Source organism: Castor canadensis, chromosome 2, assembly GCF_047511655.1.
Source record: "Castor canadensis chromosome 2, mCasCan1.hap1v2, whole genome shotgun sequence".
In the NCBI taxonomy this organism is placed as follows: domain Eukaryota; kingdom Metazoa; phylum Chordata; class Mammalia; order Rodentia; family Castoridae; genus Castor; species Castor canadensis.
Window position 1 is genome coordinate 106,664,955 of NC_133387.1, and position 72,089 is coordinate 106,737,043.

At 41.3% G+C, this 72,089-nt stretch overlaps 1 protein-coding gene across 1 annotated transcript; it reads right to left on the reverse strand.

The window, feature by feature from the left end:
* Positions 1-18,842: 18,842 nt before the first annotated feature.
* LOC109678008 (uncharacterized) lies at positions 18,843-38,665 on the reverse strand. Its single transcript, XM_074058204.1, has 6 exons — positions 38,542-38,665; positions 34,299-34,363; positions 33,927-34,172; positions 24,760-24,943; positions 23,962-24,054; positions 18,843-21,652 (listed from the first exon to the last, which is right to left on the reverse strand). Exons 1-6 carry the CDS (start codon positions 38,663-38,665, stop codon positions 20,211-20,213), a joined length of 2,154 nt encoding a protein of 717 aa, XP_073914305.1. The 3' UTR covers positions 18,843-20,210.
* Between the last annotated feature and the right edge of the window lie 33,424 nt (positions 38,666-72,089).

Here is a 72,089-nt window from a genome sequence, read left to right on the forward strand (position 1 = left end):
CAGGACACATGAGTATACATGGAGTTTATTAAAAGTTAGGGAAGGGAAGCACAAAGGGGAGCATGGTGGCCTCAGGTGGAAGCCAGAAGCTGAGAGAGAAAGTTTCTGCTCTTTGGGAGCTTTTAAAACCTATTATAACCTATGGGAAGGGGAGAACCAGGTGATTCCCATTCAATAATCAATGAGTAGGAAGGGGCTGGGTGGCTCCTGGGAAGGTGAAGGTGGTTCCTGAGCCAAAGCATGGTTGATCTAAGATGTAATATTTTCTATGAGTCCCCATCTTTCCCTAATTTTAGCCTACCTCAAATTCCCCTGAGAGACAATATTCTAAGGAATTCTCTGTTGGGGTTTGCTGAGGGGGGGAGCATTTTCAGTATCTGCTTTGAGCTGACAAGGGGCAACAGACCTTACCTACAAGGGGAAATTGTCTCTTCAATTTCTTTTCCTTGTGGCTCATTTGCACACAAGGTGTCTGAATTATTGCCTAGCAGAGTCAAGGCTCCTCATGAAGACCTGGGTTGCTCATGGAGATTTCATTCATCTGTAAAGATCAATAGCCCTGTTGCCTCATGATTTGGGTCCCAAAGGTTTTTATCCTGGGAGAGATAAATCTGGCTTTGAAGGGATGATCTGAACGTGAATGATCATAGAATCATCAGAAGGGGCCCTTCCACATGTTGCAGAAAGGATAAAGAATCTAATTTTTCACTTTGAACAGTGACAGAGAGTCTTATGGTTACTTCACCAATAGGTTTTATACCTGTAGCTAAACTTTAGATTGCCCTCTACTTGGACTGCCACTGTAGTGGGCAGCTCTACATTAGGAGACAGTTGTACCAGGGGCAGGTGCCAGTCATAGTAGAGGGTAAACATCAATAGAGTCAGTTATGTACAATGAAGACTCGGTGTCCCTAAGCAGAAGTTAGATACCATTGAAAGTTATTTTGCTTTACTTAAACAGAAGGTATTGGCCAAAAACATGAGTTCACCTTTTGACAAAGGCTAGAAAACTTAAATATTAGAGCACATGCATAAAAGCCCCTTTTAAAAGACTCTTGGCCTTTGGTTACTTTTACAAGTCTGGCATAATTGACTCCATCTTGATCTGGAGAAGGTCTGTAATTTGCTCTGCTCCCTTCCCTGCTTTCCCAAGCAGCAATGCAGAGGCTCCTGTTTTCCCAGTGCAGGTGGCAGTCATCAGTCTTTCCAGAGGCAGTTTTTTCTATTTTTTTTTTAAAAATAAAACACCTGTGGCTGATGGACTGAGTGAGGTGTGCCTCCCACTTGTTCTCTACAAGCACCAACTGGGGGAGGGTGGAAAAGAGAAAAGAAAGAGGTGGGGCAAAGAAACCCAGCTCGAATGCCCACTGCATTTCTAAACTTGGAGTATGATCTCCCACAGCTCAATTATTATAAGCAAAGGAAAGGACAGGAGAAGTGGCTAAAGGTTAAGGTATAGGCATCTCACTAAGTTTTCAGCATGGTCTCCACCCATGGGCCAGGCCTTGGTGTGGTCCAGCTAGGTCCCTCACCTAGCCTTCTGGGATTCAGCTGCTACTAGGAGCACTGTGCTCCAGCCCATTCCCCCTTTATAATCTGTGACAATGACAATATAAAGGGAAGGAATGGAGCTGTGTTAGAGTAGAATATTATCATACCAGTGAAACTACATAGATATTATTCCACCAAGGTTGCTATGAGTTTAAGATATTCATTGTAGTTGCAAAGAAAACCAGTAAAAAAATATAACTAAAAGGAATACAGAAAGGAAAGAAAAAGGGAATCAAAATGGTGCAATACAAAAACTCAACACAGAAACTACAACACTGAGCTGTGATGTAGCTCAGTGATAGAGTCCTTGCCTAGCTTGTATTGAGGTCCTAGGGTAAAATCCCCAGCCCTGAAAATGGTGCTGCAGGAATGGAAAGAAGCAAGCATATAGACATTCAGAAGCCAGACACTGGTGATGCATATCTGTCATCCTAGCGATTGGGAGGCTGAAATAGGGAGGATCCCAGTTTGGGGCCAGACAAGGCAAATACTTCAAATATTCCAAATACTCCAAAATAACCAGAGCCACAATGGAGGAAAGGTGTGGCTCAAGTGGTAGATCTCCTGTGTTGCAAACACACAGCCCTGACTTCAAACCACAGTCCCAGAAGTAAAAAAAAAAAAAAAAGATATATAGTGAATAGCTAAATGGCAGGAGTTAGAAATTCCCTCTTAGGAATTTCTATAAATACAAATGGGTTAAACTGTCCAGTTAAAAGGCAGAGACTGGCAGAATGGATTTGAAAACCATGAGCTATATGAGCTGCATTCAGAGCGACTCACTTTGACTACCAACATATACAAAGATAGAAAGACAGAAAAAAGAATCAATAATGAGAATATTATCAAGCAAGGTAGACTTTAAATTAAAACGTTATCAAGAAAGGGCAGTATATATTGATAGACGTTGCAATTCGCCAAGATATAACAATTTTGTCATAACATGAATACCCCCAAAATAGAGAAAGCAAAATTAGATGTAATAAAGACTTTAACATGTCATATCTGAGAGCCATGTTGAATTTCAAATCTTCCAGGGTCTCACAGGAATAGTCAGGCTCAGGTTCTGTGCATCAGGGAAGCTTTCCTCTGGCTTGCACTTCACCTACAGAGGTGAATGCAGTTATCTACTCCCTGGACCTTTACAGCTATAACAGTGGAAAAGATCTATGGATAAAGCCCCTTCCACTTAGGTGGTAACTGATCCTGGGGTGCTCTCTCCTGCCAGGTGTGAATGAGTACCTGATCCCCAGGCCTCACGTGAAGTTCTCCCTCTGGTTGAGGACCAGACATGATGTTTTTCTCTAGTTCCTTTATGGCCTCCTGTAATTGTCCTAAATGGGTTACATACCTTGTCAATTCTCTGAACTCTAAATCCACTAGCAGGTATTGGAAAGAAAATGGCCTTCCATACAGGATTTCATACAGACTTAAAGGATCTTAGGTTTTGGGGTATTTTTTTTTTAGCTTCATGAGGGCTATGGGTAGAAGGGGTTAGCTATTTCTCTGAGGTTTCCTAACAGAGTCTGGCCATAGTCTATTTTAGAGCCTGATTAATCCTTTCCACCTTTGCTGAGGCCTGAGGCCTCCAAGAGGTGAATAAATGTAAGTGATGCCTAGGGCTCTGGTTATTGCCTGAGTGATCTGGGAGGTGAGTACAGGTCCATTATTACATTGGAGAGACCTTGGAAGTCCAATCCTAGGAATGATATCCTTGTGAAGTACCTTAGTTACTTTCAATGACTTTTCCTGTCAGGATGGAAAGGACTGAACCCACTTGGTGAAGGTATCCACTAGGACCAATATAACATTTTAGCCCTGCAAGAAGGCACAGGAATAAAGTCCATCTGCCATTCTTCCCTGGGTAAATTCCTCTGCTTAGGATGGGTTCCACCAGCAAGGGGAGTATAGGCCCAGGGTTATTGTAAGAACACAAGGAGTATATCTGATAAACCTGCAGCACAGTGTTGTATATTCCCATTTTAACAAGAGTCTGATGATTTCTCTTAGAGTAGCATCCGTTCCCAAATGGGAGGAATCTTGTAGAGGTATTTTAATGGATGGCTGTGGCTGGTACAATTTGTTTCTAGTCTTTCAATGATCACCTTAATTTGTCCCTCCTCTTTGGGCTGCATCCATTTCTTCCTCAGGGCTTTAGTTAACTGGGAAAGATGGAGAAGAGGGCAACAGTGGCATTAATGGAGGATAGGGCTTAAGGGCAACCTGCTTTGCTTCCTTATCAGCCAGGATAATTTGGTGCCCATCAGTGAATTACTGCACTTTCTTGGGCAGCTCTATGACCTCTAGGAGTTGGAGAAATTCTTTCTGATGTTTGGTGGGGATCTTTTCCCAGTCAGGTTGCATGTGCATGAAGCACCAGGAAGGCATACTTTGAGTCTATTTAGATAATAAGTTTTTGTTGTCCTTTCCCAACATCAAGACTCAGGACAAAGACACTTCCTCTGCTTTTTGGACTGAGATTGGGTAAGGGAAAAAGTTGGGGGAGGGAGAGGTCCTGATGCAATGACTTCTTCACCACTGACCACTGTATACCCTGCTGTCCATCACCCCTCCAGCACATACCTACTCCTGTCAGTAAAAAACTCATGGTCTACCTCCAGCAAAGGATGTCAAGTAGGTCCAGTCTGCTAGAGACTGTGTAGGAGATTGCTTCCTCACTGGAATGATTATCTCCCAGCCTCTCACTGGCTATCAGTGAAGCTGGGTTTAGGATACTCTAGGTATCTACAGGCACCTCAGGGCTTTTTAGCAGGATAGCCTAGCATCTGGTCAGTCTTTCCCTGGTCATCCACATATGACATTTTAATTCTAAAATTGCCTTTACCTGGTGTGGGGTCAAAACCACTCTGACTGAGTGATCTTGGTAGATTTCTAGGTGAAAACATTGGTAGCAGCTATGGCCCATAGGCAGACTTTGTGTCCCTTCTAGTCTTTTAAATCAGTTCAGTTGTTTATTTGGGGTGAGAAGGCAGCCTGTGTTGGTGGTTGTCCACCTGCACTTGGGAAGAATGTGTAATCTGTTGCTGGAAGCAGTGATCTATTGATGCAATTACATGCACTAGAACGATCCTGTTGTTGAGTTGAGCTTTGTCATACTGATCATATGGCTGGCGGGCCTGACCATTTTTAAGAGTGGATTGTTAAGGTCTCTAGTTGAGCTTGTGGGTTCACCTTTTTCTTGCACATCTAACGGTTTTGCTCTCACATAGTTTCAGATCTGTTGTTAGATACACACATGTTCAGAAGTGTTACAGGTTGCAGAACTCATCACTGTGTTATTAATTAATGCACCTTTTCCTGGTAACTTTCCAGGTATGTAGTGTACAACTCAGCTAGGTCCATGGCCCCTGATTTCTTTTGATTAGTGTCAGCATGATCTATTTTCTCCATTTACTTTTTGAATTAACATTTTATTAGTATATACTAATTGTACTAAAGTGTTTCATTGTGGTATTTCCATACATGAATGTGCATGTAATGTACTTTGTTTACATTCACCCCTTTCCATCTATGTACTTTCAATTCGTATGTGTTTATATTCATTAATTTTTTTCTTGGTACTGGAGTGGAACTCAGGTTCTCATACTTGCTAGTCAGACACTTTACCATTTGAGCCACTCTGCCAGCCTTGTTTAGTGTTGAGTATTTTTGAGATAGGGTCTCCACAATTATTTGCCAGGGCTGGCCTTAAAACTTGATCCTCCTGATCTCTGCCTCCTGAGTAGCTAGGATTACAGGTTTGAGCCTGGCATATGTGTTTGTATTTAAATTAAATTCTTGTAGCCATACAAGTTGGAGTTTGTTTTGCTCACCTGTCCTTTCATACTGCCTATAGTTTATTAATTAGCTTCCTTAGTACCCTAACCATAGTTTTAAAAATAAAAGTTTGCTTTGTGATAATGCCATGCCAGGTTCTGATGCATCATCTGCCACTTCGAATTGTGTGTTTTTTAAAATATGTCTTGAAATACTTTCTTCATAGCCTGATGTGTCATGCCAAATAAAAGGAACTGTTGGAAATATTACACTTAGTAGTATGGTAAGATATAGGGAAGGGCAAGCTGTGTTATCCTGTTAAAGCTTATAATGGAATGACACAGACTGGTTGCAGTGTGCTCTGTCTCCTCCACTCCCTTTTGGATACAGGAAGAGTTGTTTTTTCAGTTTCTTCAGGTCTGTATTTGATTTTTGGATGGTGACATTATTTCCTTTGTTTATCAGCTTTGTATTATTATGAAAAAATACCTGAGATAATTAACTTAAAAGGAGGAATGATTTATATTGTCTCTTGGCTTTGGAGTTTTCAGTGCATCATCACTCAGCTCCATTGCCTTTGGGCCTGTTTAGGCTCAAAAGTACATCATGGCAGGAGCACATGGCAGAGGAAGCTGCTTACTCCTAGACAGGAAGCAAAAGAGACAAGAATTGGCTAGGTCTCCAGATCCGGGCCAGGGCACACCTTCCATGACCTCTTAAAGATTCTACCTCTTGCTTGTAGCACCATGTGCTTTGTCCTAGTATTTTACATCTGGTCTTTTAGAGCATTTCATATCCTAACTAAAGCACAACTCAAGGGCAGACTGTAGGAGCAAAAGGTGACAATTAGCCAGGGAGACACTTCTCCTTCCCAGGAAACATCTGTTTGCATGGAGAGACATCTCCACCCTCGGGCAATAAAAAAAGGCTATTAAAAACCCAATATCCAACTTGACCCACAGGACACCAGTTTCCAGGTCCTGCTGCATGCCCCCATGCAGCCTTTCTGCTCTTCTCTACAAATAAAATCTTTTGGACCTCTGCTGCTCGAGTCTACCTCTGCTTTCAATCTCAGAGTGGACCCAAGAACCCAAACAGCTGAAAATTCCTGCATGTCATCTGCGTATTATAACTGTTACCAGGATGGTTCTTGTCTTTTCATTTATGTATATGTTTTTGAGGGATGATCACTATGTACCTCATACTGGCCTTATAGTCAGACTGGTCTTGAATTCTGGATCCTCCAGCCTTCACCTCCTCATGTTTGGATTATAGGTATATACCATCATGCCTTGTCCAGGGTCGAATTTTAAAAGGAAAATTCTCAATGTCTAGGTGAACCATTGAAATAATTTGTCTCCATCGGATATGATTATGCTTAATTATGTTAGTGGAGCTCCTTGTTCCATTTTTGTTTGTGAGACAGGGTATCACTATGTAGCCCAGGCTGGCCTCGAACTCATTATCCTCCTGCCTCAGCCCCTGAGTCTTGGGATTACAGGCATATACCACCACGAAAGCTTCAGAGTTCTTAACATTGAGCTTTTTTTTTTAATTTTGGGGAAAACCCTGAAAATTCTTTCTTGGTCTTTGTAGTCTATTTCTTGTTCTCTATCAGGAAATATTAGTTTCTTTATATTCTTTTCTTGTTACTTTCCTTCTCTGAAGACACTCCATTCCATTCACTGTGATTTAGTCAGTACTAAAATTCTATTACTTTCCAAATTTTTTTATCTTCAGCTTCCATCTGTCTTCTGAACTCTGGAATCATGTATGTAATTGGTATCTGACTATCCCATAAATGTGGTTTCAGATATTCCAAATGTGGTAAGTTGCAGTAGGTGTCACTTCTGCCATTGGGTTTTTTTTTTTTCTGTGATAGAATTTGAACTCAGGGACTTCTGCTTTCTAGGCAGGTGCTGTACCAATGAGCTACTCTATAGGCCCTTTTCTGTTGGCATTTTCTTTCCTTTTCTCTTTTTAAGTTTTTTTGTTGGTTTTCTTGTTGTTTTGTGTGTGTTTGTGCTCAGTATAGCAGGATCCTCCTGATTTCTGCCTCCATAGTAACTAGGATTACAGGTATGAGCTGGGACGGGGGGGTTGGGGCAGACCTACTGCTGTGTTCTTCTTTCATTTTCAAAATTTCAAGTTATGGCACCAGCATCTAAGTAGTAGCAATCATGCACATCATCTGGAAGAAAAGTATCGTTTTATCTTCACTCAGCAAATTCTTAATCAAATTCTGTTCCTCTCCTTGTGTTCTTTTTTCTCTTTTTTAAGGTTACTGCTCCGTTCTGCCATCTTACTTCTCTGTGATCTGATGCCTCACTCTGGTTTCTTAACCTGTATCTCCCCCAAGCCTTTCCAGTTCCCCTCCTAGGGATGACTGTTGGAATGTAGATCTGCTAGGTTTGCTCATCTGTTCTCATCTCACGTTTTAAACCTGTTGTTTGGGAAATGGCAGAGATGCCTGGAGTGAACACCAGCAATCTTTTGGAGGTAGGAAGGAAATATTGTGATGCCTGTGTGCATACTTTTAGTTTATAAGTCATTAGAAAACAACAAGCACACAAAATTTGTTAGAAATTGTTTATGTATATAGAATGCATAATCAGTGCCTTCAATATTGTGTTTATCTCTCAGCATGGTCCAGTTCATTTGCCTCAACATGGTACTCTGTGTGGTTCCATTAACGTGGTGAGTGTTATGTGTGTGGTTGTGAGTGGACTTCTGCTGTTGCCTCATAGCCATGAGAACACATTTTTAGCAAATGGAAGGACTAAACATCCTATTCTCAGTGAAGTGCAGATCATCATGCAAAATAGAAGTATATGTTCTCCTTTCTTGCTTCATTTACAAGGAAGCTGTGAATTAATTCCTCGTACAGATTGTTGGCTTTTGTTTATATTGAATGACTTCTTCATATCAGATCATAAATGCCTTGAAGGATCAAAATGTTACTCATTTTTTTCTTAAATAAAGTGGGACTTGCTATGTAGCCCAGGTTGACCTTGAACTCATAGTACTCCTAGCTCATCCTCTTCAGTGCTGGGATTAAGCCATGTAATACCAGGCCTGATTTATTCATATTATAATCCTTCCCTGGAAGAATTTTTTTTGTGGTACTGGGTTGAATTCAAGACCTACATCTTCAGCCAGTCCATGAGCCCTTTTTTGTGAAGGTTTTTTTCAAGATATGGTCTCCTGAACTATTTGTGCAGGCTGACTTCAAACCATGATCCTTCTGATCTCTGCCTCCTGAGTAGCTAGGATTAGAAGACCCAGCACCCAGCTAACAAGAATGTTTTCAGATGCATATGGTAAACTTTGTTACAGTATTTTAAACTTAATAAATTATTGCAATGGCAGTACATTTCTGTGATTTTCCTTCACCTTACAGAGTACAGCTGCACATAAGAGAATCCACCACCACTCTCACCTGCACATACAGAAGCCAGAACTTCCATATTCCAAGGATGGGTGAGTTGAGAAGAAATCTGGCATTTTAGGAGGTGGAACACTACTTGATCAGCATACTGGATGCCCCAGGTTCAATACCCATCACAGTGAATTAAAAAAAACAAACTCTACCTGAATGTCTTCTCAGACCATCCTTCCCAAATGATCACATCTCGTTTTTTCTCACTTTGATTAAATGTTCCTCCTGGTTCTTACTTGACTACTTAAAATACATTATTTTCTTGTTTTTCTCTCAGCAGACTGCAAATTTGATAAAAGAGACCTTATTTTGATACTGTCATCAACACAAGTATAAAATTACCAGTGCTTCAAAATCAATGTTTTGAAGCATAAATAATTTATGAATAAATGTCACACAATACAAGTCCATGAGAAGCCAGGCATGGTAGCAGACATCATCACTAAAGAGGCAGAAGCAGGAAGATTGAAACTACAAGGCCAACAAAGGTACATATCAGGAGTCTGTCTCAAAAAGTTTTTTAAACCAGTGTGAGCAAAAGGTTCATTCTAGCTAAGTGGGAGGCTGAAATTGAAAAGATATTGTTTCAAACCCAGCCCCAGAGAAATAGTTCATAGGATCCCACCTCCAAAATAATCACAGCAAAATGAACTGGAGTGTGACACAAGTCATAGAGCACGTGTGTATTACAACCCAAATTGGTTCATCTCCTCTATTTTACTTCTGTATTGATGTTTTCAAAAACCATTTTTCCCACTATTGCTTTTCTTTGTTGAGTTTCTCTCTCAATTTCACTGATTGTACTTGTAATTCTTCTTATTGTGTTTCTCCTTTTGCAAAATTTTATTCATACTTTTTTTCCTAAATAGGGTGGGACTTGCATTGTATTCAAGGTTGGTCTTGAACTCACAGTACTCCTATCTCATATGATTCAGTGCTGGGATTAGAGTAATTTAGCAACAGGCCTGTATTTACTTATATTTTAATAAACAGCAGTAAGAATTTTTTTCTTTTTTTGTAGTACTGGGGTTTGAATTCATTGCCTACACTGTGATGGGTGTCTTCCAGATATGGTCTGAATTATTTCTCCAGGTTGGCTTTGAACCAGGATCTTCCTTATCTCTGCCTCTTGTGTAGCTAGGACAAAGGAGTGAGCCACTGGTACCCAGTTAACAAAAACGTTTTTAGATATATAAGGTAAACTTTGTTATAGTATTTTTAGGATTTAATAAATTATTGCAATAGCAGCAAATTTCTGACTGTATGTTACCATTACAGAACAAGACAAGGTGCAGTTTTCTTTCAAAGTATATATAACAATACCCCTACTACCACCCCAACATACAGAAGACAGAACTTCCATTTTCCAAGTGCTGGTGAATTGAGAATAAATATGGTGTTCCAGGAGTTGGTCTCATTTGAGGACGTGGCTGTGAACTTTACCTGGGAGGAATGGCAGGATCTGGACGATGCTCAGAGGACCGTATGCAGGGAGGTGATGCTGGAGACCTACAGCAGCCTGTTGGGTGAATGATAGTGCCCTATAATCCTAAAGAACAAGTACTGTCTTCTTAATAAATGTATGAAAACTATTTATGTGCACAGTTCCAGCCCATGAAGAACCCAATTGCTTACCCTCTCTCACAAAAAGTTCACATGTGTCCTTTCATTGCACAGTTCCAAAGCTGGATTTTGTATTGACTCAAAGAACCTGATTTACAGTGGATGGGAAGAATCTACCCAGGATATAATCTATACAAAATATAATATGTATAAATATATAACATGAATGTATATGTGTGTGTTTGTATATATATATATATAAATGCCACCTTGAAACTTCCTATATAACAATCATAAACAAAAAATGACTTTTATAAAACCATGAAAGATGGGGGTAAAACAAATCCAGAAGTTGGTATAGCATAAGATAAGGGTGAAGGAAGCACAAATTTGGAAATATGTAGCTTAAAGCTACATATTGCTGGCTCCAACAGGAAAGAAGAGATTTCATATTTTAAAAACTCCCTAGATGCCTATAGTTTCATTCTCACCACAGGTGAGAATGAAATCTTAACAAACATGATTGCAAAACACAGTCCCAAAGCCATATTCCTGTTTACGTGGCAGTCACTTGGATCTCACTTGTATTCTGCAAGTAGCTGGTTCTGAAGATTCTTCAACCCTTCAAGGTAGAATAAGAACAGCAAAGATGCCAGCACTGTCAAACCAATAGAGTAAAAGAATGACAAAAGGTGCGTGTTGTTTGTAGTCATTTTTAATCCTGTGTTGTTTACTTCTACCTTTCCTTGTTTATTGGTCTGCTGGATCATAAGGGTTTATTCTTTCTCGAATCTTCCTGTCTCACTGTAGCTTCTTCTGTGTGTAAAAGACCTTGGAGTATCCTCTGCAGTGTTGGCTTGGTAGTCATGAAATCCTTTAGCTTGTCTTTGCTGTGGAAGCTTTTCATTTCTCCCTCAGTTAGGATGATAATTTTGTTGAATAGACTACTCTAGGTTAACAGTTGCTCTTTTTAAGGACCTGGATTAAGGTTTTCCATGACCTCCTTGTGTTGAGAAATTTGCTGTTATTCTAGTGGGTTTGCCTTTATATATGACATGTCTTTTGTCCTTTGCAGCTTTCAGTATTTTCTCTTTGTTCTATATACTGAGTGTTTTGATTATGATATATCTGGGGGTGTTTCTTTTTGTTTTTGACAGTTTCATGGTCTGTAAGCTTTGTGAACCTGGATGACTCTTTTTTATCTCATGATTTTGGAAGTTTTCCACTATTATTCTATTGAATAGTTTGTCCATGCCTTTAGTTTGTTTCTCTTCTCCTTCTTCTACACCCATGATTGTTTTGGTCTTGTCATGGTGTCCCAGATGCCTTGGATTTTCCATTCATAATAGCATTTCTTTGTGATCTTTTACTGTTTGATCTAAATCCTCTACTTTGTATTCTGTTCCTAATAGTCTATTTTCATATTGCTGCACTGTTTGCCAAGCGTTCAATAGTGTTTAATTTGGGATATTAAGCTGTTTACTTCAGAATAATTATTTCTCAGGCTTTCCATATCTTCATTGACTTCCTCCTTCATATCTTTCATAGTCTTCTTAATTTCATTCATCTGTTTGTTTCTATTCTCTTTGAGCTCCTTTAATTATTTATTCACATCTTCTTTGAGATCAGACACTAGCTTTTGTGTCCCTTCTTTGAGCTTGTTAATCATTCTTTCTATTGGTTTCTGGAATTCAATATTTGTTATTTCTTCCTCTATGCTGTTGTTTAGATCCCTAGTGTTGGAGTTGACTTTTGAGGGTGAGCGGTCATCTTGCTCTTTCATTCTTTATTGAGATTTACTCACCTCTCCATATTAACACTAAATGTAAATGGCCTCAATGCCCCAATCCAAAGACATAGAATAGCAAACTGGGTTAAAAAACAAGACCCAGATATATGATTCTTGCAAGAGATTCATCTCATTAACAAAAATCAGTACTGGCTTAGAGTCAAAGGCTAGAATTTGGGTCCAAGCAAACTGACTACATAAAGAGGAAGGAGTAGTTATATTCATATCCAACAAAGTAGAGCTTAGACTAAAATTCCTGGAAATGGTAGGAAATACACTGGAACATACAGATACAGGGAACAACCTAAGTAGAACTCAAAAGGCTCAGCATCTAAGAGAAAGAATGAACCAGTGAGACTGCATCAAAGTAAGAGCTTCTGCACAGCAAAAGAAACAGTCCCTAGACCCAAGAGACAACCCACAGAATGGGAAAAAATCTTTGCCAGCTACTCATCTGATGAAGGACTGTATTCCAAAATCTACAAGGAACTCAATAAACTCAACCCCCAAGGAATCAACATCCCAGTGAAGAAATAGGCACATGAATTAAACAGGGAATTCTCAAAGGAAGAGGTACAAATGTCCAGTAAATACATGAAGAAGTGTTCAACTTCTCTTTTAAGAGATACAATTCAAAACAACCTTTAGATTTCATCTCACCCCACTTAGCATGGCCATATTCAAGAGCAATAGCAACAACAAATGCTGGCAATGATGCGGCAATACAAGAACACTTATACACTGTTGGTAACAATGTAAATTAGTACTACCACCATGGAAATCACGATGGAGATTTCTCAAAAGGCTAAAGATAGAACTGCCATATGATCCAGTGATACCACTCCTGGAAATCTACCCAAAGGACCATAAGTCAGGATCCAATAGAGACACCTGTATGCCAATGTTCATTGTAGCATTATTCACAATAGCCAAGCTATGGAAACAACTGAGATGCTGTACACCTAAAGCTTTACCACTCAAGTCACACCTCTTGTCATTTGCTCTGGACATTTGGAAATTGTGTCTTGAAAACTATTTGCTCTGGTGGGCCTCAAACTATAATCTACCTGAACTCATGTAGCTAGGATTACAGGTGTCAGCCACAGTTGCCCAGCTATTTCAGAGACTTTTGTGTGACAAGAGCCCTGATATTCTCTGCTTTCCCAGGCCACCTTGGGAATTATCTGCATGGAATTCACGTCCCCACAGTGAGGCATCTATGCACTCAGAGGCTGCTGAAGCTAAGGTTCAAGTGGGCCTGGGCTGTACATACAAGTAGGTGGCCCATTTTGGCATTGTCCATAAGATAATTGTTTTTAGGTCTGCAGAATGCAAGAAATATGGGACCATACAGGCTTCCACCAAGATTTCAAAAGAAAACCTGGAAGGTCAAGCAGTAAACAGTACGGCCAGAGTCTGTGGAAGCAGCCATTGAGAGGTCGAGGTGTGAAGCTGTGAGTGAACCTGAGCTATCAGAGAGACGCTGGGAGGTCGGTTGCCAGGAAGGTGGATGATATGCACAGGGAAGGCCATAGGCAGTGAGCACAATGAGCCCAAGAGCAGTCACCTTTGTTGCACCTGTCCAGACCATATGGACAGGACTGCATGAGATCTTTGGAGCTCAGATCACAGAACAGGTGTCTGGATGCTAGACCTGATGCTATAGGGTTCATTGTTTGCCACTTTCTTTTAGTCTTGCTTTGGTCTGATTTCTCCTCTTTCCTTTTCCTGTCTTTTGGAATGAAAATGTTTACCTTTGAACCACTGTACCTTGAAATGTATAACTTTCTTTTTGATTTTCTGGGATTTACCATTAAGAGTTTGGTTTGGGTCTCAGAGGAGACACTGGACTTTTGAGCACCTCTGGGGCATTAAGACTTGGAATTCTTGCAAATGGACTGAATTCATCTTCCATTGTGAGATGGACCTGGACCTTTGAAGGCAGAAATTCAGTGTTACAGTGTAGATGGTAAATGTTCCCAAACATTCACATATTGAACACTTGGCCCTTTACACTGCAAAGTCAGAGGTGGGGCTTTTGTAAGATGATTGGGATTTCAGGGCCATGACCACACAATTCAGAGCATAAGGGATTTGAGGGAAGGGCCTTATTATTACACTCAGCTTTCTCTTTGGATGTATGAAAGAAGGCTACTCTGCCTAATGATCCTTGGCAAGATATTCTACCTCAGTGGGAGTACCTGCACTGTTCCAGAGGTGGGGATGTATGTGGTACCTGTAATGACAGAGTACAACATCTGTGATGATGCCAGGTGTCTGTCCTTATCTGTCTTGCCACCCATCTTCCTCTGATCCCTAAGATATCTGGCTCACTCATTAGCACCCCCAGAATCTCAGACAGGGTCTTAAAAGGAGACATGTCACCATGGAAAAAGCAAAACACCTTCTATACTGTTTCTCTCTGAAGAGTCTCCTCTGAAGATTTGGTCACTTAATCATTCTGTTTAATGAAAGTCCCTCATTACAGGAATAGCTTCTTCCAGATGTTTACCATGTTGGAAAGAAAACATTGGGCAGGACATGTGGGCATCTGTGCCAATTAAGACCAATCTGTACAAATTATAAGCAAAAAAAGAGGTTTTTGTAGAAGTGGGTTTACCTGGTGTCCATTTTTAGTTCTGTCTGAACTATAGATGATATCCTGACATCTTAAAAATGCTGCAGAATATCAACAGACAACAGTTAAAAGTTTTACAAGGAGAATACAAAAAACCAAAAAAAGCAAATACCTAAATGGCTGACTTAATTGAAAAATAGGTACTTGGTAGTCATTTTGGGGTTTGACTGCAAATGCTCCAGAGAAGGACCCAGACTGTGAATGACAAGACTTAGAATAGCCATGGTTGAAACACTGATATGTAATTTAAGAATTGTCAGAATACTTAGTTATTTCTATTGCAAACAGCATTTTAGGAAAATAATTATGATGGACAGCATTAAAACAGCTATACTAAGTGATCCTTGTTACAATTAGGAGCACATGGACATAACCCTTTGAAAGCCAAGCATTGTTAACTATAGATCTCTTACAGGTTAGGGGGACAAGTAGCCCACCTTAATCTGATTAGACCACAGTAGTTTTTCTCTACTTGGAAGTATGGCAAGGTACATAATGCATGTCAGGGCAAAGTTAATTTTCAAGAGGGTCTGCCCCACCCCCAACCAGGGGCCAGTGCCATGGCAAGCAAGTCCCCCAACCCACAGGTAGCTGTGTATTTGCTCTCTGTTTGTGCTGCTCCCTTCCTTGCTTTCCCAACCAGCCATACAAAGGCTCCTGTTTTCCCAGAGCAGACAGAAGTCATCAGCCTGTCAAGAGGGTTTTTTCATTTATTTTTTTAAATAAAAAACCTATGTGAGGTGTGCTTCCCACCTGTTCTCTAAAAGTACCAGTTGGGGAAGGGGAAGAGAGAAAGAAGGGGGTGTGACAGAGAAACCTTGCCCAAATGCCCATTGTATTTCTAATTAACCAGGTCATGTGGTGATTAGAGACCTTGTTGTATGATCTCCCACAGTGCAACTACTATAAGCACAAAGGAAAGTACAGGGGAGGGAGTTAAAAGTTTAGGAAAGAGGCATCTAATTTTAAGTTTTCAGCATGGTCTCCATCCCCTGGTCCAGGCCTTGGCATGGTCCAGCTTGGTGCTCCCTGTCCCTTCTTTGGCCTCCTGCAATTCAGCTGCTGCCAGGAGCACTGGGCTCTGGCCCATCCCCCTTCATAATCTGTCACAATGACAATATAAAGGAAAGGAACGAAGCTGTGTTAGAGCAGAGTATTTTCATACCATTGAAACTAAATGGATATTATTCCAGCTAGATTTCTATGAGTTTAAGATATTCACTGTAATCACAAACACAATGAGTAAAAAAAAAAAATAACTAAAAGAAATACAGAAAGGAAAGAAAAAGGGAATCAAAATGGCACAGTACAAAAACTCAACTAAAAGGGCTGTGATGTAGGTCAGTGGTAGAGTCCTTGCCTAACTTGCATGAGGTCCTGGGGTAAAATCTCCAGCCCTGAAAATGGTGCTCCAGGAATGGAAAGAAACAAGCATGTAAGAAAAACAGAAGCCAGACACTAGTGTCTCCTATCTGTCATCCCAGCAATTGGGAGGCTGAGATAGGGAGGATCCCAGTTCGGGGCCAGACAAGGCAAATACTTCAGTTATTCCAAATACTCCAAAATAACCAGAGCCAAATGGAGGGGAGATGAGGCTCAAGAAGTAGAACACTTGCTTTACAAACACAGAGCCCTGAGTTCAAACCCCAGTCTCAGAAGGAAAAAAAAAAAAAAAGACATATAGTGACTAGCTAAATGGCAGGAGTTAGACCTTCCCTCTCAGGAATTTCTATAAATACAAATGGGTTAAACTGCCCAGTTAAAAGGCAGAGACTTGCAGAATGGATTTGAAAGCCATGGGCTAAATAAGCTGTATTCAGAGAAACTCACTTTAACTACTAAGATACACAAAGATAGAAAGACAGAAAAAAGTTGTTCCTTTAAATCAGTATATTACAATAATGAGAATATTATCCAGCAAAGTAGACTTTACATCAAAAAGGTCAGTACATTAATAGAAGTTGCAATTCACCAAGATACAACAATTTTATCATAATATCCCCAAATACATGAATACTCCCAAAATATAGGAAGCAAAACTAAATGTAAAAGACTTTAACGCGTTATAGCCTAGATCCATGGTGAAATAGAGAAACTGAAACTGTACCTGCTGTACAGGCCTAGCAGACTGTACAGAGCACTGAAATCAACCCCAGGAGGATACACATTCTTTTCAAGCGCTCATAGAACATTGTCCAGGACAGATCATGTGTTAGATAACAAGTATAATATATGTAAAGAGACTGAGATCATATAGGATGTTTTTTCAACTATAGTAAAATAAAACCAGACATCAACAGCAGAAGGAAAACTGGAAATTTATATATGATAACATGTACAAATAAATAACACACTCTTAAACAACCAGAGAGTCAAAAAGATCATAAAGGAAAGAAGATACCTAAGGACAATGAAAACAAAAACACAATGAATAAAAATGTACTCCCACAGTGAAATCAAAATCACTACTCTGAGGCAAATTTATACCTCTTCACACCTGTGTCAGAAAAGGAGAAAACTATCCTCACCAAAAATGAAATCTAAATCCAAAGCTAGCACAAGGAAGGAAACAATAATGATTATGGCAGTGATAAATCAAGTAGAAAAGTAAAAGAAAAATCACTAACACCAAATATTGGTTCTTTGAGAAAAACTAACAAACTTGACAAACCTTTAGCTAGATTAGTAAAGAAAAGTAGGAGTCAAATAATAAAATTTGAAACTGAATTTGGAACAATACTGTCAATGTTGTAGAATAAAAAGGATTGTGAGTACTATTCAGCACTGCATGCCAGCACCATGCAATTGAGTACTATTCAGCCATAAACAGGAATGGGCACAGATAGGTGTGAGAACATGCACAAACCTTGTGGATTGTGATTCTACTGATAACAAGATGCACAGTAGTCATTACTAGGAACTGGTAGAGAGGGAAATGGGGAGTTACGGTTTCATGCAAACAGTTTCTATTTGGGTGATGAAAGAATCAGTGATGCTTGTCTTTGGGGTGTTGAAAAACTGTTCCCTGGCTGCCAAACATTCTGGAAATTCTATGGTTCGAACCTTTAAATATATTCCCCAGGATTTTATTTTATTTCCAAAATATTCTGTCAGAGACTGGGCACTGGTGATTCATGCCTATAATCCTAGCTACTCAGGAGGCAGACATCAATCAGGAGGATCTTGGTTTGAAGCCAGCCTGGGCAAATAGATCATAAGAACCTATCTCGAAAAAATCCATCACAAAAAAAGAGTGCACACAAAAAAATGTAAAAAGCCAAATCCTCTGCCAGAGATATCCAGACTGGATCTTTCTACTTCCTCCTCCCCTGAGCTAAATCTGTAGTTGCTACAGGCTCAGTTAATTCTGAGGACATAGGAGATTTATTTTTCAATTGAAATACAATATGATGTAGAAGTATATCAGAGCATAGCACATGTTGACTATTTTCCACTGCTGTGTGTCATTGCCTACTCCTTTAGGTTCACTATATACATGCTAAACGTGTGACGTACGGTGTGCACACTTAGAATTGTTGTAGCAGCCTGACAGGTGGAATCTTTTAACACTCATTTATAGACTTGGAACAAACTCTAAGAATGGTTTTTGATTTAAAGCCAAGTGTGTCTGGAATAAGGATAGGTACTCTAACTTCTTATTTTTGGTTTGCTTTTCCTTAAGAAACACCTAGGCATTTCTTTCCCTTATATTTGTACTCACACTGGTATTTAAAGTCTATACCTTGCTGTCAGCATTTGGGACATATCAGGGACTGTAAACAGTGTGGGGAGTCCCCAGTGAGCAGTGGTAGAGATGACAAAAGCATAACTTTGACATCTGTTCTAGGATGGGAATTGGGCCTGATTGATCAGTTGTAGCCAAAACTACCACTACTGTTCTTGTCTGGTCTCCAGGAAAGACCACACTACCTGGGTGAAGTGATCCACTCCAAGGAGGTACATGCTGAGATCTAAGATCTATGCAAATCCAATTCAGAAAAGGCTTGTGGATGTGTGAAGGAAGTCAACATAGATAATAAGAGAAATAATGGATCAATGATCGTAAAAAATTAACTACAACATACTAAGGAAATGTAAACCCACTGTAATTTTAAGATATTCAAAAAAGTCAGACACAGGGCAAATTCAATCAAGGCAGGACTTAACTATAAAGAGCAGTGACCCACCTCTACAGATTTGGAGCTAGAGAAAAAACCACACACTAGAAAAAAGAATACAGTTGGCTTCTATCAATCACATGGGATGGGCCTTAGGCATTCAGAATACCTGGACATTTATACCTTCAGGACACTGTTCACAGCTTCTCTGTATCCTATTAACACAGACTCCTGATGGTGTGAGCAGCTTCAGCACACAAATTCAATGACTACCAAGATTTCAGGGCCAATGGACACTTATTCACCACCCTGAAACTAAGACCTCCTATGAAGACTGGATATGCAACCATATATTATGGTCATACTGGTGACTTATAAAATTCTGTGAGTAAGAAATGTTAAGTAGAAGAAAGTGACAGCCACCCCAAATAATCCTCTAAACAGGATGGATACGAAATTTCAAATCAGGAGGTGCTATGGATAGAATTGTGTGTGAACCAAGGACCTAAAGCTTAGCAGGTTGACACCACTTGAGTCATATCCCACTTTCTTTTTAGGTTATTTTTCACATAGGGTCTGTTTTTGACCAGAGAGGCCTAGAACACAATCCTTGTACCAATGCTGATCACAGAACTAGGGTTACAGAAGGGTACAGCTGTGGTGACAATTGGCTTATTAGTTGAAATGGGGTCTTGCTATCTCTCTGCACAGGATAATCTTGAGCCACAATCCTCCACCCTCCACCTCCCAAATAGCTGGGATTATAGTCATAAGGCACTGCTCCCTAGCCCCCACATTTCTTTCATTCTTCCCAAACCTGACTTAGAGATGAAAGGGGACAACATAGGTTTCCCTTCTGTATGAATTTGCTGATAAACATGAACTGGGTGAGTCTCTCAGGAACACCTCCCAAATTCATAAAGTGAGTAAGCAACAGTGGCTGTGGGTACTGAAATGCACAGACCATACATAAAATGGCTTCAATTCTCACATGTAGAAATGGAAGGTGCTGGGCCAGTGGTGGAAAGTCATCTGTTCTCATTTCTGTCTGAACCCACAGTGACTGAAGACATGTAGCATTCCCACCCTGAGTCTGATGGACTGCAAGGCCACTGTTAAATTTAGGCCTGGAAGGAAAGTTCATCACTTGTGTCTGAATCTCCACAAAGAGCTGTGAGCTGTTGGCCACAGGAAGAGGAGGGAAAGAGCTTGCTGTATCACAGAGAAGAGAAATGGCTTTTGGAGGACACTAGTCCTTTGCCATTCAGGATTTTCCCACCATGTGAATTCTCTGATGTTTCCTGAGGTTTGATTTCTGAGTAAGGTCTTCCACCTTCAAAAGACTCCTCTTTTGTGAGTGGTCTGATGCTTGCTGAGGTTTGACTTCCGGCCAAAGGTTTTTCCACATTGATTACACTGATATGGCTTCTCCCCAGTGTGAATTCTCTCGTGCATGGTGAGGCTTGATTTCTGGCAAAAGGTTTTTGCACACCAATTACATTGATAGGGCTTCTCCCCAGTGTGAATCATCTCATGTCCAATGAGGATTGACTTCAGGTGAAAGGACTTTCCACACTGACTACACTGATAGGGCTTCTCCTCAGTGTGAATTTTCTCATGCTCGGTGAGGTTTGATTTCCTGCTAAAGGTTTTTCCACACTGATTACATTGATAGGGCCTTTCCCCAGTGTGAATTATCTCATGTCTATTGAGGATTGACTTCAGGTGAAAGGATTTTCCACACTGACTACACTGATAGGGTTTCTCCCCAGTGTGAATCATCTTATGCCTAGTGAGTTGTAACTTTGAGACAAAGGTTTTATGACACTCAATACACTTATAGGGCTTCTCCCCAGTGTGAATTCTCTCATGAGTGTTGAGGCCTGACTTCCCCGAAAAGGTTTTACCACACTGACTGCACATGTAAGTTTTCTCTTCATTGTGACTCATCTCATGACTGGTGAGTCTTGACTTCTGGCCAAAGGTTTTTCCACCCTGATTACACCGATAGGGCTTCTCCCCAGTGTGAATTCGCTCATGCTTGGCAAGGTTTGATTTCCGGCCAAAGGTTTTTCCACACTCATTACATTGATAGGGCCTTTCCCCAGTGTGAATTTTCTCATGTACTTCAAGAATATACTTCAGGTGAAAGGATTTTCCACACTGACTACACTGATAGGGCTTCTCCCCAGTGTGACTCATCTCATGCCTAGTGAGTTGTGACTTATAGCCAAAGGTTTTATGACACTGACTACACTTATAGGGTTTCTCCCCAGTGTGAATCATTGCATGCATGGTGAGGGATGATTTCCAGGCAAAGGTTTTACCACACTGACTGCACTTATAGGGCTTCTCTCCAGTGTGAAGTATCTTATGCTTGGTGAGATATGACTTCTTGTGAAAGGTTTTTCCACACTGATTACACTGATTGGGCTTCTTCACAGTGTGAATTATCTCACGCTGGGTGAGGTGTGACTTCTGGACAAAGAAACTTCCATTCTGATTACACTGATAGGGTTTCTCACCAGCATACATCCCGTCAGGCTTACTAGGGTGATGTGTGTTCTGACATACATTCAACTCCTTTGGCTTCACTCCTAAAGAGCCTGCATTCTTTACAATTAGCTTTGAAATATGGCTGGAACTCAAATGAAACGCATGTCCTAATATAACTCTCTCCTTAGGTGTTGTGTTGTTCATAGTGATTCCAGCTTGCCACAAATGTCTGTCTTGACTTTCCTCATTGATCTCATTTATGACATCCATCTTCTGGGCATCTAAAGTGAAAAAAAAGAAAAATAACCGTATACATGAAACACAACTAAGCACTGCTATGGTATGTGCATGTGTTATTCTTCTCCTACTAGCATAAGATTTCATAAAAACATTAGGTATTGGCTTGTAAGTAAATAGTTTTCTTCCTACTGACTTCAAGTAATAAATGGCAGTGATAGATTTTATATATTGTTGAACTGTTTTTCCTTGCTTTTTTCATTTTATTTGCATATGGTAGTATTGGTTAAAATATTCACCTACAGCCTAGACATCATTTTCCATGAAGTGTTTCTGCCCTGCCATTTCTTTCCCTATTGTTTTTCTCTATTGTTTTGACAATGCTGGGTTCTCCTGATGCTGTTCTTCCCATTATTCTACTTTGAAGGGTGCAAGAATTTTAGGACCAGCAACTTGCATAATGCAAGTGAAGTCGGCTGACTGCCACCAGAGCAGGAACATGACATTGGTACAGCGTTTGCATCTATATTTGTTCAGCTTTCCTTCTTACCTAGGGAATAGCTATATGTATCTAGGGAGTTTTTCAAATGTAAAATGTCTTCTTTCCCATTCTAGATGAAAAGAGCTTCCTACAAAGTTCTAATTTAACCTCACTAACTCTGTCTCTTAGAAATGTAAGTTTCTTCTTCCTCCCACCACCCTGGACACCCACCTATGAAGCCCATCATATTTATATAGTGCTTTTCAGGCTCCTTCTAAGACCAAAAGTCCCACTATCTACACCCTAATTCTAGTACGGATACTCATGCTTGATAATCAACTTCTTCCAAATAATGTTATCTTGTGCACCGGACTGTCAGCTTTCTCTTACTTTTATAGAAAACGGAGCCTTGTCAACATTGTTCCTCTTCTTTCTTGTTTATACTGATATCCACTAAGAGAAGAGGGAAATGCTAACTTCAAACTCCACTCCCAAAAAAGTTGTGATCTATTCGACACGCAATCCTTGGTTCACATGGGCTTGGGACCAAGAATGTCTTGGCTTGCCCCAAATGCAGATCCCTATGATGGATCCTCCATTTTCATTGTGTCTGACATCATGGTTCACAAGGCTGAGTCTGGACTTTTCTCATTTTCTTATCCACTCCCTATGTGAACTGCTCTGTAAGTTTAAATAACAGCTTCAAGCTACTAATTTCCAAATTTGTGCTTCCAAGAGTGATGTAGATTCTCAAATGTAGATCTTCATATTCACCTATTATGTGTAAAATTTTGAAAACAGGAACTAAAACTCAAGCTATGTCAAGATAAACACTTCATAATCCCACTGCAAATGTAGCCCAGTGGTACACTAGTTGACCAGCACCCTAGAGGCCCTGGGTTCAATCCCCACCACAGCAAATTCAAACAAACTCCACCTAAGACTCTTCTCTGACCATCCTTCCTAAATGATGACAAAGTTTCCTTTCCTCATGTAGATGAAATATTGATCACGGTTCTTATTTTACTACTTGAAATACATTACTTTCTTGTTTTTTTCTCAGCACATTATAAATTCAATGAAAGGAACATTATTTTGATAATTTCTTTCATCATTTCAACTATAAAATTGCCAGTGCTTAAAACCAGCTTAGTACGATGTGATGAAGCATAAATAATTTATGAATAAATGTGAGACAATGCAAGTCCATGAGACACCAGGCATGGGGACAGGCACCAGTAATCCCATCCCTAAGAAGGCAGAAGCAGGAAGATTCAGACTATAGTGAAAGCCAGGGCATATATCAGGAGTCTGCCTCAAAAAATGTTCCAACTAGTCGCCAGAGGCTCATATCTCTAATCCTAGCTCCTTGGCAGGCTGAGATCAGAAATCCTGGTTAAAAGCCAGCTACAGGCAAATAGATCACAGAACCCCACCTCAAAAATAACCACATCCAAATGGCCTGGAGATGTGGTTCAAGTTATAGAGCACCTAATCTACAAGGGCCTGCCTACTTTGGAAGCTCAAAACCCTGAATTCAATCCCAGTCTCACAAAAATTAATTTACTAATTAAAAAGGAGTTATTTGAAGAAAAAAAAAACCATGAGAATAGAGAGTGAGCCAACTGACAACACTAAGAAAGTAAATCCCAAAGAAAAATATCTAAGAATAGGGTTTAGATTTGGGATAAAGGTCAAAATTATATGTGAGAGAGCCCTCCTTGGGGAATGTAATGCACAGGTTTGATGTGCGCAGGCACACCATCCTCAGGTTTGCAATCTGGAAGATAACCTGGCGAAGCCAGAGCAATATGGCCAACACCTGCTGGGCTCCCCTCTAATGCCCTCCTCACTCAGGATGCACCAACTCACCTAGTGGGCTCTGGCTTGGTGGTTTTTTTCTCATCCATGGCTCTGTTCCTTGCTCCATCTTGATGATCAGCTCAGGTTTAGTGATGCATTGACCTGTTCAAGCAAAACAAGGTAGGATTTTGTGATGTGATCAAGTCAGGTGTTTTCCCCCCACTATCCCTTTCTGCGACAATGGACATGTTCTATATTGTGTTACCAGCAAAGGAACTGATAGCCACAGCAACCACTTTCAAGCACTTGATATAGGACAAGTCTCACTGAAGAGCTACATTTAAATTTTTATTTCTCTTTTTTCTTTTATTGATGTATTAGCATATTATAGTTGTACCAGGGGGACACTGTGACATTTACAAGGTAGTTATAATAAATCCTCCCTCCCCCCATTCTTAGAACAGTTTCAATAGGTCTCATTGTCCCATTTTCTTTCATGAATACATAACAGTTCCACCATATTCACCCTCCTTCACCCTTTCCTCATGCCATACCAAACCCTGGACTTCTTTTACCTTTCTTTCCTTCATTCTTGAAAAACAAATTTTGTTTGCTTATGACGGTTATATAGGGAGTTTCACTGTGATACTTCTTTATTTATGTATATGTATTATACCCCAAATTGGTTTATCCCCTCCATTTTAAATCAGGTTCTTTGAAACAAGACAAACCCTAGCTTTGGAACTGTGTAATGAAGGGGCATGTGAAATTTTCATGACAGAGGGAGAACTGTGCACCTAAATATCCTTCATATATTTACTAAGAAATAGCACTTGCTCCTGAGAGCTGCAAGGCAGTTTCACTTACCCAAGGACACCAGGATGCTGTAGGTCTCCAGCATCACCTCCCTGTAGAGGGTCCTCTGAGCATTGTCCAGATCCTGCCATTCCTCCCAGGTAAAGTTCACAGCCACGTCCTCAAATGAGACCAACTCCTGGAACACCATATTTCTTCTAAACTTACCAGCCACCGGAATATGGAAGTTCTGCTTCTGTATGTGGGGGTGAGAGTGGAGTGGAGGGGATTCTTATATGTATTTTGCAAAAAATGCCACTTGTTTTGTACTCTGTATGGTAAAGTCACAGAAATGTACCACCATTATAATAATTTACTAAGTACTAAATAGTATTAAAAATATTATAACAAAGTTATAAGTTTACCTCACAAACCTAAATATCAAGGAAATAAAGTATGAGTATAAACAGGCCTGGTGGCACATGGCTGTAATTCCAGCACTGAAGAGGATAAGATAGGAGTATTTTGAGTTCAGGGCCAACCTGGGCTATATAGAAGGTTCCACTCTATTTAAAAAATAAAATAAAGTTTTGTTTCTTCAAGGTGCTTATAATCTGGCATGAAGAAGCCATTAAATATGAGTAAAACCCACAATCTATTAGAGGAATTGACTTACAGCTTCAACGTAAATGAGGCAAGGAAGGAGAACATATACTTCTATTTTGCATAATGAGTCTGCTCTTCTCTGAGAAGTCTAGAATTCTTTTTGAATGACTTATAAACCAAAAATATGCACACAGGCATCACAATATTTCCCTCCTACCTCCAAAAGGTGTTCACTCCAGGCATCTCTGCTATTTCCCAATGTACAGGTGTAAAACTAAAGGTCAGGTGAGAACAGGTAAGCAAACTGAGCAGATCTACATTCCAACAAGTCATTCCTGTGAGGAGAATTGGAAAGTCTTAAGGGAGAGTTAAAGAGTAAGGAACCAAAGTGAAGCATCAGATCACAGAGAAGTAAGACTGCAGAACACAGAGGTAACCTTCAAGGATAAAAAAGAAAAGAAGAGCAGGAACAGAATTTGGTAAGGATTTGTTGAATGAAGATAAAAAGATATTTTACTTCCAGATGATCTAAATGATTGCCACTACTTAAATACTGGTGTCATGATGTGAAATCTGGAAAATGGAAGAAGAACACAACATCAGGCCTGGTGCAGCTGGCTCATGCGTGCAATCCTAGTTACTCTGCATGCAGAGATCAGCAGGATCCAGGTTTGAAGGCACCCCAGGCAAACAGTTTATGAGACACAATCTCAAAAATACCCAACAGACACACACACAAGAAATGGAGAACAACAACAAAAACAAAAACAATACAAGAGAGAAAAGAAAATAATCAATGTTAAATAAGGGCTGGCTGAGTACCAAAATAGTACAGCACCACCTAGGAAGCACCAGGCCCTGAGTCCAAACCCCAGCACTGCCAAAAAGAACCGATTCCTACAAAGTGACACAAATTTGATCATATTACATTTGGAATTTCCCAGACCACATTTATGGGACGGCCAACTACCAATTTCATACACGATTCCAGAGTTCAGTAGAGAGATGTAAGCTGAAGATAAAGTAATTTGCTAAGTAACACAATTTTAGTGCTGCCTTAAAGATATCACAGTGAATGAAATGGATTGCCTTCAGAGAAGGAAAGTAACAAGAAAAGAATATAAAGAAACTAATATTTTCTGATAGAGGAAAATAAATAGATGACAAAGACCAAGAAAGAACTTTCTGAGATTTAAAGAAAATTTCAATGTTAAGAACTCTGAGACTTTCATGGTGGTGCATGCTTGTAATACCAAGACACAGGGGGCTGACTTCCCGGTCAGCCAGGGTTACATAGTGAAACTCTATCTCAGAATCAAAAAAGGAAAAAGGAGCTCCACTAACATAGTTAAATATATTCATATTCTTAGAGACAAATTCTTTCAATGGTTCACACAGACATTGAGAAGGTTCCTTTCAAACTTTGACCCTGGACAAAGCATGGTCCAAAGCATGGACTCAGTACTGTAGTCCAAGCACTGAAGAGGTGAAGGCTGGAGGATTGAGAGTTTGAGGCCATTTTGAGCTACCCAGAGCACAAAAGGGCAGTATGAGGCAAAGAGGGATCTTTTCTCAAAAACATATAAATAAATGAAAATACAAGTACCATCCTGGTATCTGTTCAGCTTTAGTTAGGATATGGAATGCCATACAGGGCCACATGTGAAAGGATAGGACCCAGTCCATGGTGGGACAGGCAGGTGGTAGAATCTTTAAGAGGTCATAGAAGGTGTGCCCTGGAGCAGATATTGAAACCTAGTCAATTCTTATCTCTCTTTCCCTTCCTAGCCATGAGGTAAGCAGCTTCCTCTATCATGAGCTCCTGTCATGATGTACTTTTGGGCTTTGCACAGGCCTAACGGCAATTGAGCCAAGTGATTACACACTAAAGATTCCAAAGTCAACAGACAATTTAAATCTTTCCTCCTTTTAAATTGATTGTCTCAGGTATTTTGTAATAATGATAGAAAGCTGATAAATATGGGAAACTATCACTCCATCCCAAAAATCAAATACAGAGCTGAAGAAACTGAAACTACAACAACTCTTCCTGGATCCAAAAGGGAGCAGAGGACACAGAGCACAATGCAGCCAGGCTGTGTCATTCCATTATAGTAGCCTTAATAGAGTAACACAGCTTGCCATCCCCTATACCTTACCATATTACTAAATGTATTATTTCCTACAGCTCCTTTTATTTGGCATGATGTGTTAAGACTATGAAGAAAGTATTTCTAGGCATATTAAAAACCAAAAAACACAATTTGAAGTGGAAGAGGATGCATAGGAACATGGCATTATCAGAAAGCAAATTTTTAAAAACTCTGATTAAGGTACTAAGGAAGCTAATGGATAAACTATAAACAGCATGCTAGGACAGGTGGGCAAAACAAACTCCAACTGTTTGTTGGCCATAAGAAGTTCATTCAAATACAAACACATATGCCAGGCTCTCACCTGTATGTAATCCTAGTTACTCAGGAGGCAGAAATCAGGAAGATCAAGTTTCAAGGCCAACCTGGCCAAACAGTTCTGGAGACTCCACCTTGAAAATACTCAACACAAAACAAGGCTGGCAGAGTGGCTCAAGTGGTAGCACACCTCCCTAGCAATCATGAGGCCCTGAGTTCAAACCATAGTACCACCTAAAAAAAAAAAAAAAATTATATATATATATATTATATATATACACACGAACACATATGAATTAAAAGTAAATGGATGGAGATGGGGTGAATGTGAACAAAGTACATTACATGCACATATGTGTATGGAAATGTCACAATTAAACATCTTTGTGAAATTAATTTAGAGTAACTAAATGTTAATCTAAAAAAATAAATGGAGAAAATATATCATGCTAACACTAATTAAAGGAAATCATGGGTGATGGACATAGCTGAGTTGTAGAGCAGGAGCCTGGAAAGTTACCAAGTAAAGGGCATTGGGTAACAACACAGTGATCCGTTCTGCAACATGTAACACTTCTTAAAATGTATGCGTCTAACAAAAGATTCTGCAACTGTGGGACAGCAACATTATTAGAAGTGCAAGAAAAAGATGAACCCACAAGCACACTAGAGATGTCAACAATCCAAAATGGACAGACCCACCAGGCACATAATCAGTAATGATACGGCTCAACTCAGCAACAGTTGAGTTCCACTGCATGTAATTGGCATCAATAGATCACTGCTTCCAGCAACAGATTACACATTCTTCCCAAGTGCACATGGACAACCACCAACACAGGCCACCTTCTCAACCAGAATAAACACCTGTACAGATTTAAAAGACTAGAAAGCATATGTTTGCTTTCAGACTAGAGTGGAACAAATAACAAAAAGAAAACAGAAAAATTTCAAATATATGGAGATTAACCAACATATTTACAGATATTAAAAAAAAAGAACTCTAAAGAGCAATTTTTAATTTTGAACTAAATGAAAATGAATGCACATTGCATGAAAATCTGTTGGGTGGAGCTTAGAGGACAACTGTTGGCAACAAAATGTACAATAGATGAAAACAAGGATTTAGAATCAATAGTCCAAGTTCCTCCTTAGGAAAATATGGGGTAAAGTAAAAATTAAAACCAGCAAAAGGAGAAAAATAAAAGAGGAATTACAAGCAGAATCAGTGAAATTGAAACAGAAAACTCAGCAATGAGAACCTGCAATGGAAAACAAAAGTTCCTTAAAAGCATCAATAAAAAAATACCATGAAACAATTTGGGTTATAATAAATATATACATGTTAATATCACAAGGATACTCCCCATGTAGATATCTAAAACAAAAATGACATTTTTTTTTCATTTACAAAATCAGAGAACTGGAGGGGAGAACAGGTCCTGCCTGGGAGTGTTGGTCCCAGTGGGAGGGGGAGGAGATGTGGAAAGGACGTGGGAGGGTAAATATGGTGCAAATGTACACATGTATGTAAATGGAAAAATGAGACCTGTTGAAACTGTTCCAGGAATGCGGGAAAGGGGTTAAAGGAGAATGGTGGAGGCTGGTGAATTCAAGTATGATATATTTGATACATTGTTAGAACCTTTGTAAATGCCACAATATACCCCCACCCAGAAAAACAATAAAAAAGAAGAAAACAAACAAGCATACTGACTGAAAAAAGAAAAACCATCAATAAAATTCCCAGTTATTGTGCCTCATGCCCAGCTACTCAGGAGACAGAGATGGACAAGACCACAATTTGAGTTCAAGCTGGGGGTGTGGGCATGATCCCAACTACTTGCAAGACTATAAGAGGATCACAATCTCAGGCCAGTCCAGCAAAAACCATGTGAAAAATATCTAGTGCAAATTGGCTTTGGGGCATTTTCAAGTGGTACAGCACCTGCTGAGCAAAAACGAGACTCTGAGTTCAAAACAAGTACCACCAAAAAAATCAGTAAAATCCTTAAGCATATAGCTAGGTTATAAGAAAATAAATGACAAAGGGCACATAGTACTAATAACAGAAATGAAAAAGGGCTGTCACTACAAATTCTGTGAACATTAAAAGAATAACACAGGAATACTGTGAACTATGTCAACACATTCAATAGGCTATGTAAAATGGAACAATTTCATAAAAAACCCAACTTATCCAAATTCAAAAGTTAAAAACACAGAGTGTGAACACATTTCTAATAAATGAATTGAGGGCTAGGAGTGTGACTCAAAAACAATGCCCTAAGATCAAACTGTAGCACAAAAAAAGAAGGAATTTAAAAACAATGAATAACCTTCCAAAAACAGTACGAGAACCAGAGAAGTTCACAGATAAATTCAACCATGCATTATAGAACAAATTCTATCAATTTCGTATAATCTGTTCTAGACAATAGAAGGATACTCAGTACTTCCTAATTTATTCCCAAATGACAGCATTACCCTAACTTTGAAACCAAACAAGGAAGGTAGAGTGGCTCAAGTGATAGAGCACCTGCCTGGCAAGCGTGGGGACCCGAGTTCAAACCCAACTGCTGCTAGAAAAAAAAAAATCCAGAAACTGTCAATATTTGCAAATCAAATACTATAATTTGAAATAATCTGTGAGTCAAAGAAGTATTCATAAGGGAAATGACAATATTTTTGGACAAACATACACATTGTTACCAATGGCTTTTGGGAAGATTATATGGACCACAAGTCCTCTCCAATTCTCTCTGTGTTGGAAACATAAGCTTTGAACCTTGTCCAGCCTTGGTGGCTTGGTTGGCCAATGGAACATGGCAAAGATGGCATTTGGTGACTTCAAAGGTAAGGCTGCAAGAAGTCATGAAGATTCACTAGTATCTCTTGGAACGCTAATTTTGTGGGAAGCCAGTTACCAACTACACTGCGACCTCCTTGGTGCAGAACCACATGGAAGTAAGTGTGATTGTGTACAGCCCCAACAAGTCCCAAGAGCACCAGACCCAGACAACAGTGAGTCTCCTCAAAAGCCAGTGCCCGTTGGGTTTTCAGATGATCCTCCCCAGATCTTACTTCACTTCATCTGTGCCTGAGATGAGCCAGGTACCAGAGTCTCCCTAAATCATGGAGTGAAGACACAGTCACCACAGTCTGAGCTGATGATGATGATGATTATTATTATTATTATTATTATTACTATTTTTCTGGCAGCAATTGGGTTTTAACTCAGGGACCCACGCTTGCTACCAGTGGCAGATACCTTGAGCCACTCCACCAGCATTTTGGTAATCGAATGTTTTCAATATAGGGTCTCGGGAACTATTTGCCAGGGACTGGTTTCTAAGCTGAATCCTCCTCACTTCTGCCTCCTGAATAGCCAGGACTACAGGAGTTTTGCATGGACACCCACTGAACAGAGCTTTTTTTTTTTTTTACACAGATGGGATAACTAAAATGTGTAAACCAGGAGTGTTATGGGAATAAAAAGCAACAATGTGCAGCATGCACTGCTGGGAAACAAAGCAGAGGTGCAGCCTGCAGGACTCCTAAGGCAGGCTGGAAATGAGTCAGGACTCTTGGTGAGGATAAATGTCTCACTAATACCTGGAGAAAGTCTTGTGGATCACAGACTGGAGAAAAGTCAGTAAAACTACTACCTCTCATAGCATGGAACCCTCAGAGACAGGCTCACTGTCTCAGGGCTGCCTAAGGAGACTTCCGGGGAGAAGGTGGAAAGGACTACCAGGCCTCTTCTGTCTGGCTCTGAGAAAAATGAGAGGACAGAGATGAATTAAAGAAGACTGTTCAACTTTCAAAGGTGCCTTAGAGAAGGGGAGGTGAGAACAAGGACCTGTCGCAAACAGTGTGTTTGTGTGGAGATACAGTGTGTGAGAGGGGATAGCTTCTGCCTAATAGATTTTGGTACACAGGAAGCATACCCCTCAAAAAAAGTGATTCACTGTGTCATTGCCTGTGTCCAAGGAAAACAGAGTCAGAAAAAAGTGAAAAGTAGGGACAACAAAGGTGTAGCTCAGTGGTAGATTGTATGCTTAGTATTCATGAGGCCCTGAGATCAGTACATACACGTACACACACACACACACACACACACACACACACATCAAATAAAGAGGGGACCATTGGATACTCAACTTATATAACCAAGACATAGGTGGAGAAAGTTCACAACTGCAAACTGAGGCATTTCTTAAGGAAATATAACATCAACTCAAAGAACAGCAAGAGTCCAGAGAGTAGAGGGAAGAGGCGTGGGTTCTTTCCTAGGGTCTAGGACTAGGCTGTAATAAAAAAACTGGCACAGGTGCTTGATGGGAATAAACACTCAGATAAGTACAGGCAGGGTGCCTCCCACTGACCCAAGCCCCCCATGTTCATGCCACTCTCCTCACTGTGTGCTGGGTGTGTGTAGACAGGGAGATAACAGGCCACCTTGATGTAGGGATCCAGGGCATACAGGGTTAATATGAAGAACTGCAGGGGAGATGAGATCCAAACCTCCCTGTTCCCCAAAAGGGACCTTTTACAGATAACACTGAAGTACTAATGGGCCCCACATCCTACAAGGTGGATGATAACCAGTGCCAACCACTTCTGAAAGCATGTGTGGTTTAGCACACCAGTCACCTGTAGAAACCCTTTACGTGTTTTTCCCTACTTAAGGCTTAATGAATATTACATGCATGTAATGCATACAATTTTAATAGAGTGAATTATGGGAAGGAACAAGCACAATCAGAAATCAGTTATATACCATCTGGTTGTCTGCTAATTGCCATAAGGCCACTTGCAGAAACACCCAGGTTTCTCTCACCAGCCTGGCTCAATCCACATAAAACTAGAGAGACCCTAGACAACTGTATTCTTGAGCTGCATGGCTGAAGCTCTGGTTTCTCCTTTGATGGCATTTCTTTCACTTTCTACTTTCAATAATCTTTGTCACACACTCCTTATCTTTCAGAAAAATCTTTGATCTTGATGCCAGACAAGAGCCAATGTAATTGCTAAGGCCCAGATAACAACCAGAACCTGATTTAATTGACCTTCCTACCAGTGTCAAAAGAGGAAGGAAAAGATCTCTGGAGGAACTAAGAGAGTTCAAGTATATTTTGAACTTTGGCAAAATGTGACTCATTTTTGGCCAGATGGCAAATGTCATACCACTAGTGACCTTCCAGCTGGGACAAAAGACTTATTGTAGCTGACCACACTGACTTGCAGCAGACTAGAGACACAATCAAACACCATGACATACACAACACAAGCCATACTGCTGTGTCTAGTTCTCTGACCCTGAAAATTGTGACAGGTAAAGAGAAGTTTCTACTTAAACCAGTCAGTTTTCCAGATGGAACACCTAAAACGTCACTAGAGACAATAGCAAGTACCTTAGATTGAAATGCGGAATTTGGAGGCTTAGATTTAACTTATGCTCAAAATAAGTGAATGGTAAAGCACATTTCACAATTATGTCCCGCCTCAAAATACAGTTGTGAATTTAAAATGTTCAGCTAATGAAGTTATCAATTTTTATTCTTAACCAACTATAAACTACAATTACAGCCCATAAACATAGCCACAGCTGGTACAACCATCCATTTTTGGTTATTCATTCTAAGGAAGTGTGAACCACAGACAGCCAGATCCATGCAGGAAATCCACTGAGTGAGTAGAATGGGGCCTAGGATGGAGCACTTGGTTATGTTAAGGAGCAAAATAAGCAGAAGAATTCAGGCCAACAGAGAAGACAAGGGTGTGACAGGAACTAAAAAAGAAAAAAGTAAAGGAGCACATCACAAGCAGTAGCATCAAATATGGTAAATGGTGATGGATATGGACGACATTTAAGTTATTAATGGGCTTTTGAACAGCTGAACTAAGACAAGACTGAGCGGACTAAAGGACAAATGAACAGTGAAAAGATCTGCCAGGAAATTTAACTTTGAACAGTGTGTACACTTATATGTGGGCTGATAGAGAAGAACAGAGTCACTGAACAACCTGTGGTGAACTCAATTCTCCAGAAGCCACAAGATGTGACAGGACCAATTGAGCAAAGGCTTTGCTCCAAGGTGCGCCTTCCTGGCCGCAGTCACACTGCAGACCCGCGGCCTAGTAGTCACACACATGGCTGCTGCAACTTTCCCTCCCAGCCCGGCTCGGATCCTCCCGCCACCAGTGTAACTGACCTACCGGACGACCACCTGCGGATCTGCCCACCTCGTCAGGATCGCCGGTCCTGCAACCCAGGGTCCCTGTGGCCGCTTTCTCTCTCACCGTCTCATGGACCTTCAGGGATTCTGTGGAGGAATTCAAAGTCCGCACCACAGCGCCAAAAGAGCAGCAGTTCCGGGAACTTATGGCTGGAAACTGGCGGGGGCAGGATAGCGCCTGCGCAGAAGAAACCCGGAAGAGCTGCACTCCTGATGCTGCTGGTGACTGGACAGGATGAGACTACGTTACCCACAAGCCTCTGCGCAGATCTCACAAGTCAAGGGAAACTTCGTTTCCCATGGGTCTGACTGCAAACAGACCAGGATAACGTGCTTTAGGATTGGTCCATACCCCCGGGATAGCCATGTGGGCTCCTGCTTTTTTATAAAATCCTACTGTCAACAATCCAGCGTATTCTGGAATAATTAGTTTAAAGCATTCATTTTAAGTGCATTGCGCCAGCCCGGTGGCTCAACCCTGTAATCCTACCCACTCTAGAGAGTGAGATAAGGATCATGGTTGGAGGCCAGCTGTAGCAAAAAGTTCTAGACACCCCACTGATGTACTCTCTTGTGTCCCAGCGCATCCCTGTGCTGTCCCCGTGGTTCCCAAGGTCACTGGCATGGGATTTCAGTCCAGGAAAATCCATGGTGCACAACTTGAGGTTTCAACCTCAAAGAACTTTTGCTAGAAGATGCAATGGTATCTTGAAGAGAGAGGAAAAATGCGTGGCCCCACCCACGTGGGCCTTGAATCCCAGAGATTAAATTGCTGTCTCCAAGCAATCTTAAAGTAAGGGGGAGAAAGGCAAGGTACTGGGGCAGAGCTTGGCCTCTGGTAAAAGAAAATTTTAAGTAGCAGGGAAATTTATGAGGATATCTCAGGGCTTGTAATGCTACAGCCAGAGCGGTGCCAATATAATTGGTATCCAGTAATTATGAATGTCAGAGGGAAAACTAGCAGCACTGAATATCTTATTTTAGGACTCACTGCAGAGGACAACACGTGGGCTCTGGAGTCAGACTCTTGTCTTACAGTCTTTATATAGATGAGCCTCAGTGCCGGTTTGAATAAAATGGACTTTAACAGTAGTCACTACTCCTTAGAGCTGTTAGAATCAATACATTATTTAATAAATGATAGCTGCTATAGGTTGTGTTAGATTGAATCTGGTGAAGTTGCCAATATTTGGATGGGATCTGCATTGTTCAACTAATGGTACTGAGGCAGGCTCTTCTGACTTAATATTATATTTCAGGATGAGCATTTTTTTCCCTCTCTCTGAGCCTTCCTTTCCATTGCAAATATGTGCAGATTATTCACACCTTAGCTCAAACCACCATCCTAGCCCAGGAACCACCCAAAGTATTCCCCACTCAATTTTTGGTGATCAAGAATCACCCAGATTTTTTCTTTCCCATAGGTTAGCACAGGTTTTTAAAGCACCTGGAAATAGGAAGAGCTCTCTGTACTTCCACCTTATACCTGGTCCACCATGGCCTCTTGTAACTTATTCCCTAACCTTTCATAAACCTTTATTATCACTCTCACTATGTCTATATATCCTGCCTGGATCCACGTGGGAAATAAGGATCTAGATCCTCTGTTTATCAACCTACATCACCTATGGTGAGCCTATCTACTAGATGCTCTGCTATGGGATGGAAATGGAAGCAGAGGTGGACTGAGAGTTTCCTACAATGATGGTGGGGCAGAGGTAGAGAACCAGACAGACAGCTGGCTCTAGGCTTCTGTCCCAACTGTTTCATGTCCAAAATTCCTCTGGCTACTTGAATGTGGTCCCTTACTTCTACCTTTTCCATGATTACTAAAATAGCCAGATGTCACCAGTTTCAATGAAGATATAATCCTTTTTACCACAACAGTCTGCCCCTTCCCCAGCCTGCCTACAAATTTGAATTTAAAAACAAATTTTTGGTATAAAATAAGAGCATGGACTCATGCAACCTGTATCCTTTGTTCAGATGAGGATATGGATGCCAGCCCTACACCCAAGACTATGGTCTCTAAACTTAGGTTAAAGGTTTGAATAATAGCAAAGCTACTGTGGCCCAAGGTAAGCTATTTTTAGAGATTATTAAAAATACCCTCTAGAGGCAAATCTAAAGCCTTCAATATCTAAGAGTGCCCTCACAATGTAATTGCTTTGTAGTTATTGTGTGAATTTTGTGTATGTCTATTGCATGATTAACTTATTAGAGACAAAAATTTGATAGCTATGATAACAGTCTTATTGGACACTGAGCCTGACTGAAAACACGTTCATAGAATTGACTCTTGTTTCAGCTATCAAGCCACCTTAAATCATTCCAACAGAACAGAATGGGACGCATCCTAATCTGCTCCTCAAAAATTTTTAAATAACTCATTAATGTACTTGTGGCCACTTAGTTATTTTTACATGTTCTTGAGTTCTTGAATCTATGCATGCTTAAACTGACATTTATGGCATGCCTTGTGTACAACTTTTTTTGCATATACATTATTTGAACATCTTTAGGATTAGTATAGACATAATGTAATGAAATGAAAGGCTTCTGTTCCCTTGTCTTCCCCACCGCCTTCTCTGGTGCTACTTTTAAGAAAAGCAGTTTTTCAAAGTTTTATGTCAATCAGGTCTAACTAAAATAGAGGCATTATTTTATGGACAGTATCCTCAATCTGTTTCATTTTGTCATAAGTGTAATTTACCTTTGATTCTTTCATAATTAGATCTATCAACAAATATGTCTTTATAAGTTAGTTATTGTATAGACAAACAGCTTAAGACTGCCTTGTTTCATGGACTCTGAAAGATTTTCAAGGGTCATGTTGAACTAGAACCTGAGTCTTTATGTACATAACAGCAAAGCTATCTTAATATTGTTCTGCTTTGTGTAATATCTGTAAGACACCTGTAATGAAAGTTTTTATCAAAATAATTACTCGTGTTTTCTCCATGTGCTCCTAATTGTAACAAGGAGCACTTAGTGTAGCTGTTTTAATGCCATCAGTCATAATTCTTTTCCTACAATGCTGTCTGCAATAGAAATAACTAAATTTTCTGACAATTCCTGAACTACTTCTCAGTGTTTTAGCCCTCCCTATTCTAAGTCTTGTCATTCACAGTCTGGGTCCTTCTTTGGAACATTTGCAATCAAACCCCAAAAATGACTACCAAGAACCTATTTTTCAATTGAGTCAGCCAATTAGATATTTACTTTCTTTTTGGCTTATTGTATTCTCCTTGTAAAACTTATAACTGTTGTCTGTTGACCTTCTGCAGGATTTTTTAAATGTCCAGACAAAACTAAAAGTGGATGCCAGGTAAGCCCACTTCTTCTAACCCTCTTTTTTTTCTTATAATTTGACCAAATGTTTCTTATTTGGCACTGATGTTGATCAGACCTGCCCATTGCTTCCCCTGCAATGTGGAAAACATCTGGGAAAAGCTATTCCTGCAATGAGAGAATTTCATTAACAAGAATGTTTAATTGACAAAATCTTCAGAAGAGGCTCTTCAGCGACAAACAGTTTGGAGACAAGAGGGGAAAGCTGTCACAATCCAGATGGATTCACTTGTGCCAGACCTCACAAAAGTTACTAAAGCCAAGAGGTTTTAAAGAAGTGATATTACACAGGGACACTAGACATCCAAGCCCTTGCAGGCACCTCTGACAGAATACAAACTCATATTTTTGGCCAAGGCCTTCTATTTAATTTTTGCCGGCTCCAAAGTTATCTTTTAAGTAGTCCATGTTGATGCGGCTATTTTCCCCTATGAAGTCTATTTAACTAAATGTATTCTGACTTTGACTTGCTCTGTATTCTACTTTTTAAAGTTGTGTCTAATTTTAGACATAAATAATAAGTACTTTCAACCTAGACTTACACTGCTTTTGCTGAAAGATGGAAAACCCTCAAAATAACAACTCTGGAAACTTACCTAATCAAAAATGGAGATAATGACCAACCAGGCAATACCTGAGGATGGGAGTGCTTACTATACATACCTTTGTCCCCTACTCCCAGTTCTTTTGTCTACTTAAATCTATAGCCAATATCTGTACCTCAAGATCCCTTGGTTTTCCTTCTCATGCTGAAATGCATGCCTCACTTTGTCTCCCAAAGCTTACATTCCTATACATAGGTCACACTCAAAACCCTGTCAAAAGAATGCTTTTTTTTTTTTTTTGTCAACCAGTCCAGGATATTTTGCCATGCCATTTAAGGGACTTCAGGAATGTGCTACCAATCTCTGACAACAACAATGGACAGCTGGCAACAGTGGTCTTCCTGGGTTAAGTGGATGTTATGTGTCCTCCCTCTGCTGGGACCCCTTATTTTTTCCTCATTGTGACCTGGCCATTTTCAAACACATTCTTGCTTTGTTTCCTAGAGGGAAAGGTTATAGTGAAAGGTTTTTCCACACTGATTACACTGATAGGGCTTCTTCCAAGTGTGAATTATTTGATGCTGGGTGAGGTATGACTTCCAGGCAAACATTTTACAACACTGATTATATTCATAGGGCTTCTCCCTCACATGAATTTTGTCATGCAGGTGAGTTTTGACTTCCAGGAAAAGGTTTTACCACACTGGCTACACTTATAAGGTGCTTCTCCAGTATGAATTATCTCATGATTGCTGAGGTGCAACTTCTGGACAAAGTATTTTCCATACTGATTACCCTGATAGGGTTTCTCCCCAGCACACATCCCTTCAGGCTTACTAGGGCAATGTGTGTTTTGACATACATTCAACTCCTTGGGCTTCACTCCTAAAGAGCCTGTATTCTTTACAATTAAATATGAAATATGGCTGAAACTCAAATTAAAGTCATGTCCTAATATAACTCTCTCCTTAGTTGATGTGTTGTTCCTAGTGATTCCAGCTTGCCTCAAATGTCCATCTTGACTGTCCTCATTAGTTTCAATTATGTCATCCACTTTCTGGACATCTAAAATGAGAAAAGAAGAAAATAATCACATACATGTAACCAATCTAAGCATTTCTATGGAATGTGTATGTGTAGATAAAGGAGGTTCTTCTCCTACTGTCATAAGAGTTCATAAAATTCTCAACAGGTATGGCTGGCAAGCAAATAGTTTTCTTTCTATTGACTTAATGTAATAAATGACACTGACAGATTTTTTTATCTTTAATATTTATTCCATGAGAAGTAATTGGTTAAAATATTCACCTACAGCCTAGTCATGGTTTTCCATGGTATGATTCTCTCCTGCCATTTCTTTCCCCCATTCTTCTCCTCTATTGTTTTGACAATGCTGGGGTCCCCTGCTGCAGTTCTTCTCATTATTCTACTTTGAAGTGTGCAAGAATTTACAGAACCAGCTACTTGCAGAATAAAAGTGAAGTCCAACTGACTGCTGCCTGAACAAGAACATGGCTTTGGGACAGCATTTTGCATCTATGACTGTTTAATTTTCATTCTTACCTGGGGAATAACTATAACCATCTAGGCAATTTTTCAAATGTAAAATCTCCTCTTTCCCACTCTAGATGAGAATAGTTTTCTACAAAGTCCTAATCTAACCTCATTTACTCTGCATCTCAGAAACATAAGTTTTTCTTCAGGTCACCATCCTGAATACCACCTTTGAAGCCCACTATCTTTATAAAGTGCTTTTCTGGTTCCTTCTGAGATCAACAGTCCTGACATTCTCTCCATAATTCCTGGTAGAGGCACCCATGCTTGATAATCAACTTTGCCCAAATGATGTTGTTTTGCACAATGGACTGTTGGCTTTCTCCTACTTTCATAGAAAATAGAGTCCTCTGAACATTTCTTCTTCTCTTTGTTGTTTATACTGATATCCACTAAGAGAAGATGGGAATGCTAACTTCAAACTCCACTTCCAAACAGAGATCTGAGCTCTTGAACATGAAACCCTTGGTTCACTTGGGCTTGGGACCAATAATGTCCTAACTTGTCCAGCAATGAAGACCCATATGCTGAATTCTCCATTTTCATGATATCTGACACCATGTATCACATGGCTTACTCTGAACTTTTCTCATTTTCTTATCAACTCCGTAGGGGAACTGCTCTGTAAGTTTAAATACCAACTTCAAGATACAAGTTTCTAAATTTGTGCTTCCAAGAGTGATGTAAACTTTCAAATGTAGATATTTATATTCACCTATTATGTGAACAATTTTGAAAACAAGAACTGAAACTCAAGATATGCCAAGATAAAAAATAATCCAACTATGAATGTAATTTATGGAACTCTACTTGACCAGCACAAAGGAGGCCATGGATTCAATCCCCACTACTGAAATTTAAACAAACAAACTCCACCTAGTATTGTCTTCTCTGACCATTCTTCATGAATGATGACATCTCATGCTTCTCTTTCTCACTTTGATTAAATATTCCTCATAGTTCTTATTTGACTACTTAATACATTACTTTCTTATTTTTCTCTCAGCAGACTGTAAATTGTATGAAAGAGACATTATTTTGATACTTTTTGTCATCAATATAACTATAAAATTGCCAGTGCTTCAAAATCAGCTCCAGTAGGACGTGCTGAAGCATAAATAATTTATGAATAAATGTTAGACAATACAAGTCCATGAGAAGCCAGGCATGGTGGAAGTCACCATCACTAAGGAGGCAGAAGCAGGAAGACTGTGACTACAAGGCCAGTCAGGGTACATATCAGGAGTCTGTCTCAAAAATATTTATAAACCAGGTGCCAGAGGAAAACACCTGTAATTCTAGCTAAGAGAGAGGGTGAAATCAGGAAGATATTGGTTGGAAATCATCCCCATGCAAATAGTTCATAGGACCCCACCTCCAAAATATCCACAACCAAATGGAATGGAGGTGTGGCTCAAGTGGTAGAGCAGCTGCTATGCAAATGCCTGCCTACTTTGGAATCTCAAAGCTCTGATGTCAAACCCGAGTCCCATAAAAAACTAATTAATTAATTAAAAGTAAATTAATTTTAAAAATCCATGAGGATGGAGGGTGAGGCAACTGAGAACACTGAAAATGTAAACAGCAAAGAAAATATCTAAGAAGAATAGAATTTAGATTTGGGATAAAGGTAACAATATATGTGGGAGAGCCCTTCTTATACAGTGTAATGCACAGTCTTGATGTGTGCAAGCCCACTGTCCTCAGGTCTGCAATCTGGAAGTTAACCTGGTGAAGCCAGCACAACACAGCCATCGACAGCTCTGGTCCTTGCTCCACCTTGAAGATCAGTTCAGGATTGGTGATGCATTGCCCTGTTCATGCAAAACAAGGTAGGATTTTTGTCAAATGATTAAGTCACAATTTTTACTCTCAGTATCCCTTTCTGCAATGATGGACATGTTTTGTACCAGTGCTGCCAGCAATGGAGCTGCTAGCCATAGTGGTTATCAAATGCTTGAACTAAGACTAATCTCACTGTGGAGCTACATTTAAAATTTTATTTAATTTCTTTTTCTTTTTTCTTTTATGATGTGTTAGCATATTATAGTTGTACCAGGGATCATCATGACATTTACAAATTTAATATTAGATTCATCACCTCCATCATACTCCTTTACCCTCCATACCCCCATTCTTAGAACACTTTCAATAGGTCTCATTGATCCATTTTCATACATGAATACATAATACTTCTGAGGCAGGCTAAACTAAGGACTCATAAAAATATTACATCTTATATTAACCATGCTTTGGCTCAGGAACCACCCTCACCTGGCTGGGAACTGCCCATGCCCATCCCCATTTATTGATTATTGCCGGGGAATCTCCTTGCTCTCCTCTTCCCATAAAAAAGCTCCTGAAGAGCAGAAACACACTCTTTCTGCAGACAGACTCCAACTGCACCCCACCATGTTCCCTTTGTACTTCCCTTTCCCTGGCTTTTAATAAACCCCATTTACACACATGAATTTTGCTTGGATTCTTCCACACCACATGGCCGTGGGCCAATTAGGAATGCCCTTAGCATTCTGGCTATGTCTCCCCTCCCCACTACTCTCCTCTTCTCTCTCTCACTCCTCTCACCAGTGGTTTTAGAGGGTGAATAGGAGAGTCTTATTCCTCAGTGTCACCATCATGGCTGTGGGAATATGACCTTCCCAATGGCTGCTATGATGGTAGGGTAAGGGCACAAATGTATGCACCTCAGGCCTGCCACTCTTGGGCCACCAGGCAGAAGAGGGGCCTGGTCATCGTAATAATGCAGAGATGGTCTGTCCATCTTGATCCAGTGAAGCCATCACAATATCATTAGTGCTCAGAGGCTGGGCCATGGAGTGACTCTGGGGGGTTTATTTTTATTGTTTTGTGTGTGTATGTCTTTGATCGAGTGGGTGGTTTTCATTTTTTAGCAGTACTGGGATTTGAACTCAGGGTCTGTGCTTGCTAGGTATGTGCTTGGCCACTTCAGCCACAGCACCAACCCTAAGGGTGATTCTGTATTACAGGGACCCTCTTAGCTGGAATCAATGGGTCAAGCCCATAATCTCAGATACTCAAGAGGTAGAGACCTGGAGGATCACATTTCAAGAATAGCCTGGGCAAGGAGAACTACAAACCCCTGAAGAAAGAGATTGAGGAAGACTACAGAAGGTGGAAAGATCTCCAGTGCTCATGGACTGGTAGAATCAACCTAGTAAAAATGGCTATACTACCCAAAGCAATCTACATGTTTAATGCAATTCCCATCAAAATCCCAGTGATTTCACACACAGATTGAAAAAATCTACCTTAAAGCTCATTTGGAAACAGAAGAGACCACAAATAGTTAAGGCAATACTCAGAAAAAAGAGCAATGCTGGAGGTGTCAATACCCAACTTTGAACTATATTACAAAGCAATAGCAATAAAAACAGCATGGTACTGGCACAAAAACAGATTTGAAGACCAGTGGAACAGAATAGAGTACCTGGATATGAATCCACACAGCTATGCCCACCTTATTTTTGAAAAAGGTGCCATAGACATATGATGGAGAACAGGGAATACTCTGGAAGCAATAGGTATAGGCAAGGACTTCCTCAACTCAGGTTACTCCAGAGGCACCTGCACACCCATGTTTATTGTAGTGCTATTCACAATAGCCAAGTTATGGAAACAGCCAAGATGCCCCACTACTGACGAATGGATTTAGTAAATGTGGTATTTATACACAATGGAATTTTACTCAGCCATGAAGAAGAATGAAATCTTATCATTTGCAAGTAAGTGGATGGAACTGGGGAACATCATCTGTGGAAGATAGATCCAAAAGATAAATGTTTACACAAAAGCAAACATGAACAACATGCATTTATATATCTATCCTGTTTATACTAATGGAACTACTGTATGGGACTTGTAGAGGAGGGAAAGAGAGAGAGAATGATAATCAAAATACATTACATCTGTGCAGGTAGAGGACATAACGATATACACTGAAAGCTATTGAGTGCTAGAGATAGGAGAAGAGGTAAAGGAGAGTAATAGAAGGGGTGGAAATGACCAAAGTACAGCACTTTCACACCTTTGAACACTAGACTTTAGAATTAAAGATGAAGGACAGTATTGTAAAATAGAACCTGGTGACGGGGGATAGTTGTGGAAGGGACAAGCATGACTAAGGTTAATGTGCTTTGTGTACATCTATGAAACACAACAATGATACCTGTTGTAATTGTTTTAAGTTGGGGGGGAAGAAAAAAAGGGAGAGATGGTGGGGGCAATCTACCAATGTTCCACATAAGGCTATCCAGAATTGTCACATTGAATTCCCCTTGTAAAATTAATGTCTGCCATAAAAGTGAAAAAAAAAATAGAAGTAGCCTGAAGACAAGTGGTAGAGACAAAGAATTTTCATGGTCATGCTTGATGGTATCCTGGGTTGGGGATGTTCAGTTTAAAGGGAATTTTTAATATACAACAAGGAGTATCTTACAGTGATATGAAAACAAATGATGAGAACATATGATCAAAGCTTATTAGGTTAGGATTTATTTTGTAAAATCATGTTGACAAATATTAAGTCATACTTGTATTTTGAACATTGTACACAAATATGAAATAGAAAATATCCAATATTAACACTGATCTCTCAAGTTCAGAATTTGATGCTGAGTATTTTATATCTTATAGAAAGAACTTTCAAAGTTTTGTCAGTGCCTATAGTATGTACTGTTATTCCTTACTGAAATCTTCAGGTTATTTAATAGGCTGGGATTAAAAGTAGTTATTTCTTTTCTTGGATGTTCTAAAACATGTCAGTATGGATTAGCCTTCAAGATTTCAGGACATGGGTACAAATAGAGTACCAAGCATATGTTTTAATACAGTTAGAATCATTTCATTTTTAGTTATGCCAGGAGCACCTTAACTTTTAGATATTTAAAAATAAAATAACTTAAGTAAACGTTAAAAAATTGAAGTAGAAATAGGTAGAGCAATGGTTGCAGAGACCTCATGAGGGTGGGAGAGGCAGGGAGTTAGGGAAGGAGTTGTGGTTCAAAGGATCAGACAAGAGGCATCACAGAACAGTGTGACCATGAAACTTGTCTGGTGTGGTTCAAAGTCACATGTCTCCCTGCATGTTAAAGAGAAAGAGGACCCAGGACTACATGCATCCTGATGTCATGATGTGTGGGATGGGCAAAGTGTGATAGAAACACCTACAGGAGGGAGTTAAGCAGAAAATTGATGCTGCTGTGAACACCCAACCCAGAGGACTCAGTCCTGATCATGGGGGAGAGGCACAAATGCACGTGGACAAGAGGACATCAGTGCCAGGCTCCCTGGAGATGAGAAGCCTAAGCCTCCACCCGAGGGAAAAAAGATCAGACACTCTTTCCCTTCATGCATTTGCTCTCTGCTTATAAATTTCTGTTTTGCATGAGTTTTATAAACAATTGATTTTCCTGAATGAGAATCATAGGTCTTCCACTGTCATGTACTCTCCTTGTGTATGCCCATTATAGCAGTGGGAGTGATGCAGGAATGGGAAGTATCCAAAAGCCTAAAGTAAAAGTCACTTCAGAGACATATCTAGGTCACCCCAACAGCAGCTAATGATTAAAAGTGCATCTGAACAGGTAAGACTCTTCAACACATGAATGTTTGGGGGCACTTACCATCCATACCATAACACTGAAACCTGGCCCCAAAGGGTCAGGTCCATCTCACAATGGAAAATGCATTCAGTCCATCTAAAAGAGTTCCCATAGTCTTAAGAGTTCCAGAGTTGCTCAAAAGTCCAGAGATTCCTCTGAGACCCGAGGCAAACTCTCAGCTGTGTAACCCCAGAAAATCAAAGGAAAATTACCTATTTCAAGGTATAGTTGTTCAAGGGTATACCTTTGCATTCCAAATGGGAGAAACAGCAAAAAGTAGGAAGAAGTCAGACCAAATCAAGACCAAAAGCAAGCATGGCCAGCAATAAACCCCATAGGATCAGGTCCAGCATCAGGGACACCTGGTACTGTGCTCTGAGCTGCAAATAACTCAGTCAGGCAGTCCTGTGCCTATGACCTTGACAGGTGCAACCAACATGGATGCCCTTGGGCTGGCTATGCTCACTGCCTGTGGCCTTCTTTCTAAATATCATCTACCTTCCTGGCAACTGACATCCCAGAGTCTCCATGGCAGCTTGGTTCATTCCCACAGCTTCACACATTGACCTCTTAATAGCTGCTTGCAGAGACTCCAGCCCTGCTGTGTACTGCTTGAACCCCCAGGCTTTCCTTTGGAATTTCATTGAAGCCTCTATGATGCCATATTCTTGCATTCTGCAGACCTAGAAACTAGCATCCTGTGGAGGATGCAAAAGTCAGCCACCTATTTGTACTGTACAGCCTGAGCCCACATAAGCCTTAGCTTCAGCAGCCTCTGAATGCCTAGATGGCTGACCATGGAGAAATGAATTTCAGGGAGATAATTCCCTAGGTGGCCAGTGAGAGCAGAGAACCTCAGGACTCTTCTCACTGAAAAGGTTCTGAAAGAGCCAGGTGACTATAATCCTAGCTACTTGAGAAGTTAAGATCAGGATGATCATGGTTCAAGGCCATTTAGGCTAAATAGTTCTTAAGACACCCACTTCCAAATGGACCAGAAGAGAATGGGCTCGAGTTGTGGCTCCAGCAGTAAAGCCAGAAATCCCTGAGTTCAAATTCCAGTATCACACTCCCAAAAAAAAGTCTCTGAAAAGAGTTTCACTTTCAAACCCTAAGCTGTGCTGTGTGGAGTTGTGCTGATTCTTGTGATGTCCTCAAGGCACATTTCCAAAGTCCTGCTGCAAAGAAATTCACTTACTCTTAAAAAGACTAATTTCTGTAGCAAGTACTCCTTGACTGCAACTTTACACATGCTTCTTTCATGAACAAAAGGCAAGTTTTCAAAACTTTTGCCCTGGTTTTTGTTCCCAGTCATGGATGTGTAGTTAAGAGCAGTCATCATATCTATGCCATACCCTGAGTGCTGTGCTGCCTTCACTTGACCTCTATCAGATGAACTAGTCCACTTCCTGCACTCAGTCTCTCACAAATATCAGGGAACAGACAAGACGTACACAAGATCTTTGCCAGATTGTCATTCACATGCCTCTAGATTGGTTGCCAAAAGTGTCCTGTTTCCCATATGAACCTTCTGGCAGAGCTGTATGCCTATTTCCTATCAAAAATCTGACCTCTGAGTCCTCACCAGAAATGTCCATTAAGGTCCATTTATACTGTTCTAGGGCTTCTCTAGCCTACATCTCTAAACATTTCCTAACTCATTGCCTAATCAATTCCACAGGTTCTGAACCATATTATCAGGTACAGTTATACCGACAACCCATCTTCCTGTGACAATGTTCTGTGACAATTAGCTGTCCAATACTGTGACAATATACCCAAGATCATCAACTTACAAGGACAGAAGATGATTTGGGGTCACTATTACAGAGGTTTAAGTCCATAGTCAGCGGGGCCTATAGATTTCTGGCCTGTGGTAAGGAAGAACATTATGGCAAGGAGTGTGTGTTGAAACAGACTTCTCACCTTGTGGCATCCAAGAAGCAGAGAACTTGTGTTTATATCCAAGCTCCTTCCCCAATGCCCTTTAAGCCATCCTCAGTACAATAAACCATTGGTTTCTCTACAGAGAACATGGCAGTCTGAAGGGGGCACTGTTTTGCATGATCCCTCCCTTACTGGAGCGAGGTTTTCTCTCTCACTCCTTGGTTATTACTGGACTTAACTGGGCTGAACTGGGGGCGACTGGAGAAAAGACACAGGATAGACAGACAGTGGGGTCAGGTGTGTTGAGTGCTTCAGTGGAGATGCACAACCCTCATTGTTTCTTTTCTCTATCTTGATTCTTTAAGGCCTTACTCCTTGCAGTTCTTTAAAACCTTGCTTCTAAAGCCTTCTTTAAAACCTTGCTTAAAACCTCTTTCCTTAGGCACCCACTGTCCCATGTTTGCTCTTTGCTTACCTTTAGCTTAATTGTTCTTAAAGTCTTTTCCCCCAGGCTTGCATTGTCCCTTTTCCCTTTAGCTCTCTCAAAACTTCAGTGATGCTCAAACTTGCAAACAGCCACGCCTACAACCTGCATATGCATAACTCTTAAAGTCTTGGTCCTTAGACTTGCACTGCTCACTGTTCCATGTTCTCTTTGGCTTTTCTTTACCTTAGCTCTCCTAAGGCCTGTGTATGAAGTTCTTTCTCAGCTTTCCTCAAGCCTATGTTAAAGATCTCTCTCGGTGCAGACTTTCTATCAATCCCTCTTTAGCCATACTTTTCCCTTCAGCAATTTCCCTGTAGTAATTCTTTTCCCTCCCAAAAGCTTCCCACACCAAAAAGCCCAAACCAAAAGAATCAAGCCAAAGCCCAAGCCAAAGCTCAAAAACCCAAGCCCAAAATGCCCAAGGCAAAAAGCAAAAGCCTCCAGCCCTCCTTCGTGGGCCGTTTTATAAACAGCGGCAAACAGGGTGGAGCAGAAGCTCTTGGGGAGGGGCGTGACATTGTAACAGGAGAAACCTGCTTTCCTGCTTCTCTGAATGCAAGCTTAGGAGATGGTTCTGCTTTTTCTGTTTCATGACTAGGGCTGTGCCTATCTCTGCCTACAGGTAAAACAATTAAGCCGCATCTCACCTTGCTCATGTTCAGTTCTCATAGGCTTTTCAGAATCCACTCTCCACAGTAGTCCAGAAGGCAGTGGGACAACACATTTAAAATGTTCTCAAAGGAAAAAGCAAAGCATTCTTTCAGGATGAAAAAGAAATCAAGGCATTCCCAGATAAACAAAAAGGAAGGTACTTTGTTAACAGTAGATTGGCCTTACCAGAAACGCTAAAAGGAGTCCTATGGGCTGAATAAAAAAGCATAGACAGTAACACAAAGCCAAGTCAAGAATATTACTAGAGGCAATGAATAAGGTATTGGAAAGGCCAGTACTATTGCACTTTGAATTTATCATTCTTCTCTTTACATATAATTTTAAAGTTAAATTTATCAAATGAGTGACAAATCCATGCAAAGAAGAGCACAGTGTATACAGATGTAACCTGTGAGGTAGAATATATAAAGGGAAGGAATAGAGCTGATTAAAAGCAGAGTATTTTCATACCAATGAAACTAAACTGATAATATTCCAAATAGGTTGCTGTGCACTTAAGATAGTCATTGTAGTCCCAAAGGCAACCAATAAAAAAAAAATAGCTGAAAGGAATACAGAAAAGTAAAGAAAAAGGGAAACTAAATTTTGTAGTAGAAAAACTCAATTGAAAGGCTGTGATATAGCTCAGTTGTAGAGTTCTTGCCTAGCTTGCATGAGGTCCGAGGGTAAAATTCCCAGCTCTGAAAACCCAACTAAATCCTAAAAAATGGTGATGCAGGAATTAAATGAAACAACCATATCATCCTAGCTACTTGGGAGGCTGAGATAGAGAGGATCACAGTTCCAAGTCAGCCCAGACAAATAATTCATGAGATCTCATCTCAAAAATAACCAGAGAAAAATGGACTAGAGGTGTGGTTCAAGTGGTAGAGTGCCTGCAAAAGCACAAAGCCCTGAATTCAAACTCCAGTCCCAGAAGAAAAAAAAATGACATCCAGAGACAAATAGCTAACTGGCAGGAGTTAGACTTTCCCTCTCAGGAATTCATTCAAATACAATTGGGTTAAAGTGTCCAGTTAAAAGGCAGAGACTGGCTGAATGAATTTGAAAACCATGATCTATATAGGCTGCATTCAGAGAGACTCACTTTGAGTACAAAGATATACAAAGATTGAAAGATGGAAAAAAGTTGTTCCTTGAAATTACTATCTTGCAGTAATGAGTATATTATCATGCAAGTTAGATTTTATATCAGAAAGGTAGCAAGAAAGGTCAGCTTTATATATATATATAAAACAGTACTGGGGCTTGAACTCAGGTCTTATGCCTTGAGCCCTCCAGCAACCCTTTTTTGTGAAGGGTTTTTTTTTGAGATAGGGCTTCATGGAACTTTGGCCTGGGCTGGCTTTGAAGTGTGATCATCCTAATCTCTGCCTCATGAGTAGCTAAAATTACAGGCGTAAGCCACTGGCATCTGGCCAAGGTCAGTACATGTTGTTAAACATCCTAAATCACCATGGTATATCAATTTTTATCATAACATCTCCAAATATATGAATACCCTAAAATATATGAAGCAACACTAGATGTAATAAAGACTGTAACATGTCATATCCAAGATCCATGGAGAAACAGAGAACTTGACAAACACTACAAACCAATGAAGCCTAGCACACTATATGGAACACCTGTCAGTCTGTGGATGTTGTGCTTTTGGCATCTGAACTGTGAGAACACACAGCATTTTGGTTGGGGGGATGTAGCTCAGTGTTAGAACACTTGCCTGGCACATGGGAGGCCCTGGGGTCAATCCATGACTACAGTTTAAATCATCCAGGTTGTGTGTTACTGGGCTTGCAGTTGGCCATCACACACACACACTGTCAGGAGACTGGATACACTATAAAGAAATTTATTTGGGCCCAAAGTTGTGTTGGTGCATGATGGAGGGATACATGTGGCAGTGGCCTCCTTGCTGTCAGTCTGAGGCAGGGCAACATGTGACAAGGGAAAGGGAGCCTGAATGTGTACTTGTGTCTCCTCTGGTCTCTCCTCACTATAAATCCATGGGGATTCAATCATGGTGTCTCTTCATTAATCACTTTATCTAATCCCAAATCATATCCCAAAGGTCCCACTTCAAAGCACCATAGTTGGGCTAAATTTTTTCTAGTATCTTAATAACTCATGATGACAGTTAAATTTCAGCACAGAAAATCTTGGAGGACTATAGAACTGTGATATTTTGCTATGGTAGTCTGAGCAGAAAATCAGAATTGGTGAGAAGTAAATTGCACTCTTAGATGTAGGATAGGGAAGTAAGATTGGAAGTAAAGCTAGGTACTCACCTCACACCAAATCTTGTCAAGCAACACCAAAGAGAGCCATCAATGGACATTTAATTTCTATGATATTCACTTGAAACAGTTTAACACTTGATAGCTATGTTTCAAGAAGAATGTTCTCTGAATATAAAATATATCAATATACAAACCCATTTAGGGTTGGAGACTGGCTCAAGTGGTAGAGCACCTGTCTGACAAGCATGAGGTCCTGAGGATAGACCTCACCACCAACAATAACAAAAGACAGTTTTAGTATACAAACAATATACAACACACGTCTTTCAAACAATGGAATAACTATCTGGTTTTTAGAGAGATCCTGGATAAAATAATAGTCATCCTTGATAAAGTTCTGAAAAGTAGCATTTCTGTCATGGACATGCAATCTGCAATGTTTCCAAAATGAATAAATATTATAAAGTCAACATGACATGAAGATTTTAAGAAATAGACTTCACTGTTCTAAAGACAAGGAACAATAGTCCACATGCCCTTAATGCAAACTCTAATGAATCACACCCTCAAATAAATGCTCTGTTCCAGAGTATGGAAGGGACCTGATATATGGCTCTTACAAACAATATGAGAAAGGTGCAGCAATGTGACTCCCATGATTACATTTAAAGTGTTCCAAGTAAGGAGAATAGCTAAGTGGTAGAGTGTCTGCCTAGCAAGCATGAGACCCTGAGTTCAAACCCCAAAACCACACACACACAAACACATAAAAAAATATATATATATATGAAAAAGTAAAATTCTAAAAGTCAGGCACTGGTGGCTCATGCCTGTAATCCTAGCTATTTAAGAGGCTGAGATCAGGAGGACAGTGGTTCAAAGCCAGCCTGGGCAAAGAGTTTGCAAGACCTCATCTCAAAAAACCCTTCGCAAAAATAGGATTGGTGGAGTGGCTCTTGGTGAAGGCCCTGAGTTCAAGCCCCAGTACTGCAAAGTAAAGAAATAAATAAATCAGAAATAAATAAGTAAATAAACAAACTTGAAAATTTACTGGCTTAAATAAAAACTCTTGCTACCTGTCACAATGTTGAGGGAAAGACAATGAGCAGGGCAGTATGGCTTGTGTTGTGTATATCCTGGTGTTTCATTGTGTCTCTGGTCTGCTTCAGGGCAGTGTGGTCAGCTACATGATGTCTCTTGTCCCAGGTGGAAGGTCACTAATGGCACAAAGTTTGGCCGTCTGGCCACAAATGACTCACATTTTTCCAAATTTCAAAATACATCTGGCCTCTCTCAGTTCCTCCAGAGGTCTTTTCCTGTTTTGACACTAGTGAGAACCTGGATTAAATCAGGTCCTGATTGTTATCAGGGGATCCCATCAGACAATTGTCTGAGGTTGTTGGGGAATATTTTGACAGAGGAGAAGCCAAGCAACACTGGGAGGAGTGGAGAACTCAGATTTTATTTTTACACCAGTGGGCTCAGAGGTGTTCCTGTGTCTGAGCATTGAACAAAGAATTCACAGGATATTTAAAAGGCAGTGCAGGGCATCAGGTTACAAGGAATGTGCTCCTCCATTAATTGGGGGCTAGTAGTGGGTTAGAGATTTAGGTTTAGATAAGAACAGCAAGGGAGTCCTGCTTTGGAAAGTTTATTTACAAGAGGAGACAAAGGGAGGCAGGAATGAGTGTTTATCTCTGCATGGTGCCCTTTACCTCCATCCTGAACTTTTTGCATGGCTCTAATGGGCAATATCTCATGCTTTACAGCTCTGAGGTTACAGCTTTTAATTGACAGTTTACCATGTTTTATGACTCTGTTTCCAGGCTATTTTCCTCTTCAAGGTCACAATCAAAGAATTGATCTGAGAGACAAGGAATGTGTGACGAAGCTTGTTGAAAGTGGAAAGTGAAAATGACACCATCAAGGGAGAAACTGCTGGATAGAACTACACAGCTCAAGAGAACTGAGGTCTGGGGTCTTGCTGGCTTTTATGTGGTTTGAGCCAGGATAGTGGGAAAACCTGGGTGTCTCTTCAGGTAGTATTAGAGCAATTATCAGATTTAATTGACAGATAGATGATACCTGATTTCTGATTGTGAATGTTCCTTCCCATTCACTCTGTTATAATTGTATGCAGAAAATACAACTCATATTCATGAAGCCTTAAGTAGAGAAAAACACCTAAAAGTTTACTACAGGTGACAGGTGGGCTATACTGCATGTATCTACAGAACTGGTTGGAACTGCTTATTGCTCCTTCCCCACTTTGCAGGATGCAGGAGACCACAAGAACTGAGGTGTTAAGCCTGAAAGGGGCATATCAGTAGGTCAGGGGGAGGTTTGGATTTTACTTCTCCTGCCAGTCTTCATATTAACTGTGGAGGCCCTGAACCCCCATATCAACTCCCTGCTGAGAGACAAAATTCCCAAAATAATTTTGTGACTGTTGAGGAAGAGAATGTCTCTTTGTGTGTGTGTGTGTGTGTGTGTGTGTGTGTGTGTGTGTGTGTGACTTCTTCCATGTTATCAGGAGCAGTCAACTCTACCTACAGGGGATCCTTTCCCTAAATTTGTCTGAACTTGGACCAGGGTATACAGGTATTATTCATGTCTAGTTCATTGGACCCTAGAGCCTGGGTCCAAGTGTACAGCTTGCCTCTGGGTGAGACGAACCTGGAAAGGCAGTTAACAAGATAAGGGCTGATGAGTAAAATCATCAGATTACAAGTAAGGGTCCAAGGAAGGGAGACAACCAAGTTCCTTCCCAAGAGAGCTATCCTTTTGCAATTCTTTCCCTTAGGTCTCTGGTCCTTTCCAGAATCTGTTTTAAGTTTTGTATTTCCCCAGATTGGTTAACATTAACACAGCATTCTTCTCCTAACATGGCACAAGTCCCACTCTGAGAGGCAGTGATCATATCCAAGGTAGGTTTGTTCTACAAGTACCATGGTGGCTAGAAAATCATACTGTATTTTGAGGTCTAGGAGAGTGGTGGCTATCTTATTGAGGCTGTCAGATAGAAATAGATTTTTGTATAGCCAAGTTGCAGTGGTAACCCACCAATACCTGCTGAGATTCCTGATGTGACCCTCCCAAGTCCCAGCAGCAATAGGACCAGTAGTATGGCCCATGATCATATGCTCATCTGGACCTTTCTTTGAGGTTAGAGACCCTCTCTGTGAGCCAGATGAATAGCAGGGAACAGGTAAGTCAACGTGCATCCCTGTCCAATTGGTAGGTAGGTATATATATATAAATGTTTACCAAATAGGAAGTATATCCCTGTGGAGGATGTCACTGAGTTAGAAGGGACACAAGTCTGAAGGTGGTTGCCATGGCCCCTCCTGGTGCACATTACTCTGTTGTATGGTGGCCAATCAGGCCCATGGGAGTTAAGTGGCCCAAGCATGGTGGATAGTACCTTGAGTCTTATTTTTTTTTAATATTGAATGTCTTTGGAGGTCAATAAGTCTTCTGGCCTTGGGTTCCAGCTTACTGGTACCCAGGCTCAACTTATTTATTTATTTGTTTGCTTGTTTATTTATTTGCAGTACTGGGGCTTGAACTCAGGGCCTACACCTTGAGCTACTCCATCAGCCCTTTTTTGTGAAGGGTTTTTTTGAGTTAGGGTTTCTTGAACTATTTGCCCATGCTGACTTCAAACCTTAATTCTCCTGATCTCTGCCTCCTGAGGAGTTAGGATTACAGGCATGGGTCCCTGGCATGAAAGTAAACTTATTATTCACAGGATTGATGGGGTTCAAACCAGTCACTACTTGGGGTTTTCTTTTTTTGGTTTTGGAAACAAAATTGAGTTCCCATGGCTTCTAGAGTCTTGTTAAGGAAAGTTCTGACTGGAGTTTTAGTGCTCTTGGTCCCTGTCCAGTACCTGTAGGATCCTCTCCCCTTCTCCCTGTATTCATCCCTGGATGAAGGTGCCTAAATTTGTAACTGTCATGGTCAGATGGCATTTAAAGAGTGTTTGCTTTCTCAGTATACCTCGTCCTCTTGCCTGTACACAAATGGGCACCTGGCCCTGGAAATACATGTTTTCAAAGAATAGCCCATTGACAGGAGGCCCTTTCTTTTTGTAATGTTCAAGACCAACAGGAATGATGTTGACCATGGGTCTCAAAGTTTGGCCTAATTTTTTACCCATTCCTTAAAACTAACTGGATAGGATAGTCCCATCCCACCTGGGGTGGAATCTGCACATATCCAGGTGTGTCTTAAAGGTGGAATTGACTTTTTATTTTTTAAAGTAGGTAGAGGGTGGAATCAACCACCTTTCTGTAAGGATGCCAGGTGTGGACTATGACTGTAGTTCAGGGGCCAACATTTGAGGATCCAGGGGAATGCTAGAGGAGACATTTGAGCAGTATTCTGGGTAATTCCATCCTTTAGGCTAAACACAGTTTCTACCACAGCAGTCTAAAATCACAAGCAAGAGCCACACTCTGAGAAGTGCCTAGAAAAGGGGATGTTTTAAAGCAGAGGAATCAGAGGAGTTTAGCATTACTTATCTGTTTGCTGAAGTTCTGGTCATTTTCTTTTGAAGAGGAATCTCAAATCATCCAGGGACTCACAGAAATAGTCAGGCTCAGGTTCCTGTGCATCTAGGAAGCTTTCCCCTGGCTTGCACTTCACCTAGAGAGGTGAATGCAGTTTTCTATTCCCTGGACTTTTACAGCTGTAACAGTGGCCAACATCACTGCATATGGCCCCTTCCACTAAGGCAGCAATTGATCCTGAGGTGCTATCTCCTGCCAGGTGCAAATGAGTTTCTGGTCCCCAGGCCTCATGTGAAGTGCTCCCCCTGGTTGAGGACCAGACATGATCTTTCCCCTAGTTCCTTTATGGCCTCCTGGAATTTCCTAAATGGGTTATATACCTTGTCAACTCCCTAACCTCTAAATCCCCTGGCAGGTATTGGAAAGAAAATGGCCTTCCATACAGAATTTCTATGGACTTAAAGGATCTTAGGTCATGAGGTATTTTTTAGACTTATGAGGGCTATACATAGATGTGTGAGCCATTTCTCTGAGGTTTCCTAACAGAGTCTGGCCAGAGTCTGTTTTAGAGACTGATTAGACCTTGCCAACTTTGTTGAGGCCTGAGGCCTCCAAGAGGTGAATAAATGTAAGTGATGCCTAGGGCTCTGGTTTTTGCCTGAGTGATCTGGGTGGTGAATGTAGGCCCATTATCACTTTGGAGAGACCTTGGAAGTCCAATCCTAGAAATGATCTACTTGCAGAGTACCTTAGTTACTTTCATAGACCTTTCTTTTTGGGAAGAAAAGGCCTCAACCCACTTGGTGGAGGTATCCACTAGCACCAACAAAAGTTTGTACCCCTGTAAGAAGGCATAGGAGTAAATTCTATCTGCCATTCTTCCCTGAGGTAAGTTCCTCTTAGGATGGGTTCCACAGCAGGGGCAGTATAGGTCCAGGATTACTGTAAGAACACTAAGAGCATGCCTGACAAACCTGCCACACAGTGTTGTTTATTGCTGTTTTAACAAGAGTCAGATGATTACTCCTAGAGTAGCATCCCTTCCCAAACGGAAGACATTTTTAGAGGCCTTATTATCTTTTACTGGATGGCCTATGGGAGGTACGATTTGTTTCTGACCCTTCAAGGATCACTTTGCCTCCTCCCTCCTATTTAGGCTGCATCCTTTTCTTCCTCGGGACTATGGTTAACTGGACAGACTGAGGAGAGTGGCACAGTGGCAGTGCTGAAGGACAGGGGCTAGAGCAACCTATCTGGGTCTGGGAGTCATGATCAAGGAATCGAGAGACAGGGAGTGTGTGGCAAAGCAGCAAAGATTATTGAAGCAGAAAGTGAAAATAAGGCCATCCAGGGAGCACAGTGGGCTCCAGCAGCACAGCTCAAGAGCACAGTTGTCTGGCAACTCTCTGGTTTTATGTGGTTTGATCCAGGCTGCTGGAAGAAACCCGGGCATTTCTGCAGGTGGGGTTAAGGCCATTAGTGGGTTTGATTGACAGCCAGATGTTATATAACTGATTTCTGACTGCTCATGTTCCTTCCCATAATTCAGTCGGTTATAATTTTATGCATGAGGTGCCAGTAATATTTATGAAGCATTAAGGAGGGGAAAAAACACCTAAAAGTTTACTACAGGTGACAATTGAGCTACACAGCACATGCCTTCAGGATGGCTTTTCAAATCCAGTCCCAGACAAATACTTCATGAGACCCTAGTTGAAAATATTCCATCTCCAGAAAGCACTTGTGTAGTGGCTCAAAGTGGTAGTAGGAGTGTCTGCCTAGCAAGCATGAGGCCCTGAGTTCAAACCCTAGTACCAACAAAAAGCCCACAAAAACAGCTCAAATTGTAATGACTAGAAACAATTATTGCCTCTTGCTTCAAGCTTTTGGGAGTGTCTGGAGCCTGGCTCATCTCAGGCACAAATGAAGTGACTTGACAACTGGGTCAGGCATTTGAGGAGACTCACTATTGTCTAGCACTGGTGCATAGAATTCATAGTGACATCCCTTTTTCATTTCTGTTATTATTATTTTGTGCCCTTTCTCTTTTATTTTCTCATAACCTAACCATCTGCTTAAGGATTTTATTGTGGTACTTGTGTTTGAACTCAGAGCTTCATGTTTGCTAGGCAGGTGCTCTGCCACCTAAACCATGTTCCCAAGCCGTTTTTGCTCTAGGTATTTTTCAGATAGGTTCTCGTGGTTCTGGCTTGGTTGGCCTCATACTGCTATCCTTCTACCTACAGTCTTCCAAGTAGCTCTGATCATGCCTCCTCCCCAGCTTGACCTTGAACATTGGTCCTCTACAACTCTGTCTCCTGAGTAGCTGGGATTATAGATAGGTGTGAGTCACAACAACTGACAATTTTATTGATGTTTTTTCTTTTTTCAGCCAATAAGGTTTTTTTCCCTTTTTTTTACTGTTGTGCCTGGTGGGGGTACATTGTGACATTTTCAAAAGTTCTTCCAATAGATCAAATATATCATATTACAAATCACCCCCTCTGCCATTCTCTATTATTCCCCCTCCCCTGTTCCAGGAACAGATTCAACAGGTATCAAATTTTCATTTATATACATGTGTATGCAGTATTTTCCCTGTATTCACCATCCCACACCCTTTCCCCACCTCCTCTCTCCTCCCACTGCTACCAATTCCTCATGGGCCAGAGGTTGTGGGCCTGGGCTACAGCTAGTCCCCTCATAGAACTGTCACAGTCTTCCACAAAGGGGTCTCTGTAGATATGGGTTTTGGACACCAACAAATAAATTGAGTTCATGACATTAGTTACCGGTTCTTTGTTGTTGGAGGTACTAGAGTTTGAACTCAAGACTTTGAGCTTGCTAGGCAGGCATGCTACCACTTGAGCCATGCCTACAAGACACTAGTTTTCAAACCTGCTACAAACTGAGTTAGCTAAGGGAATTCTTATAACATGGGTGCCTACCTCCTTTCCACAGAGGTGGGGCCCTTGGGGTCTGTCAGGGTCTAGAATCCTGCTCTAAGAGCACAAAACAACTTCTGTCTCCTGGTTGTCATTTGGAGATCAAGAGGTGACCAGCGCCTAGCTCTGCACAGGGCCCAGTAGGGGTGCAATGGGCCATTCATGTGCAGTCACTAACTCCTTGGTGTCACTGCTCCATACCCAGGCACTTCCTGAGAACAAGTCACAGAGACATAGGCTGTTCCCTTATCCTAACATGGCTCTGAACCATCACCCCACAATTTGGTGCAGCAGAAACCCCAAGTATTGGAAGAGCCTTTGCTCTTGAACAAGAAAGCCTGCTCACTGTTGCTATTTCTATAACTACACTGAGTCTGGAACTCTTCATCTTCTATCTGTAAAGCCTGGGAATACTGTCTCCTTTGCAAGATGAATAAAGAAGCAAAGTGCATCAAAACACCAAAAAACTAATGCTAGAGGGGAAAAATACCCACATTAAAATATTCCCATTGCTTGGAATTTTATGCAGCCATGAAGAAGAACAAAATGTTATCATTCACTGGTAAATGGATGGAATTGGAGAACATCATTCTGAGTGAGGTTAGCCTGGCCCAAAAGACCAAAGATCATATGTTCTCCCTCATATGCGGACATTAGATTAAGGGAAAATACAACAAGGGGATTGAACTTTGATCACAAGATAAAAGCGAGTGCACACAAGGGAGGTGTGAGGATAGGTAAGACACCTAAAAAATCAGCTAGCATTTGTTGCCCTCAACGCCCAGAAACTAAAGCAAATACCTTAAAAGCAACTGAGGCCAATAGGAGAAGGGGACCAGGAACTAGAGAAAAGGTTAGATCAAAAAGAATTAACCTAGAAGGTAACACCCACACACAGGAAATTAATGTGAGTCAACTCCCTGTATAACTATCCTTATCTCAACTAACAAAAACCCTTGTTTCTTCCTATTATTGCTTATACTCTCTCTTCAACAAAATTAGAGATAAGGGCAAAATAGTTTCTGCCAGGTATCGAGGGGGTGGGGGGAAGAGGGAGGGGGCAGAGTGGGTGGTAAGGTAGGGGGTGGGGGCAGGGAGGAGAAATGACCCAAGCATTGTATGCACATATGAATAATAAAAAAATAAAAATTAAAAAAAAAAGAATCAGAACACCAAAAAAAAAAAAAAATTCCCATTGCTGCTGGCTGACATTGCTCCTGCCTGCTGTCATAGCTACTTAGGAGCCAGAGATCAGGAGGACCACCGTTCAAAGCCAGCCCTGGCAATTAGTTCATGACACCCAACTACAAAAACCCATCACAAAAAAAGACTTGTGGAGTGGCTCAAGATATAGGCCCTAAATTGAAACCCCAGTGCCACCAAAAAAATACAACCATTGGTGGCTTAAAACAATGTAAAATTTCCTCCTAAGGCATTATCATTTTAAGTTGCTTCATTCATGTATCCATCAGACCCTCTTTCTCCATCAAGTAGTGAGCTGAAACCCTTTTTGTAACAAAGCATGGTGAAGCTACAGGAAAAAAGTACCTGCATTAAAATATTCCCACTGGGCACTGGGCACTGGTGACTCATGCCTGTAACCCCAATTACTTGGGAGGCTGAGATTGGGAGGATAGTAGTTTAATGTCAACCTGAGCAAATGGTTCATCAGACCCCAGCTCCAAAATAACCACAACAAAATGACAGCAGCGGTTGCTCAAGCAGTAGAGTGCCTGCTTTGTGACTGCAAAGTCCTGAGTTCAAACCCCACTCCTACCCCCCCAAAAAAAGAAGGGTATCCATTGGTGGCTTAAAACAATGAAACAGTTCCTACTAATGTATAAAAACTATCACTTTGAGTTATTTCATTCATGCAAATGCACCCATCTGACCCTCTTTCCCCATCAAGTATCAACTGAAACCCTTTTTGTAACAAAGGATGGTATAAATAAAGGGGAGGTAGAGGGTATTAGGACCATGGGGATATTCTTACTAAAATGGAGGAGTGATGGCTTAGAAAGTTCTAGATCAGTTTTGGGTTCCTGGGAGGCCCCTTGGGCATAAGAGGGAAGTGGCTTGAATACAGAAAAATCACAATTTTGTTTGTGCACGCTCCTTTTTGTTTTGGTGGGACTGGTGTTTGAACTCAGGGCAAACTCTTGCAAAACAGACACTCTACAACTTGAGCCAAGTCCATTTTACTCTTGTTACTTTCAAGATGGGGGTGTGTGAACTATTTCCTGAGGTAACCAAGAGTGGAGATCCAATCTCAGCCTCCCAAGTAGCTGGGATTGCAAGCATGAGCCTTGGAGTCTGCCCTTTGCACAGGTTTTTATTGAAGTTTAAGAGGCTTAGAGTGTCAAGTCCCTCTCCAGGAGCCAGCCCACAGGGAGTGATTGACATGAAAGTTGAGAAATAATTATGACATGTCTGAAGAATCACTCTGTATGTGTCAAAGGAAAACACACAGGGGGAGACAAATTTAAAGTATAATGAGATCAAAATGACATCACATTGGGCAAAAGACAGCTCTCCATCCTGCTTAGACCTGCTTAGACCACAGCAGTTTTTCTTTACTTGGAAGTAGGACAGGGGACATGATGCATTTCAGAGGAAAATTAATCTTTAGGGGGATCTGGCAATATCAGGCTTTTCTTTATCAGTTTGCACCAAGCTTTCCCCTTCTTGGTGACATTCAGGTTTCACAGGCATTTTACAAGCATGCAGAAGACAGAAGCATAGGTCCAGAAAGGTTTGGCTTGCAGCATGTATGCAAGCACGTCATGGAAGAAGGAGAAGCAGGCTCTCAGCAGGTTCACACAGAGCCAAGGGTTCTCCATCTCCATTGCCCATGTCTACCTGCTACCTATCAGTGCCGGAAATCAAACCCAAGGTCTTACACATGCTAAGCACGCACTCTATCACTGAGCTACATCCCAGCCTCACAGAAGCCATTACTGTCCCATTTTATGGATGAGGGAACCTGGGTTCATGGAGGTTGCCAGTGCCTATGTTACACAGCCAGGAGTGGGTCTAGGATTTGGGTCTAGGTAGTTCAAGTACAAGATAGCTATGTTCCTCACTACCTTGGGAGCACATTTATATAACATCAGATTATAAAATTAAACTTTATGAGAACTTTAAAAAATACTCACTTAGTTCTAAAGGATTTTTTTGAAGTTTAGCAAGGATTTATTTTAGCATAGTAGGATAAAGTAGGGATAAATAAGAAAGGGAGAGAGATACATTTTCTGCTCCCTATAGTGAAGAAGACTAAGAGTATTATTTAGGAAAAATTGAAAGTTCTTATATTCGCATGATTTTTTGTGTTTCAAGAACATCCCCTTATCCAATATTTGGACAATTAGAGGCTGCAGTTTGAAAAGTTGTGAATAATTCACTTCTAGTGAGATGGGGATGAAAGAGCCTGTCCTTTTAGTAAAGACCTAGATTCAATTGGCCAGAGGAATTTTGGTCATGAAACAGGTGGGACTAAAGTTGAGAGCCTGTAGTCTCTCTGGCTTTCTGCCCCACCATCATTGCAGGATACTCGCTGTCTATTTCTGCTTTTGTTTCTCTCCCATAGAGGAGCATCTAGTAGACAGGCTCCCCATAGTTGTATGGTTAACAAATGGAAGCTGCAGGTTCTTATTTCCTACGTGGATGCATCTAGGCAGGATATGTAGACATAGTGAGGCTGATAATAAAGGTCTATGAAAAGTTAGGGAATAAGTTACAAGAGGGCATGATGGGCCAGGTATCACGTGGAAACACAGAGCGCTCTTTCTGTTTCCAGGTACTTTTAAAACCTGTGCTTACCTATGGGAGGTGGAAAACCTGGGCTATTCCTGATCACAAAAGATCGATGAGTGGGAGCCAGGCACTGGTGGCTCATGCCTGTAATTCTAGCTACTCAGGAGGCAGAGACTGTTGCAGGAAGAATGTTAGACCAGCAAGAACAAGACTGAAACCGAGGTGGTTTGAGGAAAGGAAGATTTATTATGCTAGCGAGCCAGCACCTGGATCTCTCCAAAAATGGCACCTGCCCTATAGCTCAGGGCTTCAGGGTTTTTATGCCTCAGAATGTGGAAGCAAGCAAGCTGGAAGGACAAAAGCAGATATGGCAGTTAGCCTCTTGCTGGGAGGTTACAACATATCATAGTAGCACAAGGTTACAACTTATACACTAGCACAAGGTTACCGCACATCACACTAGCACGTCTGTGAAACTGGGGCCGGTTAGGGGAGGGAGCTTGCCTTCAGGTCTTTCCCCTTGGGTGTCTTTATCATTCCCTCCTCTTACTCTTCATAATCCCTTATGACCATTTTGGGGGAGCCATCTAGGGGCAGTCTTTGATATTGTCTCATGATTTGTAATCTAATGGCATTCATCCAGTTGTGAATGAACCTGGTGAGGAGGTTTATCCCACAAGGCCCTAAGAGTAATAGCATAAGGAGCACAGTAAGAGAGCCTGCCAGGGGGGCTACACATGGGGTCCAGCTCTTCTATTCTCTATTCTAAAATGTTTCCTTGTTTCTTTCCCTTGCCTTAATTCTCTCTAGTAATTGGCATGCATTTTCTCTCACTCTCCCTGACTGGTTTGCATAGAAGCAACACTTTCCCCCTAAAAACATGCAAATTTCTCCTTTTTCCGCAGTAATGAGGTCTAAACCTCTGTGGTTCTATAAGACTTCAGTAGCCAGTGAGTCCAACTGATTCTGTAGGGTGACAATGCTCTGTTGTACTAATCCTAAATCCTCACAGATTTGTTCAGACAGCTGGCTGTGTTGGACTTGTTGGAAGCCAATAGTGATAGCTCCCATGGCCATTGCTCCTGCCAGGGTGACTCCTAGAAGTATCGGGAGGAGGATGGGGTCCCATCAGAAATAGGCCTAGCCATCAGCTTGTTGGTTTAGGTATATATCAAGCAACTTCAGTCCCAGGAAGTATGTCCAGGTCCGGGACTAAGAAAACCAGGGCACAAGCCCCCCCAGGTAACAGGCAAAGTAAGTCCCATTAGGTGCTTTGGCTCCTTTTACCAGATTTGTAAATTCTTTTTGTTGCCAAAGCATTTAGTTTCTCCAATTATTTGGATAGCTGGGCCTGTGAGACAGGTATTGTCATTTTGGGTTGAGTTGTCCAGGCCCTGCTCATGCATCTTGAATATGTTAGTCAGGCCACCCAGGCATATGATACTTGGCTGGCCCTCAGGCAAATCCAACAGTCTCTGCCTAGTTCAGGGTCTGCTCATTGTACTAGCTGGTGGCTGCTCTTTGCCAAAGCTATCATTTTAATGAGAGGGGTGTCGGGGTGTTGGGGTGCAATGGGGGCTGATCAGTCCCATCTGAGGAGGGAGGGAGGATTTGCCCCTGTGCCCAGGGGTCCAAGGAGTTAACTTTCCTAACCAGGAGAGAGATGTTTGCTGCTTTAATCTCAAACCTAAGGATCTTTAAGACTGCAGGGTCTTCCCAATGATTTTCGAGAAATCCTCCTAGCCCGAAGAACCTAGCTCCCCATCATTGTGGTTCATCTGTTGTTAATTGGAAGAAGTCTCCCTTTCTTGCTCCCTGTGCCTTAAATGGCTCATTCATGTCAAAAAGGTTTGAAGATAGCCTCTGAATACTGACACCCTGGCCTTTAGGGGGGCCCCTTTCCAATCGAAGGCAAAGAGGGTATAATGAGGGATCTGTTGGATGACATGGGCGGGGATTTGGCTCCGATGTCTCCTCCTTTCAGTTGGGGTCCTCTGAGTCTGACTCAGGTCTCAGGGAGGCCAGGGTGGCGGGGCGCACCAGAGGAACATATGGTGGCAGGTCTGTCATCTCAGGTTCCAAGGTGTGGTGGACCTCAAATTTCTTTTCTTTTACTTTTCCATTAACCAGAATGGCTGTGTGTCTCTGGGGTGCATGAAAAGGTAGGTAGTCACGTGGGTGGGCGGCCAGGATGTACCAGGAGTCAATTTAAGGAAACTGGTTTGGATGACCTGGATCCCCAATAATTATGTCTCTCACAGGGGCGATAGTGGCTAGCTCCAGTGTGCCCTCTGCGGGCCATCCTACATTGAAGGTGGGCCATTCTACATCACAAAAGGTTTGGAGCTTTGCCAGCTTCATCCAGACTCCATAGTCACTCTAAAGTTAGCAAGCATGTTCTGGAGCACCTTTGGGCACTTTGACCCAGAGAAATGCATTTTATATGTGCCTGGTGATTATCAGTGCCACAGGACAGACAAAGGGAAGGAGTGCCTCTCAGTGAGAGGCCACACAGGTGCACGTCTGGCTGCAACCCCAGGTGATGGGGTCGGGTGTGGCTTGGCCGTACTGGGTTCAGCCTGACAGGGTGACTTATGATTGGATGCTAGTCCAATCCCACCATAGACCATATACCAATCATCGTGAAGTCACAGATCGAGTCCACTCAGACTCTGTAAACTTTAGGGGACCTTAGAGGTGCCCAGCTGTGGAGCCACAAATTCGAGCTTGAAATGAAAGCAAGTCAAGCCGCTCACTCACACACCATTCACTCAGAGTTTAAAACAATCAGTTCCTACTTATTTTCCCCTAAAATCCTGGCCTGCTCTAGTCCCAGTTGACCAGAATCACATTGATCACAGGGGAAGGGGATGTGTCACACTGGGTACTCTTCAGGGTTCAGCTGGTCTCCTGTGGAGGATCAGTCCATGCCAACTCCTTTCACTGACTAACCTGGGTCTTCCTACCTGGTTCAGATCGTCCAGCATGGATTTCCGTTTCACTCCACCAGTCCAAGGGCCGGTCTGTAGCTCCTCAGTGTCCTTCACTCATCTGGAAGGAGACCCTGGAATCACATCGGGGGTGCATGATTCCTGGTTCCAGGGACCTTTGCAGGCTGCAGAGCCAGGGAGCATGGACCCATTACTCAATGGAGCTCAGCAGTCTGATCTCACTGGGGCCCCCAAAACTGTTGTGGGAAGAATGTCAGACCAGTAAGAATAAGACTCAAACCCAGGTGGTTGGAGGAAAGGAAGATTTATTATGCTATCGAGACAGCACCTGGATCTCTCCAAAAATGGCACCGGCCTGGTAGCTCAGGACTGCCGTGTTTCTATGTCTCAGAATGTGGAAGTAAGCAAGCAGGAAGGACAAAAGCAGATGTGGCAGTTAGCCTCTCACTGGGAGGTTACAACATATAATACTAGCACAAGGTTACAACTTATCACACTAGCACAAAATTACAGCATACAACACTAGCATATCTGTGAAACCAGGACCCGGCTGGGGGGAGGGAGATTGCCTTCGGATCTTTCCCCTGGGTTTCTTTATCAAGATCAGGAGGATCACAGTTTGAAGCCAGCCCAGGCAAATAGTTTGTGAAACCCTATCTCAGAAACCCCATCACAAAAAAGGGTTGGTGGAAAGGCTCAAGGCAAAGGCCCTGAGATGGATCCCCAGTACAGCAAAAAAAAATAAAATAAAATAAAAAATAAAAAATAAAAAATAAATTGATGAGTGGGGAAGTGTGGTGGTTTGAACTAAGGGATGTAAGGAATTAGTTTTTTCTGGCCAAATGGCCATTCTGTAATAAGGTCACCATTTTAGCTCTTGTAAAGTTAAGTTTCATTTCCCCACCAAACCGTAAATGCCAATCCCTCCCCTGGTTTCAAGTTTCAGCCAATCACAGAGACTGCGAACCTGAGACCAGTCTGGGTGAGGAGCAGGAAGCACTGTGTTAAGGATAAAACTGGAGCTGATTTCCCACTGTTTGTGCTTGCTTGGGCTATAGGCATGTGCACCCTTCTACAAATTAAATATTGCCTTGCTGAGATGATTCATCTTGTCTGTGTCCTTAATTGTGACTCTCCAGTGGTCCTTATTTCTGACAATTCGGGAGATTGTCCAGTATAATTCCATCCAGGACAGGTGGTCAAGAAGCACCTTGCCCTGAAGGAGACCCATCCCTCCACCTCATTGCAGTAGCCACAGAGCCTCCAGCAACTCGTGCTCCTGGACTGGAAGTGTATTTTGGAACTGAATTCTCTCAGCTATGCAAAGGTAAAGGGCCCTGAGAAGCACAGCAGTGACCAGGTAACCTCATGCACTGACCAAGGTAAGCAAAGTACTTCCTTGGTAGTCAGGTCACCCTGAAGGTTGTGTGAGAGTGAATGAGATGCATCTGAGACACAGGGCAAAAGCAGGGTCCCAATCCAGAGTTCTGTAGATGAACTTGTGACTACATATGGCACATCGACAGTCCATCTGAATCTTGTCGGGGGTTTATTACTGACCTGCCTATTGCCAAGTAACACACCAACTCCTGCAAAGGAGTTGGTTGGAAATGGACAAAGCATGTGGAGTGGAGTGCAAGAAATAGCCAAGAGACTAGGGGAGGGGTTGAGCCTTTACTGGATAATCTCACCAACCAGGCAGCAGGATGGGAAATAACCCAAGTAAAAAGAGCTTTAGTGAGGATGAAAGTAAAAATAGGATTCCACTAGACAGTGCCTTAGGACTAATGTTAAATGCTGGCCTGATAATCCCCAGTCCAAAGACAAAAGAAAGTAACATATGATCAAATATTGCTCTTTTATCTGGATTCAAGGATCCATCCTAATGCCCATGGTTTTCTGGCCAAAATTTGGATCAGATGAGGACTTGGTCTGCCAGTTGTTCATTGAGTATGTTAATGGCAAAAGTCCAGGGAGTCAGGAGGAGATTGACTACACCCTCAGTTGGAGATAGGGACCCATAACTCTATTTCCCTGAATTCTGGGGAACTTGTTGAAGAGGAAGTCAAATACTTGAGACATTTAATCAGTAAAGGAAAGCATAGATGGTATTCTGAGCCAGTGGAGGGAAATACCAGCATGCCCTTATCAGAGAGCAAGAAGGAACTTTGTAAATTCCTGGCACTAATGGGATACTGTAGACTCTGGATAGAATCCTATTTTCTTAAATGTAAAGATCTTTATTCTAAAATCTTGGAAGAGGAGACTGAACCTTTGCTTTGGAAACTGGAGGAAGTCCAGATAGTAGAAAGCCTTAAACATTCTCTGATTACTCTCCCTGTCTTAGCTCTGCCTTCTTTAGAGGATCCTTTCCACTTGTTTGTTAATGTGGACAAGGGGACAGCCCTTGGGATTCTTGCCCAGGAACACAGAGGAAAAAACAACCTACAGCCTACTTATTTCAACTCCTTGACCCTGTGACACGGGGGTGGCCAGAATGTATCCAAGCAGATGCCACCATGTCCTGATTAACTGAGGAAAGCCAAAGGTGATTTTTGGAGGATCTCTGGTAGTTAACACACCTCACCAGGTCAGGAAAATTCTTCATCAGAAGGTGGGAAGGTGATTAATTGACTGTATAATACTGAAATAAAAAGATATCCTATTGGAAAGAGATGACTTAGTCCTTACTACTAAAAATTACTTAAAGTCAATGGAATTTCTGTTAGGAGGGAAAGCCCAGGACCCTATGGAACACCATTGCCTGGACCTCATTGAATGTGAAACCAAAATCAAACCAGATCTTAGGGAGGCCCCTTTCCTAGATGGACTCAAACTGTTCATGGATGGCTCCTCCAGGGAAAAGTCATAATGGGTGTTCAGTGGTAGATGTGGGCAAGCTAGAGGTCATTGAGTCAGGGAGATTACCCAACAAATAGTCTGCCTAGACCTGTGAATTATTTGCTCTAAATCAAGTTCTAAAACTCTTAAAAGGCAAAGAAGGAACCATCTATACTGACTGTAAGTATGCGTTTGGCTTAGTACCTACCTTTGTGAAAAATACGGGCTGAAAGTGGTTTGATTAATAGTAAGAGACAGGATTTAGTGCACAAATAGTTTAATCATTAAAATTAGTTAATCATCAAACTATTGGAGAATCTCATGCTTCCCAAGGAGATTGCCATCATCCATGTCTTAGGACATCAAGGGGTCACTCCCCTGAGCCCCAGGGAAATAACTTGGCCAATGAGGCTTCTAAGGAAGCTGCTCTCCACTCAGAAGAACCAATGTTCTATCTCACCTTGTGAGATAGACCCCTTATTAGACCCCTTCTCAGATCCCTGGTTTTATCCCCCCAGGAGGAAGACCAACTAGAGAAGCCAGGCACTTCTCAAACCTCAAAAGGGAAATGTCTCCTCCTGGATGGGAAGGAAGTACTTTCCAAGCCCACCATGGGAGAGATATTATCCCAACTACATCAAAGGAGTCATTACTTGCCCCAGGCTATCTGTCATGCCATCGTTAGGGTTTATGTGTGTTTGAGAATGTACACTCTGGTGAAATATGTCACGGAGGGTGGTCCCATACTTTTGACCATAAATAACCCAGCCACCCTAGACCAGGAACCTGAAGCAGCACCACAGGTATATGGATTATGAGCAGATGTCTTAGGAAAGGATCCTTTAGGAGGACTAACCCTCCAGTTGGCCAAAAATACAACTTCACACCCATCTGGTGGTAGTACCCAAACCTTAAGTCTGGCTTCACCTCTGGGTCACTATTATGATAGAATCAAGGTCACTATTGTAGAATTAAAAGATTTGAGGAAGACTATTCTGATTGAGACTGGGTATGGAGAGACTAATTCCTGGTTGTAATGGATCTAATACTTTGTACACACTTTAAACAATCATGAATGTTATGCTTGTGCAACAGGACGGCCAGAGCCACAAGTTATCCCTTTCCCTGGAATGGAATGTATAACACTCTTCCAAGAAAAGAAAGGCTGGGGCAATGAGTCCTGTACGGCCTTGTCACTACTGTTTGCTGTGGTCAAAGATTCTGGGAAGTAAAAAGTGCCCCAGTCAATTAAACCCCATCCCGGGACTTTAACTATATTTTGTGCTTCTCAAAGATGGGTTGGAGGGAATAGAGTTCCTGGGAAATACATCTGTGTGCAGTGAAGGCCGATCCTTTGGAGAGTTAAGCAACCAGTCCACTCTGACTGTTGCCTAAGCAGACGTCAGGTGGTATGGGGGCAGACCTTTGCTTGACACCTTACCAGTCAACTGGAGTGGGACTTGTACTTTAGTCCAATTGACTGCCCTGCCCCCACCAGTTTCTGCCCAGACCTGAGGCTCTGTAGATGCTGTGGTGGGGACTTTGAATCTTCCACAGAATCCCTGAAGGTCCGTGTGAGGGTAAGAAAGAAAGCGGCCATGGGGACCCTGGGGTACAGGACAGGAAACCCTGATGAAGTGTTCCTGTCGATGGAACCACAGGTGGTTATCCATGCGTCCATGACACAAGCGGTAGACTGGGAGGAAAAGTCACAGCAGCCATGTGTGTGACTGTTTGGCTGTGCATCTGCAGTGTGACTGCAGCCAGGCAGGTGCACCTTGGAACAAAGACTTTCCTCACTTGGTTATGTCACATCTAGTGGTGTCCTCTTGGCCAGGTCACATCAGTGGCACAGTGTGGGTCTTTGTCTTGCAGGTATGTGGAGGAGCATCCTTGGAACTATCATGGGGACAGTGTCCCCAGGTTTCAGCAAAAATGTTGAGCATCAGCAAAAATTCTGAGTTTCAGCATGCATGTCTCCCAGAAAAGAGGAGAAATTACAGTGGAAATGTGCTTCTGGATTCCCGTGGAGGAGTAATCAGTTTATCATATACCCCAAGTGATTTTATTTATTTGTTTATTTCTTTATTAACTTATTTATTTATTGGCAGTGCTGGTATTTGAACACAGGATCTCACAAGTACTCCACCACTCAACATTTTTGCTTTTAGTTAATTTTTCAGGAAGGGTCTTTTTAACTATAACTTTTTTTTTGGTATTAAAAATTTGACTTTAATAAGAAGATAATAAAGAGAATATTACAAACCAAAAAGCTCTGTTTCATTATAAGGAGACATTCATAGAGGCTCTATGAGAATCAGGTGATCTTTTTCTTTTTTAATTAATTAATTAATTAATTTTTGTTCATTTATTCACATGTGTATACATTGTTTGGGTCATTTCTCTACCCTGCCTCCCTCCCCCCTTCTTTCCTCCCCCGCTCAGTTTCAGGCAGGTCCCGTTCTGCCCTTATCATTCATTTTGTTGAAGAAAAAGACATATGCATAATAAGAGAGACAAAGCGTTTTTGCTAGTTAAGGATAGCTATACAGAAAGACTCCTACTATTGCTTTCATGCACCCATGTGTTACGACCCTAACATGAGTTGAAAGATCCATTCAACTCTAACTGATCTTTACATTGGTTCCTGATACCCTGCTGGTGATAACCTGTCATTTTAAGGCTTTCATGTTTTGGGTTTTCTACCTATTCTTTTATCTCCCGTATGTGCTCTCCCCTTTTCTTGTGATCCAAGTCCAACCACATTGCTGCATTTGCCCTAGATCTAAAGTCCGCAAATGAAGGAGAACATATGATTTTTGGTCTTCTGAGCCTGGCTGACCTCGCTCAGAATGATGTTCTCCAGTTCCATCTATTTACCTGCAAATGATAAGATTTCATTTTTTTTCATGGCTGCATAAAATTCCATTGTGCATAAATACCACATTTTCTTGATCCATTCATCAGTAGTGGGGCATCTTGGTTGTTTCCATCACTTGGCTATTGTGAATAGTGCTTCAATAAACATGGGTGTGCAGGTGCCTCTGGAGTAACCTGTGTCACATTCTTTTGGGTATATCCCAAGGAGTGGGATTCCTGGATCATATGGCAGGTCTATGTTTAGATTTTTAAGAAGTCTCCAAATTTTTTTCCAGAGTGGTTGTACCAGCTTGCATTCCCACCAGCAGTGGATTAGAATTCTGTTCTGGAAATAGCTCATCCTGAAAATTCTTGCACCCTCTAAAGCAGGATAATGAGAAGAACAATAGCATGAGACCCTGGCATTGTCAAAACAATAGAGGAAAAGAATGGGGAAAAGAAGTGGCAAGAGAGAAGCACTACATGGAAAACCATGACTAGGGCATAGGTGAATATTTTATCCAAATACTACGGCATGGAATAAAAATTAAAGAAACAAGGAAAAATGGTTCAACATACAAAAAACAGTCAGTGTTATTTATTACATTAAGTCAGTAGGAAGAAAACCATTTACTTGCCAGACAATACTGGTTGTGATTTTTATGAAATCTTATGCCAGTAGGAGAAGAACCTCCATTATATACACATGCACATTTCGTAGAAAGGTTAGATGTTTTTCATGTATATGGTTATTTTCTTTTTTTCCCATTTTAGATGTCTAGAAACTGGATGTCATAATTGAGACCAGTGAGGAAATTCAACACAGACATTTGTGGCAAGCTGGAATCACTACGAACAACACACCAACTAAGGAGAGTTATATTAGCACATGCCTTTCATTTGAGTTCCAACCACATTTCAAATTTGATTGTAAATAATAAAGGTTCTTCAGTAGTGAAGCCCGAGGAGTTGAATGTATGTCAGAACACACACCTTGCTAGACTAAGGGGATGCATGCTGTTGAGAAAACCTATCAGTGTAATCATCATAGGAAGTTCTTTGTCCAGAAATGACACCTTTCCACTCATGAGATAACTCACACTGGGGAGAAGCCCTATCATTGTAATCAGTGTGGAAAATCCTTTAGTGGAAGTCAAGACTCACCCAGCATGAGATGAATCACACTGGAGAGAAGCCCTATAAGTCTTATCACTGTGGTAAAACCTTTGGCTCAAAGTCACAACTAACTAGGCACATGATGATTCACGCTGGAGAATACCTCTATCAGTGTATTAAGTGTGAAATTCCTTTTGTCAAAAGTCAAGCCTCACTATACATGAGATAATTCACACTGGAGAGAAGCCTGATCAGTGTAATCAGTGTGGAAAATCTTTTGGCTTGAAGTCACAACTCACCAAGAATGAGAGTATTCACACTGGGGACAAACCCTATCAGTGTAATCACTGAGGAAAATCCTTTGGCCTGAAGTCATACCTCACCAAGCATGACAAAATTCACACTGGGGTCAAGTCCTATCAGTGTAATCAATGTGGAAAAACCTTTGGCTGGAAGTCATACCTCACCATGCCTGAAAGAATTCACACTGGGGTAAGTCCTATCAGTGTAGTCAATGTGGAAAAACATTTAGCTTGAAGTCACACCTCACCAAGCATGAGAACATTCACACTGGGGAGAAGCCCTAGCAGTGTAGTCAATGTTGTAAAATCTTTGCATAGAAGTCACACCTCACTGTGCATGAAATGATTCACACTGGGGCAAAGCCCTATCAGTGTAAATGTGTGGGAAAACCTTTGGTTGGAAGTCACACCTCAGCAAGTATCAGACCACTCACAAGGGGGAGTCTTTTGAAAGTAGAAGTGCTTTTCAGAAATCAAACCTCAG

What these genes read in the sequence shown, in the direction of transcription:
- LOC109678008 (XM_074058204.1), bottom strand. Translation starts at nt 38,665, where the DNA reads ATGTGTGCTGGGGAGAAACCCTATCAGGGTAATCAGTATGGAAAATAC. An exon ending in CCCACATGGCTATCCCGGGG is followed by an intron (nt 34,173 to 34,298) that starts GTATGGACCAAT and finishes CATCCTGTCCAG; the next exon opens with TCACCAGCAGCATCAGGAGT. An exon ending in GATCCGCAGGTGGTCGTCCG is followed by an intron (nt 24,944 to 33,926) that starts GTAGGTCAGTTA and finishes CCCCACATACAG; the next exon opens with AAGCAGAACTTCCATATTCC.